Below are 71,615 nucleotides of genomic sequence, written 5' to 3'. Positions count from 1 at the left end.
TAATGTGTGCGCCTTCGCAAATCGGACTGCAAATTTACCACAGCATGTTGGTGCCATGTCATGGCACCAAGCCAAGTTTCATTATTTTCATGCGTGTTTTGGATTTACAGGAATTAAAAAACTAAGTTTCTCAATGTTTCCAACCCAGCCACGACGCCCAGAATTTTGAATTTCATTCCCATTTCTTGCATGGAACCTAGAAATTTACCCGAGGACACACATGTGATTTTTCAACCAACTTTGGTGCACTGGAACATGTGCTTGTATTTCAAATTTATAAAAAGTCCAGAAACTCAATTAATGTATAAAAAGGCCAAATGAACCCGAAATAATTCCAAAATTTAACAGGGCACTCATATAGTTCTATGTTACCTCTGTAAATAAAATCAGGGGGGAGGCAGCGTATATCGTTTCGCACACAAAGGTGACACGTTCCCTCTCGGAACCACGAGGCTTGTGGAGAGAATCTCCGGTTTTGCAAGAGGCTTATACCAAAACTTGTCGCAATTCAGCCAAAAATTATACGTATGAAAACAGGGTTTAGATTATCCCAAACATCTCGCTACCTAGACCAATAATGTACTATGATTTGAATTCAACATAAAATGGATACAAAATATTTGAATTGGAGAGCGTATGGTACATGTAGTTCATAGTGAAATATGATTACTGCTATATGTATGTTTTTTGTTATCAAGATAATATTTAAATTATTGTATAACTTGACAACAATCGTATTCAAATATGGAAAATTGATTCAAATTTAGTCCATATGGTAGACGACAATATATATGTTCACATGGTGGAGTAAAATGTTCATATATGATGGAAGATCAAAATGTACGACTACATCAATTATAAACCGCAAGGTCACCTAATGATATATTTGAATTCAACATAACGTGGATTCAAAAATTGAAATTCGAGATCATGGCATCTGTAATCATATAAAAAGGGACATTACTCTTTCTTTGGTGGGAATTGATTTGTTTTTTGTTGTTGTTGATGGAAGTGCGAATCGATTTGGTACTGTGCAGGGTAATCTTGTTCTCCCGATTTTTTTTACACTTTTCTTGTAGTTTTTTCAATGGCATCTATAGCAATATAGTAAAAGGGGACATGACTCTCTTGTGTCTTGTATGAATTGTTTTTTTACACGTTAAGTTTGTTCTGCCGAACAAGGAATCCGCACCTTGTTATCCCGAAATTTTCAAGCTCGAGTATCTTTTGTCTCACCTGCTTTGAAACTCCCGCTTCTTCAACCCGCGCCGCGCCTTGTTATCCCGAAATTTGGACGCGCGCGAGAACTCCCTCCTCGTCCGAAATCGCTCCCGCAGCCCAGACACGCGAAATCCCCCTTCTACCCCTCGGCCGGAAATGAAGCTCCACGTCGCGGTGTCAAAACCGGTGGGGGTACGCTGGTAACTTACCCTACATTTCGGACAAGCGCGTCCCTAAGCTTGGCTCCCCCCTCCCCCTTCGCCCCCCATTCGTACACCGAGGCCGCCAAAACCCGCGAAACCCCATGCTCCTCCGTCGGCCTCCCGACCGCCGCCCAGCCGGAGACTCTTCCCCGACTACGTCGTCCACCGCAATAGCTCGCCGTCCCTCATCCACCGCACCGGATGAGGATCCGTTGTCGATCTCATCGTCCCGCCGGATCAGCCGCCCCGTCCTCCACCTCCAAGGAGCTGCCCCGACGTTTGCCTCGTCTATCGCACCACCTCAATCCCCACAGAGCCGTCTTGACCTGCCCCACCGGAACCGCAGCACCCTCACCAATTCCTCCGATGAAGCCGAGGCCAACTCGGCGCCACCAAGGAGGTTCTGCACTCACCACTGCATTTTATCTTTTATTCGATCTCACGGGGCTGCCGGTGCTCGATACCGAGCAGACATGGCGTGTCTCCATCGACGGCGCCGTCGCCGGCCACATCATCCACGGCGTCTCTCCCCCATGTCGTTGCTTCCTCGGCGGCGACTTCCACAACGGCACTAGCTGCAGCTACTCCGGCTCTCGCTTGTGTTGCGGCTCTGTTCTTGCTGTCGGTCGCGCTGCTGCACTGCTCCTGCTTTCCTTCGTGCTGCTGCTCTGCTCTTGCTCTCGCTTGCGCTGCTGCTACTGCTGCACGACCTCCGGCAGCTACAGGAGTTGTTGCTTTAGCACTCGCTCGCGGTGCTACTACACGACTTGCTCTCTGCTAGTCCGTTCCCTGCTCGAGCGTCTGCTGATTTAGATCATTGCTTCTCTGCTACTAGTGCTCGAACGCCCTAAACATCTATTGCAATGCTCTGTTACTAGTTCAATCAGTTTCGACAGTAAAATTCAGTTTCGACTGTGAAGTTCATTTTCTTCAGTTAAGTTCAAAGTGAACAGTACTTACAGCATCTGTCGGAGCGGCCGTGGCGCGGCTGATGCGTTTTACATCTAGCACTTTTTGGTGATGTATTTTACATCATCTATTGCAGATGATATTAGGGTCCCACTTCAGATTAACATTGTCTGTCTTGTCATGCTTCAGCCTCGTCGCCGTACACCTTAGCGAAGCTGCTCCAACGACGGAACCATCCATCACAGCGGAGCAGTACCCTCGGCGCCGTTTCCAGAGGCCTCGGATCTTCTTCCCCGCCTCCAACAGTCACACCAGCATCATCACCATCCTCCACGTCCAACCCAATGATGCTGAGGTCCACAAGGCTATGCTAAAGAGGTTGTACACTCGTCGCATCACTTTGTTTCTCCATTCCTCTGTTCTTCCAATTCATGTGAGCCAAACACCCAGGTTGACTGAAATCCTATGTTTCCAAATGCTCTGTTTTGCACGTGCATTCCTATCCTATTCCTGTGTTTTTCCTGTCTACGTTTATAGAATCCTCCAATTCTAAGGAGCCTTACAGATTTACTTCATTTTCAGATAGGCGTCAAAGAAAACTCTGTGTGTTATGTCCTTCTCCTGCCGTGTCGTCATCCACCCCACTTGAGGTGCACCATCGACAGAAGCGTTCACTGCAGCAGAGATCCCCCCTGCAGACTTCCTTTCGCCGCCTCAGATCATCTTCCCCGTTGCCGGCAGCCACGCCAACTGCATTACCATCATCAACTGAGTAGATGAACCTGAGGACTACACAGTTCCTGAAGAGAGGTCGCAGTCTTTCGTGTTTGCTTCCGTTATACATCGGTTATTATTACCTGCTACTTTATCGTTCAATCTTGAGTTTTGTAGTGCCCATGGGTCTCATATCGAGCCAGCAACGAATAGTATCTGTCTACTATCTGGTTCATCTGGGGTCTTCTATGTGGTTCATGTTGGGTGGGCAACAAACAATAGATGATCCATTGTCTATCTTTTTAAACTGAAGCTATAATCTACCTACTATCATTAGTTTTGGATCCATCCACTCGTTTGCCACCATCAGTCTTGATTTTTGCATGCACCCCTTAGGCCTTACAAAATATAACTATTTTTTTATTATGCATGTCAGATATTGTACACAATCGTACTGAACATGTAGAGAAAAAGAGAAGACCGTTGCGTGCGAATATAATGTCATGCAAACGCCGCTCCATGGTGGGCGAAGTGCCCCCCTCCTGCATTTCCAGATTGTATTCCAGAGGAAGATAACTGTTCAGATGGAGATTCAGAAGGAGCCGACCACGCCTGTTTACCACCTGAGGTGTTTGCTCTAACCTGGCATGCTGATGTTGGTCATATCATGCATATGGCGCCTTGCATTTCTTACATTATACATCTTATATCTCATCAGCTTAGTTTAGATTTGCTTTGTGTGAATGCCACCTGTTTGGTTTCTATATCATACTCCCACCATTCCTAAAAATTTTTCTTTTTAGAGATTTCAACAAGTGACTACATACGGAACAAAATGAGTGAATCTACACTCTAAAATATGTCTATATACATCCGTATGTGGTAGTCCATTTTAAATCTCTAAAAAGACAAATATTTAGGAATGGAGGGAGTATATGGGAATTATGCAATGCCATCTTCTTTAGCCAGGCATCATATACGTGAATCATGCAATGCCATCCTGTTTAGCCAGTCATCGTATATGTGAATTGTATTGTGCCATTTTTTTCATAATGTATTCCATTTGTCAACAATGTTTATACATTCATCTACTCTTCCTGTGCATCAGCCATTTGAGTCAGTCATGGGAAAATCTGGAGTGAAAACAAGGTCTTCTGAGCAGTCAGTGCTACCTGTCGATGCAGATTTCTTGCTGGTTACAGATAGCTCCTCAGAGGAGGATTCAGAGAGAGATGACCAGTCGTATTCCCCCCCCCCCGAGGTGCATGCTCTAACTTGGCTGGGTTATATTGCTCATATCATGCATATGGTGTCTTGCATTGCCATGCCATCTGCTTAGATTAGACATGCTTTGTGTGAATGCCTCCTGTTTGCTTTCTATATCAGATATGTGAATTATGCAATGCCATGTTTTTCAGCCAGTTATCATATATGTGAATTATGCACCGCCATGGAGCCAGGCATCATATATGTGAATTACCTCATGCCATCTTTTTTTATTACGTATTCCATTTGTCGACAATCTGTGTATATTGAACTACTCTTCATGTGTATCAGCCATTTGAGCCGGTTATGGAAAAATCTGGAGTGAAAACAAGGTCTTCAGAGCAGGCAATGGTACCTATTGAAGCATATATCTTGATGGTTACAGGGAGCTCCTCAGAGGAGGATTCAGAGACAGATGACCAGTCCTATATCCCACCTGAGGTGTATGCTCTAAGTTGCAATGTTTATATTTCTCATATGATGCATATGGTGTCTTGCATTGCTTAGTTTAGACATCATATGCACAATATTGAATTCTATCTGCTTAGTTTAGAGATCATACATGCGAGTGCCAGCTGCTTAGTATATGAATTAATTATGTCAATTATATCATGCCATCCTGTATACTTAGACAACATGTATGTGAATTATTTCATCCCAACCTATTTTAGAAAGACATCATATAGTTTTTTCATGTCATCCTGTTTAGGTACTCATCATATGTTGAATTATGCCATTATATCCTGTTAAGTTATCCATCATATATCTGAAACTGTGTCATGCTATCCTGTTTAGTTAGGCATCATATATGTGAAATTGTGTCATGCTGTCCTGTTTGGTTAGACAACATATATGTGAATTACCACATCTGTCTATCATACAATGTCTGTACGTTCAATTTCTTTTCTTGTTTATCAGCCATTTGAATTGGAGGGGGTGATGGCAGTATCTAAGGGAGCAAAAAACCCGTTCTCCACAAAAGACAGTGCTACCCGTCGATGCAGATAGAACCATGGTTGTACTGGCCCACAAACTAGCCCCACCACACATAATCGAGACTCTTCCGAATTGCACACTTACACCGTTGGGCAGAGAACCAGCTACAACCCATCTAACCGCAACCCCAGCGGATAGTAACCCACTTATAGTTGACAAAGCGCCATGTCCACCACAGAGTACCCCCACACGAGCAGTTTGTAAAGCTACTACAGTGCCCAAAGCACGAAGACCACCACAGCTAACCCAAACTCCACGTTTAAAGCAAAAGAGCAACTGTTCTCAGGTCAGATTCCGTAGCTATGGTCCATACTCCTTTGCTGTTGCATCACTATATTTACTCATACCAACTACTCCCTCCGTTCCAAATTACTCGTTGCAGAAATGGATGTATCTAGAACTAAAATACATCTAGATACATCCATACCTGTGACAAGTAATTCGGAACGGAGGGAGTACTTTCGAATTTGAAGGATCCAATTGAAACTCCAATGGCGCAACATGTATGTTTTAAACCTATTTCTTTAACTGGATTGATGTTCTAACTTGTTGCTCTATGTTGATTTCAGTGTAAGTTGTATAAACAGTTATGTTCTCATGTGATGCACATTACAAGTGCTGCCAATGCTGTGTAGTTTCTCACACTTATATTCTGTCTATGCTGTTGTGTCTTAAAAATATATGAGTTGAACTGTGTCTCTATCTTGATTAGGGAACATAAACTAGAATGATATGGACAATACAGTGACCATAGTACATAGATATATGTTTGTTTCATGCTGTTATCCTGTCCACCTTACTACTGAACCGGTTTACCAAAATGAGTTTCGTATACTACAAGCTAAACCTGTGATGTGTCTGCTTGTTTCTCTTGTAGTATGCAAACAGAATATTGGAGAAGAGCACCCCACTATGCAATGGTAGAGAAAGTAATGCAGATAAGGTTCAAGATAGTGAGACAACCCTGTTGGTCTCCAAGAAAGGTGATAAAAACGATCTTGTAGATAGTGAGAAAACCCCACAGTCCTGCGTTGATGTAGTGTTCGAGTTACTGGCCAGTACCGCTGGCACAAGCTCTTCGAACTCGCTGCCTGAATCACTTCGGCTTCTTCAGTCTCAGCTACAAGCTGAAAGGCATCAGTCAGCTGTGCTGCGGCAAGAAGCCGAAGGACTGAGGAAGTCCCTGCAGAATTCAGATGCGTACTTTCTTGTGCAACAGCAAGCGCTGGAGGATTTAAGCGCCAAACAAGAGAAAGTTAATAAGCTTGCTAAGCATCTTGCCAGCATTATGGGTACCCAGGATATTGTTTCTTGAACTCTTCTGAAGTGGTTTCAGTTCTGGACTTGTTTTGTTGCGGCGTTTATATGCTGCTTTGTTCCCTATATTTGCACTGGTGGCGAACTTTGATGCCCAGTGGATGTAATATGTGTAATAGCCGTGATAGCCTAGCATAAGTTGCTTGCTTATTTATTTCCTTGTTGTCTTGTTTATTTGTTTCTTGTAGTCAGTGCAGTTCTTTTTCCGCGGTTTGCTAGTGGCTGCAATAACCTATTTTTTAAAACTAGGCCACAATAACAATGGGCTAATATTTACTGTAGTGACACTGGGCCTCCTACGGGCCGTAGAAACAGTGGGTCTTCTACGGGCCGTAGAAACAGTAGGCCTTCTACGGGCCATAGAAACAATGGGCCTTCTACGGGCCGTAGAAACAATGGGCCTTCTACGGGCCGTATCATCAATGGGCCTTATACGGGCCGTATGATCGATTGGCCAAACATGGGCCAATAACAGGCCGCATTATGGCCGTAAGCAGGCTAGAGTTGGAATCGTCCGTTCATGGGCCGACCATAACGGGCCATCGTTAATAGGCCGTATTTGATGACGCTATGAAAACGGCCCAACGTATTAATGGACCACAAACGGGCCGACTGTAACCACGGGCTAAATTTGGCCCACAAGCAGAAAATGACAGTAACGGGCCGTAAGTAAACGAATGCTGGAAATGAGCCCAAGAATAAATGGGCTCTGAGAAGGCCGAAAGATAACATGGGCTGGAAACGGCCCAACGGAATAACGGGTCGTTAATGGGTATAAAGTGATACACTGTTCATTATGGGCCAGTTTCACCACGGGTCGTTAATGGGTGTAAAGTGATACACTGTTCATTACGGGCCAGTTTCACCACGGGTCGTTAATAGGCCAAGAGTTACATAGGGCCTCATATGGTCCAAAAGACGTCATGGGCCATACATGGGCCAGAAGTGAAAACGGGCTGGAATCATATTAGATGGCCCAAATGACGCTACTGGGCCTAATTCGGATAGGGCATAACAGGCCTTGGGTTAGCGGGCTGTAAATGGGCTATATGCGAACAGGTCGTTAACAGGCTTTCCATGGGCCGGCCTGCCACCTTTTGACCAAGTCAAACGGGCCGGCCTTTTCACAGGAATGGGCCTCTGTTGGGCCGTGCCACGTGTCGACGTATCATAGGCGCCTTCTGTCCAATGAGTGGATGACATCTGTCCCAACGATGAGCCGACACGTGTTTCCTCCAGCCAATGATGATTTTACATGTGAAAAATCCCCATTGGTCGGGGCAGTTAACGGGTTATCGGATCCAAAACCCGACCCGATAGCTTAACGGCGTTCCGTTACGGTGGATGCCACGTGTCGGTCACCCTTGACGAAAGCACTTCTGTGAAGCGCGATTTATCGTCATGGAAGTGGACACTTCCGTGATGATAATTTTGGTAATGTCATGGAACACTTCTACGATAGCACAGGTATGACTATCTTGATTCTGTCATAAATTTTTCATGGATGTACATGCATGACAAAAAACACGACCTACTGTGACAAACACGTATCATCATGGAAGTGTATTTTTTAGTGTTTCTTCGTGATCGTGTGTTGAAGGGCGACATTTCTATTGAGCATGTGAAAACTGAAGAACAGCTAGCTGATATCTTCACAAAGCCCTTGGATGAGAAGAGATTTAGCAAGTTGCGGTGTGAGCTAAATATCTTAGAATCTTCGAATGTTCTTTGAAAAGGTCACTCATCCTAACACTTATGCAAAATTGATGACTTAGATAGAGTTCAACAAAGGTTAGCCCTGCTGGCGAGCTGCAGCGCAACCACCTGAGCAAGATGATGAGACTGTGCTTGTTCAACACTTATATCTTCCTCACTCTGAAAGATAAACAAGCAGACAGATGACAGGTTTTGCACATAAAAGTATCAGTGCTGACAATTCATCACATTTCTTACTGACGAATAAAGTGACACAGTTTAAAATTGCATTAACACAATATGGTATTGTTCAGGTCAAGACATGGCAGGAAATGACATTGTGAAGGAGTTGGCAGCTTCACGACACCACTGGATTACAGATCAAGAACTCATAAGTATGAATGGTTAGTGTGTTGTCAATTTATCCCATTTCAAACTGGCAAATAAAGAGACGGTTTAAATAATAGTAGAATGATATGACATTGTTCATAGTTAAGACATTGCGGAATATGACATTGTGTTGTAGTGGGTAGGTTCACCACACCACTGGATTACGGATGAAGAACAGAAGCATACATGCAGTGCAAAAGAACATCACTTGCTCTGTATAGTTTAATTTACATGGTATGAAGAAGGAACTTGGTTGTACAACTGAAAACTTAAATTGAGAAGGACAAACTTTTGTTTATGAACTACATAATAAACTTTAAACATGCAATTTGATGCAAACACCAAAAATAAACAGTTGTTGCAGTCATGCCTAACCAAATATACACAACAAAGTTTGAAGGCTTGAGAAGGACAAACTTACATTACTGGTGAAGACAGGCTCTATAAAGCCCTTGTCCATGCTGATGGGGGGGCAATTCAAGAAGTTTACCACAGAATCTTCTTCATAAGCATTGCCTTTATTCTACATTTTGTTAAGAGTAAATATAGATGTGATAATATACGAAAAAATGGAGAATATTTAAGATAAGATGAAGAGTGATGCTACATAACCAAGTAGCTATAAATGTATGTGCAGCGATACAGGCAAAAGGCACAGCCAAGAGCAATGCACAGCTAAACTTCTTCAGTACCAACCTTATGGTAAGAGTAAATATAGATCTGATGTGTAGAAAATGGAGGGCAAAGGAAAATAAGCTGCAGAGTGATGGTACGTGAACAACTACTTGTCAATATAAGTACACTGATAAAGGACGGCATGTACTTACAAGAACAATGCAGAGCTAAAAAAATCATTGGCATTGGATATATTCTACACTAATGTAACCATTCATACAGATCAGATAATTTGGAGCGAACAATTGATAAGCAAGCTATCATGCATACTGCTGTCACATAATGAACAAGGTATGTATGCAAGTACAGTGATACAGGACAACAGGTACTAACAAGAGCAAAGCAGCGGGCAGCATATTTGCGATATCCTGTCGTTCTTTTCAAACCGGAATTCTTCTTCGAGCAGATTTCCTGCAAAAAAGATCCGTAAGGCACATGCGGAAAAGTAGAAGTTCAAATTGTCATTTGATTTCATAGACAGTACCTCATCCTGGGAACGAGACCAGTGCATAACAAGGCTTTTCCATTCAATGTCTTCTAAATTTAGCACAGGAGACTTCACCAGAAATTCGTTTATAGACTTGCCATCAAAGTGTGATTTCCTCAGTTAACACCGATACTGCTGCAATGCTTCCTTGAAAAGCACAAGCAAGCTTTGCTCATCATGACTATCCAGATTGACCCTCGCGTAGTTACAACAATGTAATGTAAATCATTGATGTGTTCGATCAGCAGAAAACAGGAAAATAATAACTATGAATAATAGCACTTACACGTAAGTTGGACAGGAAGATGTGAAAATGGTGTTTGTCTTCACTATAATCTTCCCATGATGGGAATATATGCACGTAGTCCCTAACAACATTGAAAGCATTGTCTTTTAAACTGGGAATAAATGGAATGGGGTTCCAATCTGCAGGAATTGGCCATCTCTGCAGTTGGGATAGGTCTTCGGCCGGTGGACTTGCTGTACTTTTTGCTGGAGTGGGATTTTTCTGTGGTACAGCTGGTGCTATGGCAAATGAAATCGGTATACCTTTTGCTGGGGTGCAGGTCCTGTGTGGTGGGGCTAGTGGTATGGCCAGTGAAGTATGGGTACAGTCTGTTGGAGTAGGTCCTACGTTTAGTGTCACTGGTTGTACAACCAATATAAGTGGGGCGCTGTCTGATTTCTCCGGAACCACCACGTTTTTCAAGGACTTTGCTGGTGCTCCTTCAGGTTCGGCAATCACCCTCTTCCTTTTTGATGTCTGATGCACAAGAACATCATTTGAGTGGAAAAACATGGTATGATGACAGATGGAATATGTATTGATAATGGATGGGCATGGCATCTCGAGTTATATGATGAGTAAACTAAGCAGATGGCGGTGCAACAAAGTAGAAGAAATGCAAGACAACATATGCAAGATACGCGCAATCAATAAAACCTTGCCAAATTAGAACAGGCACCTTGATGGGTGAACAGGACAGGCCATGTGCCTTTGACTCCTCGAGGTTAGAATAGTCATTAGGATGATATTCTGAACAAGAATCAACAGGTGGGGAGCGTATGAGTTTCATTGCTTCCAGAATGGCACTCAATGCCTTGGTGCTAATTTTGTAAGTCATTGCAGTGTTCCACAATATTCTTCTGATGCGCGGATTCTGATATTCACTGTAATTGCGTATAATATCTGAGAACCATGAAAACATAAATAGTTGTGAGATTATCTTTGTAATGCAGATGATATTCTAATATAGGGGCGCCCCTGTAAACACTTGTGTGCTATCACTGGATTCTGATGAGAGAGCTCATGTGTGCTGTAATATGGTGCGTGCATTTATATAATCTGGCACAAGTACACAAAAAAATAGGCTCCAGAAGTAAGGATTGCTGGCATATGATAGGTTCATAATATACTATATAGAGAGTTTATTGCCAAACCATGATAACAAGAGCACACAACAACTAGGCAGATCATAGTGTACATAACAGGGGTACACCATAACCACGATATATAAATCGGGAAAGTGGAACTGGCTTGAAAATATGGTGTTGTATTGTCGCTAGTAATTGAAAGCCTATCGATCACGTACAGGCCAGCTCTATCAGCTGTTGACTGCAGATGTCCCTGCGCCCCTTCCTGACAAGGAACATACTGTACGTACTAAATACAGAATAAACAAAGAGGAACATGTTAAAGAACAGAAGAGGAAGCATATTCTTGAGGTTCCGCTTCATTGCATACAATGTTGGTTGCCCACTCATGATGAATCATAGCGCCCAAAGAAATGCAATTCCATGCTGTCTCTCTATATGTGGCAATTTTGAACAAGAGTCATTAGGATCATATTCTGAACAAGAATCAACATGTGGGGAGCGTATGAGTTTCATTGCATCCAGAATGGCACTCAATGCCTTGGTGCCAATTTTGTAAGTCATTGCAGTAGCTTCAAGAGTGGACTGCTGCTAGTGCGACACAAAGCAGCTACACAGATCATAGTGTAGATATAACGGGGAAAACCGTAAGCATCAGAGTAAAATCAGCAAAGTGGAACTTGCTGGAATATATGTGCTAGTATTGCCGGTACGGCTAGAAAGGCTTCGGATACCAGCTCTCTTCAAGTGAAGGTGCGGTACTGTTAATATCAGTGTTACTCTCAAAGGCGACACAGCTCCCCGCATTTCCTTGCTATTCTTATAGGATTCAAGTGGGCAGGTGACTACAAATCCTATTCCTATGTTTACAAGATCCTACGAATCAAAGAGGCTCAAAGTGTCCATCACAACCGACTGTATAGACCTCTACACTGCAAAAGTCCCTGCTCATCTTCAGTACAAGGAACATACTGTACCACTATCATACTCCCTCCGTTCCAAAATATAAGTCTTGGTAGAGATTTCCACTATGGATCACATACAGATGTATCCAGATACATTTTAGAGTGTAGATTCACTCATTTTGCTCCATATGTAGTCCATGGTGGAATCTATACAAAGACTTGTATTTAGGAACGGAGAGAGTACATATTAAAGAAGAACGGAAGAGGAACATGGTAAAGAAGAGCAAGCAGATTTTGGATAATAAAATGTTGGTTGCGCAGTGTCCACACATGATGAACCAGAGCGCATTAAGAATGCAACTCCCAGCTGTCTCTCGACCATTTCAGGCAGTTGGATGAAGATCCTACGTCTCCTAACCCATCTTCTTCCTCGTCTCTGATTCTTCCCATACAGAACACCGCACGGGCTGCCGGCCGGACCACCGGCCCCCGCCGCCTGTGTTCCTCCGCCACCCCCACCCCCACCTCGCCCCAACCCCCACCCGCGTCGAGTTTTCTTCGTTCGGCGAGGCCCCACAACCACCCGAGCCCCTTCGTTCGCACCAGCGAACTCCGGCGAGCTCTGAAAAATCGACTGTCCCAATTTTGAAATTTAGTCTACTGTGATTTAACTAGTGTGGAATATAAAAGGGGAAAACCATAAGCATTGGGAGTATAGTGTTGAGCGTGCCATGGCGGATCTGAAGGTGCAAACCGGACAAAGGCAACTTCGCAACCAAGACAAGAAATCAGAGTAAAGCAGTGGCGATCTATTTTCTTGCTGCGATAAATAAGTTGAGCAGATACGAAAGAGTACCGCCTCTGGTGCGGCGCTGTGTACGCATCTGCTGAGAATTTGACGGTGCTGCGGTAGCGATGGCTGTCGGCGGTGTGGAAGCAGATCTAGGAGGGTAGACGGTGGCGGCGGGGCGCGGTGGACGAGACGGTCGTAGGAGCGGCGCCGGCAAGGTGGACGACGGCGGGGATGAAGCGAGAGGACGGGATGCCAGGATCCCGGTCCGAAGCCGTGGATGAGAGAGGTCGATCTCTTTAATGGACGGCGGCGTCGGGGTATCAGCTCCGGCATGGTGGAGGAGGACGGCGGTGGATGGGGTGGCGGACGGCGGCGGACGGAGGAGGGTGGGGTGGAGAGGGTGTTTTGGCGCCCACGGAGTACGAATGGGGAAAAGGGAGGTAGAAAGGAAGGGGGAACCATGTATTCAGGGCGCGCTTGTCTCAAATGCGAGGAAATTTACAAACTTAGCCCCCGTTTCAAATTTCTACTACATCACAACAACATTAGTCGGTTGGGGATAGGACGGTAATCTCGCATACACCAAATATTTGCCGACGAGAGTTTGTTTTTGGCGCCCACCGTGTATGAATATGAATCGGGGAGGGAGTCGATTTCGGCTGAGGACACACTGTGTTTTGGCGCCCACCGTGTATGAATCCGGGTGAGAGGCGGTTACGTCACGTTTGGGTGAAATTACAAACCTACCCCTATCGAAACCTATAGAAATCCAGCAGATAGGCTTTGCGTGGCAGGGATAGGCAGTAGTGATTTCCATCTCGCAGATTTTGGTTTCGGGCGGTTACTGTGACTTTCCCCGCTTCGTTCAAATTTTGCAGAGTGCACGTTTACCATGCCAACTCAATTCGAATCCCGTTTGTATTCTACTTTTTTCGGGCGGGATCCATTTTCAATTGGAATTACATTCTATATACATCATTTTTTATATATACTTTCAAAAGCACAACACCATTTATACATAAATATGGTTTACAAATGGCATGATCTCATATTCATAAGGTTGTATCCATCAATTTGGATTTTCAAATATTTGAAACCACTTTATGTTGAAATCCAATGTATGCATTCCTCGCTAACTGTCTCCAATTAATGTGTGTTTCATGCGGGGTTTTTTTTACTTCTCAAACATGTATAATGTGTTTCACACACGCAACATATAGTGTAATCCTGTTTAGACATTAATTGCATATAAACCATGCATTGTTTGTAATTGAAGAATCTATGGATCACCAATATTGATAAACTATATAACATTACACGTGTGCCCAAATTCAAATGAATATGCATGTTTGATACACCAATTTGCGTTATGATATTATCGATGTCGTGATCTCCAGTTTAAATATTTGAATCCCCTTTAATCCAGATATTCATCTCATATAGCTATCACTCATGCTTATATAGGACTATCTCTCTGGACCTATACGCGTTCATCATCTCTCAGGTATCTCTCGTGCTACCTGTATGTCGACAATGATCTTTTATCTTCATAACACACTGACGGTACTCTCTCCCTCGACCTTCATCACTCTATCTCTCTCTAAGTATATCTCGCTCCCTGCTATGTGTCTCTAACTATGATTCTCCATGTGGAATCTCTTTCTCTCACACAAACACAAAACTTTGTCTCCTGGGGTCTCATTTCTCTCTACTATTCCCATGTGTGCCACTCGCACACCCCTCATACAGAGATGTCTTTCGCTCCTTAGATATGAGAACCTACGACTCTTCCTCTTCAATGTCTCTTTCTCACACACAAACACAAACTCTGTCTCCCAGGGTCTCATATTTCTCCATTTTTCTCTTGTATGTCGCTCACACACACCCTCTCTCCCTAGAGATATCTTGCGTTCCCTCGTATGTCTCTCTAGCTATCACTCTCATTGTGAAATATCTTTCTCTCTCGCAGACACAAAACTCCGTCTCTCTGGATCTCATTTCTCTCTGATATCTGTTTGTATGTGACTCACATGCACCCTCTCTCTATCTCTCTCACACCCACACACATAACCTAGCCTTCTGATCCACTCGACTCCTATCTCTAACGCACACTAGCTAGCATCTTTATCTTTCTATTTATCCGTTTCTCCATCAACCTTCTTTCTCACCCTCACTCTTGATTCCTATCACGCACACTACATATGTTTCTCTCTACATGCAGTCAAGTGCCCTCTCACACACATATATAACTTCACCCTTTGAACCACCCGACGGTCATCTCCAACACCCAAACTAGCGGATGTCCCTCTAGCTAGCATCTCCATCTCTGTATCTATCTGTAGTTTCTCCGTCAACATTTCTTTCTCGCACGGAGTCTTGCTTCCTATCACCCACACTATATATGTCTCTCCATACATATGCATTTATAGGTTGGTCACTTTTGCACAATCGTTGCGTCTCACTCCCTCTGCTCGCCATAGATGCATGCTCCAGCCCACGCCACTATCTCTTAAAGACAAAAACACATGCTCAATTGTCGGGCCTTCTTCCCTGCATTCTCACATGCATGCATATTGTCATACCGATCCGTCTCTCCCATGTCGTTGATCTTATGACTTATGTCTTCTTTCTTTTATCTCGATCATGCACGCGCGCACACACACACATCCCACGTATACATGTATACCTCTCACACATGCACGTTCAAGGTCTCTATGTCTCCATACGTAGTTAATTACCCTCAATCCTAACGCCACATCGAATCATTCTCCTCTTTTGTGCACATAACTTCCGCCTGGATGGGTAAAACACACACTCACACTTAACAATCTCCTTCTAGCTACCCCCCCCCCCCCGCCTCTCACTCTTCCCCTATATCCCCGAAACCAATAAGACCATCCCTTTGTTTAATTCCCGCCTACATGCACCATCGATATATAGTAGTCTTCCTCGGTGTCTCTCGAACAAACACGTTCTCTCGATGTCGACTCCTCTCACGCGCACACACCTTCTCTTCCCTCTCTACGGGCATTTTCTCTCTCGCACCCCATCATTGGTGGCCTCTACCATACACATCACCTCTCTATGATGAAGCCATGCACACTTAAATTACATCCGCCACAGAGGACCCCGTGACACACACACACACACACACACACACGCACGCACGCACCCCCCCCCACACACACTAAGACTCCATCTCTCTCTCATACACACACACAAACACATACACACGCACGCACGCACGCACACCCCCCCCCACACACACACTAAGACTCCATCTCTCTCTCTCACACACACACACAAACTAAGACTCCATCTCTCTCTCACAGGCACACACACCCCACACACACACACTAAGACTCCATCTCACACACACATGCTCTAGGCGGAGCATTTGTTCCTACCACCCTTCATCCAACCTTACCCGTATGATAAACAATCACCTTTATTTACTTGCATAACATGGACAAATTCCACTTTACTTTAGTAGTCAGCAAACTTATCATATGTACCCTTATAAAAAACGAGTTGGCGGTGATGGTGTGCCTGCCATCTTGTAATACAGACCGTATGATCTATATCTGAGGATAGAAAGCAAACTATGATAATTTTACAAAAGATACCTGCACCTCTCTCCACATCATTATCTCCCGCAACCTCATTGCTCAGCAATTAAAAAAGGAATAAGTCTCTGGAACAATCTAGCATGCATGGTGGCCGCTGCCGCCTGCCGGCGCCGTCCATCCCCATGCCTCCGCCCATTCCGACCACCACGCTCCACTCCTCCTCGCCTTATCTCTCATCTTTCATTTTTTCGATGACATTCTCGAGATACCAGTTTTCCGATAAAATTCTCGAGATATCATTAGTTTTTACACATGGGATTACTCCTGCATGGGTCAATCACAACAGGTGTTCTATAAAAAAATGCATATTGATGTCCCGTGCAATGCACGAGAATCTTGCTTGTAATTATATAACGCAAATCACGAGCAGGAAGTGACATTTTTTGACACAACCACGTTAACATGGCCACGTAAATCACTAGCTAAAGTAAATACCATTATACTTATATCCCGATGCAAAAGGTTGAGTACATGTCCGAAGAGTAGAGTCGCACACACGCACTCTATCTCTCAGAATCTCTCTTACACACACACCAGTTACGTGACGCCCACTTAAGTAGACACGTATGTTACAATTTGTGCACCCGCGGGTACACGTGATGCTGCGCATTTATTTAAGCCGGAAGGCGAACCCAAACATTAGCTGCATTCATTCCCCTCCCGCCGCCTCTTCTCTGGTCGCCGTCTCTCCCGCCGGAGCGGCGCTTTAATATGGAAATTTTAGTGGTCATGCATGCATCTTTTTGTGCTAGCACTCCTATATAAGGGTTGACCGGTCGCTTCCCGCGGACGTGCACGGGCGGTGGAAGAGGAAGGAGAAGGGAAGCGGGTTGTGGAGTATCGATTTTTTACCACAATTTCTTAGGAAACTGAGTGCAATAATTCAGTAGTTTTGCAAACTACCAGTACTACACCTGAAACGGTTCAAAACCTATACTCCCTTGCCAGCGCGCGCTTCCCGCGTGAAACGGTCAGCGTCGCCCTGGAGCGTCAGTGTCGCATTAATGCCCGGCCAGAGCGGAGGCGACCTCTCACTGGCGCCGGCTTTGAAGTGGCGCGACGGCCGAGAGAGCGCCGCTTCCCGGTGCACGCGACTGCTCCGCGTCGAGATTGGCCATAGGCCTTGTTTGGATCCATGGGTTAGAATTAGTTTGAGCTAGTTGGGGCTCAAATAGCCCTAAAGTATCCAAGCATGAGGGTTTAAATTGGAGCAAGTTGCACCGAACCCACCAAAAAAACTATCCCACCCAAGAGGTGCTAACTGGAGATAGCTCTCATTGGGACCACTGAAAAATCACTTTTCTCTCTCCATGAAGTGCATTTATTGTCAATCTAACCCTGTCACCCAAACACCTCTTTGGCTACAGTTAGTTCAGGGTTAGTCATGAGTTAGTCTAACCTCTAGCTAAGTTAGAGTATCAAACAGGAGCAGTATAGGACATGCAAGTTGCTCAAAGCATACAGGAAAATTCGTACGTGAAAGGATTTTTTTCTTTTTGAAAACGGAACGTGAAAGGAATTTTTTTTAGAATGCTCTTGGCATGTCGCTAACATGTGATAGTTAACCGACCTCAATAGACGGCAGAAACGCCAGCCCGCCGCACTTTGATAGAGACGAGGAGGGAGAAGCGATACAGGCTGTTGGATTACTAGAGATAGGTGTCGCACAGAAGCCAAGAAATATGGTGATAGCGTGGGTTAGCCATGTACTAGTATGATGTAACTACACTGGGCTGCCGTGTTTATACTCTTCCAGTCCACTGTGGAGATGATTGGTTAATTTTATATCGCTGAATAATATTAAATGTTATGAGTGCAGACGCTCCACCACGAGGTTCCTTGCTCCTTCTCGGTCGTCCGGAATCTATCTTCTTCCACTCTATTTTTTTACGTGAGCTTTGTTCATCCTTTTGCCAACACGCGAGACATCTAGCATCAAGGTGCACGTGTTATGCAAGGATCGTTCCATCTATATGAAGAACACGTGGGACTGGAACTACGAGACGGACATGTACCCAGGAGTGGACGTACGAACCTGAGTAATGTAGCGCAGTAAGTGAAGTAGAAAGGCACAAATGGTATGAACATGCATGGCATATAGGGTGTGTTTGGTTGCGTTGTCATCTCAGCATAGTTGTTCCCTCTTCATGCATGCTCAACTCAACACCCCTCTTCATGCATGCTCTCTTCATGCATGCTTCTAGTGTATTTGTGCTAAACTAGTGTGGACTCATGCACCCTCCATACACTCTACCAAACACCCAAAAGTAGGTCGAGAAGGGAACTCTTGGGCGGCATTTGTCTCTTACTACGTACTACCACTAAATGTTGTACGTGCAATGCACGGTGATGTTATGGAGTACGTGCCTAAGTACTCTACTACTACTATATTAGTTGGAGGCACATATTAACTTTTATATTTGTTTACGTGTATGCCCGAGACCTTCCAACTAGACGTGTCTTTCTCTCCAGGTCGCACTTTGTATCGTTCATACCACTAAGTACTACTACGTGTGGTCTCCGACCCAGAAGTGGAAGAAGTGGAGACGCTCTACCACGCTGTTTTTTTTACGCTGGGCTCTACCACGCTATTCATGTCCCACTCCTTTCGCTGACGTGTGGGACATCCAGCACGTGCCGTGTTTGGCACCCTTCGTCGTAAGAGTTGAAACGCTAGCATTCATCAGAAATAAAAAATAATTATAAATCGGCAGTGATACTATTTTTTTGCGAACCAATCAGCAGTGATACTATACCACGCGGTTTCCTTGCTCCTCGATATCGGAAAGAATACTTCTGTTCGCCAACATGTGGGACGTCGACCATCCTGGTCCACTTGCCATGCACGCAGAACTCCAAGGGAGAGTCACCCAGGTCGTCACGCCGCAGTAGCAATGACTAATGAGCCGTCAAATCACAGGCCCACTTCCCACTTTGAAGTTGCTCGGACGAAGGAACCATCATGACTTCATTGAATTCCGCTTCTTGAAGAAAACTACTATACTAGCAGTACTGCTAGCTATAGTAGTTACTCCAACAGAGGCCTCCTTTCGTTCATAGGATAGGAATATGAAAATCATAGGAAGTGAGATGCATGCATCTCAATTCCTATAGAGAAAGAGATGCCATTTGATGCTTAGGATAGGAATTTTTTCATTTAGTCTAGGCTAATGTACTGGTAATTTGCTCTAAAAACTACAGTAGTAACTAGTAGTATTGGTACATGCTCGTACTCAGACACAGACACACACACTAACTACTAGTACTACTACTTCTCACATGCTGGCCAGACGCCGTCGTTCTCCTTCCCGGCTTTGTCGGCGACACCCCACCGTGCTTGGATCTCCGCCGACCTCTCCGCAGCAGCGTGTGCGTCCTTTTCTTTCTTACGGCGGCGGGCCTCTCTTTTCTTGAGTGCTTTCTGACTTTTCCGCTCCCTCTGTGCGGCTTTGGCCGCCTCTTGCTCTACCGCCCATTCGGCCTTGGCATCTTCAAATTCCTCCCACATAGTTGTGAGGTCGCGAGCGGCGATGAACTCGGCATGGCGGGATGCCATCGCTTCTCTACCATTTTGTGTGTGGTCGTGGGCGGCGAGGAACTCGGCGCGGCGGGATGCCATCGCTGCCTTACCGGACACCGGTTAGTGTGCGGCGCGGTGGCATGAACGACGCTTGGTGAGAGCTCTGGGGTGGAGTGGCCGGACAACCGTATAGTGCATTGGGTTGTCAAGAGCTCAAGGACAGAAGACGAAGCAGATTTGGATTCCCCTTCAATCCTAGTCATTTATTACCGAGTAAAATGCATTGGCGGTCATCGAACTTGTCTTGATAGCTCACTTTGATCATTGTATACGAGATATGGTGATTATACGGTCACTGGCTCAGCGTATAGCTTCGTATTTGTCTGGTTAACCAGTCAAACAGTCCGCATGCGCCTCATCAGCTCGTGTTCTTTATCTATCTACGCGGGCCTACCTGTCAATGGAGAAAGAAATACTGTAAAAACCAAAATTATGCGTATGTGGGGAATCGAACCACGGACTCGTCGCTGCAACGCACCCTCGTCAGCCAAATGAAAATGAAATACTTCGCGTCAGACACTCACGCTCACGCTGTCAAAGCATGCTAATGCATGCACGTCGCCCTCTAAATCAAAGTCCTGCTCATGGCGCAACGCAAACGGCGAGCCCATCACCTGCGCGCCCCGGCGGTGCCTGACATTACTGTTTAGACGTTTGATGGAGGCCTACACGAACGCCGAGCATGTATTCACCTGGCTCAACACCAACGGTCATACTCGGACCGCCTTGCTCATGTATATCGTCCATCACAACGACAATCTATAAAACAGCCTAAGCTAGAGAGGGTACTATGGTAGTATGGTACAGAGTATGTACTATAGTGAGCGACCGATCTTAGTGCCACTGCACACCGAAACCCCTTCCATCGCTAGCGCGCGCTTCCCGCCTGAAACGGTCACCGTCTCTCCAGAATGTCAATGCCGCATTCACCGGACTTAACTGCAGGTGCAATTGGTGTGTCACTGACATGCGGGCCGGATGCCCGTTGGGCCCACATGTCAGTAACCCAAACGCATCTGCAGTTAAGTCACTGAAGCAGCATTCGCATTCACGCCCGACAAACCTACTCCGGTGCCAGTTGTCCATCCGTCTGCCGCGGCTCATTGCCATTCGCCCGCTATATTAACTTGAGCCCCAGCTCCCAGCCATAGCCAAAGACCCACACTTATTCTCCTCCGGTCCCTTTCTTCTGTCGGCACCACTTCAACCATGGCCTCCTGGCGCTCCGAAGCTCTCTTGGACGCACTGTCGCAGGAGCAGACGAGGGACATCGGCGGCTCCGCTCCGGGCGCGCTCCAAAGCTCTCTTCGACGTACTGTCGCAGGAGCAAACGAAGGAGATCGCCGGCACCCCCCCGGCCGCCCTCCGCCGCCACGACCACAAAGCCGGCGCGCGTGCGCGGGCGCAGCCGGCAGCGAGGAAGAGTAGTACACGGTAGGTCGCCGCCGCTCTGGAGGAGGAGGTTATCAAGGCGGATGAGGAGGAGGCAAAGGCAATGGCTGGCTTTCTCGGGTTCATGGCCGGACATGGTGGTCGGGCGCCGGCGATCGTTTAGATTAGGTTTACAGTAGGTTTTAGTACGGTTTGTGCGAAATATGTAATGAATTTCGTCCAGTTGTAGGAAAAGTTTTTGAAATGTAATGAATTTCATCCGGTTAATTTGAAATTTGCTTTGTTTGCACGAATTTCGCCCGGTTAGTTCATATAGTTGTCGAAAGGTATGCGGGCAGCATCGGATGGCATCCATCAGTGTCCTCGGACAGATGCCGGTGTAAATTTGTGGGCCAGCGCTGGAGATGCCCTAACTATCATGCTATAATCGCTAACAATCCTCCATTATTTGGCAGGGAACAGTTATCCCTCGATCAAAATCAGATCTGCGGTGTTTCGCACTCCTCCCGCGTAAGAGTGTAAACTCTTGCTTACATAAAAATGGAGCAAGTGGACGGCACTATAGCACGTCATACCACTCGAACTAGCCCGCCTAACGAGCGGGAAAGCACCGCCCTCGTCATTTTGTTCTGGATTTCTATCGATCGATCGCGCGAAAATGTTACGCTTTGCAAGTTCTAAAGGAAAAGGCGGCACACTTACGACTCGTATGCGTCGCAACCCCGACAGTCCGGCTCGCACGCCGCTCACCAGAGGGGACATGCGTTGTCTTGCAATTTCACTGACATGTGGGACCGTAATTGAATAAACCGTCGATAGCCGAAATCTAATCGCTCGGCGGGCGTCGGCTGAGAAGAGAGAAACGGGGGAGGTAGAAGAGATCGCCCGCCCGCCGTGCACGGACTCCAAGAAATATATGGTGATAATGTGAGGTGGGCCATGCTGGAGTCCGGATCGCTTCCGGAGCCCGCTCTCACCGCCCTGGCCCCTCAAGACGCCAGCTGCCCGCCGCATGCATGCATAGCAAGTAGTACTCCTTATGTGGAGGAGAGAGAGGCATTGACAAAGTCAAGGAGTGGGCTCTGCAAGAGCCCGTCTCTACACGTGCTCCTAGGTATAAAAAAATAATTCTAAAAAAAGGCATAAAAAACAATTGTGTCTTAAAAAAAGAAAGGTAAAAAACATTTGAGAGGAAATAGATAGAGAGAAAGTGAGAAAAAGCTGTAACCTGGGCATTACATGAGGAAGGAGGGAGTGGTGCACATGCCAAGTTCACTGGGCTGCCGTGTTTCACACTCCTCCGTCGTAACAGTCGAGACAATAGCTTTCATAAAAAATAAACAATGAATACTCTCGTCCTCTATATCGGAAAGAATACTTTCATTCGCCGACATGTGGGACATCGACCATCCTGGTCCACCTGCCATGCACAAAATTATCCTGGTCTACCCCGGTCTTATCGCAGGCCCAACCTTTCCCACTGTAAGTTGTTCGGACGAAGGAACCATCATGACTTCGTTGAATTCCGCTTCTTCAAGAAAACTTACTGTACCCGCAATACTGCTACCACACGCGAAGACTGGACGACACTGTACCACGTCATATCACTGAAACCCACTAGGCCAAACTAGCCCGCCTAGGTCATCTATTTTGGAACGGAGGGAGTACGTCTCTGCACTGCTATGATTTTGTGTTGCACGTTCTCTATACTTTTGCTACGATTTTCCTACCCTATGAACCAAATGAGGCCTGAATGTATATCGACTATTGTCTGATCGATCGCTAAGCCTACAATTTTAGGAGCTAGGGCTATTGGTCGATCGACGAGGGATAAGTATAAGCGTACCACGAGCTCATCAGCCCCAACGTTTCTCTTCGGTGAGTGTTTTGCAAGTACTATAGCTCGCACAGTAGCTAGCCTACTAACACCAAGAATCATCAAACAAGCCCTGCTGATATGATAAACAGTTCAAACTTACATCTAAGCATGCCATATATTACATCAAAAGCTGGTGAGGATACATCTGTTTCCATAACTCGGAGAGGGTTCGCATGATTCATCGCATGATTCACTATCAAACAAAAGTAGCAAGATCCGCCCACACAAGACAGTGCACTAGCCCTAAGATGGTTTGATAACACGCATCGTTCTGGTAATTAAACACAGGGCAATGCAAACTACCATGAAGGATTAGCGCGACCAACTATTTCTTGTCATCGATCTCTTGGGCAATGACCACAGCACGGACAACAGCATGGGAATCGATTTCTGGGGCGATGTCCACAGGACTGACCGCGACATCGGAATCGATCTCTGGGGCGATGTCCATAGGATGGACAGCGGCATCGGAATCGATCTCCGGGGCGATGCCAACAGGACGGGCCACGACATCGGAATCATCAAGGACGTCCACCGGCACCTGCACAACCCTAACATATTATCAAGCACATTGCAAATAATCAAAAACCACAACTATGGTAATAAGCCGTTATTTTTTACCTTGAGCAGCTCACCGGGGGATCTCATCCCTCCGGGGGCCATCTCCTCGTCCTCGATGGGGGCCATCACCTTGCCAGGGGAATACTGCTTCTCAACGGCGACTATCTCCTCAAACTCGGTCTTGAGCCTCACATAGGTGGCAATCAGAGTTCTGGGGTAGGCACGATGGGGCCCTTGCTGTTCTTCCAACTTTCTTTGAGGAGTTCGTCCGCCAACGTCCTCAACTCTTTGGCCAGTGCTTGTTTCTTGGAGTTCTTCGTCTCCATGGGTTGGCCCGCCAACATGGTCAACTCGTTGGTCGGTGCTCGCTTCCTGGAGATCGCTGTCCCTAGTGGGTTGTCCGCCGGCAACTCTTTGCCTAGTGCTCCAGGATCCATCAATGAACTGACAAACAAAAAGCAATCGAAAGGAAACCACAATTGCAATGAAAACGGGAAAAGAATAGGATGTGAGAATCGGTCGGTGCTTCACAAAAAGAAGATTCTTGGAATGAAAATATAGCAGCATAACTGATTCGCCCACCTTTCCTTCGTCGGTACAGAAGAAAAATGGCAGAAGTGAGTAGCCTGGAGTGAGGTTTTCTTCAAGAAAGGGAAGAAAGGGCTTGAACGAGCGTTCCAGTGAAATGATGGTTGCTTCGTCCAGTCCAACTTGGAGGCCACCTTACCACTGCTGGTAAAGGTGTGGGTTTTGTGATATGACGGGTCATGACAGCCACACCGGGGTGACAGGTGAGTCTCGACTGTAGCACCTCGCTGTGATTTGGTGGATGGCACGTGGGCCCGGATACTTTGAAATGTCCCGCATGTAGATAGAGCGGCTAGTCATATAGGAGTGCTCAATATTGTGCACCGCGACCAAGGCGGAGAGGAAAACGAGAGAACTACGTAATTAATGCATGAGTTTAATTAGGGTAGTTTTGTAAAGTACGAGATACATTCCTCCAATCGCAAAATGCCTTGGTTCATGAGATTTGAGCCCTATAAACCGGAAGGGAGGGAGTACTGCACACGGTGTAGTCTAGTCGCTTGTTGAAATCTCTAGAAAGGCAAATACTCCTTTCCGGTTTACAGGGCTATACTACTCCCTCCGTCTAGGTGTGTAAGTCATCTTACGAAAACCAAATAGTCCCAAAATACATAGGCGCGGTGCATTAACTTCTACCTTGTTTCTTGTTTCTTGACATATCAACCAATAAGAGATGAGAGGTGTGCATGCTTTTAATGACTTGCAATGGCTAGTTCATTGCATGCAATGCTATTAATTAGCAAATAAACATTGGTGACCCCAGGAGGAAACGGTGCTAAGCGCGTGGACCTATGCAGAATGAGTATCAACCAATGGATAATGGAGTTTAATTGTTAAACAATAGCAATTTTGTCTCATGCAAGAGCCTGGCTAGTACTCCAAGGAACCGCACCACGCGAGCGTTCGCAACTGCCACGTTCGGGTTGCGCTTGGCTCTTCGCCTCTTCGAGAAGACGAACAATGATGTTACTCCTACTTCTACAGTATCGAATCCACTGCTGCATGTCCGTCCACCTCGTGCGGGAGGGATAGCGTGTAGCGAAAGCTTCTACTTACTGCTCCTGCCTTTGCGTCTATGATAGGTGGGCCCAACAGGTGGTTGGCCCTCCTGTCATGCAGCCAAAGGCAGGTGCAGTTAAGGCACCGGAGCTCAGTCCGCGAGGGAGAGGGCGTTGTAGTAATCAAATTTCTCGGTCTTGTACGAGTTGACGCGACACATCAAAGCACTGCACTCGATATAAGTCTTTTTACACATTTAAAATGGGCTACTTCGTATGTAGGAGTAGACATATTCTGCTTCGTATGTAGTCACTTGTTGCAATCTCTAAAAAGACTTATATTTGGAAACGGAATGAGTACAATGCATGCATGCATGCCGTGACTTTCCTTTTGATACTTGCATGTGTTGATTTGATGCACCTTGCCAAATTTTGACTATAAATTTAACTAACCAAATTTTCATGCATGTCACAAAAAATTACGGGGTTGTTTGGATTGTGACTATGTTTGTCTTATGTTGCCACATTATTTTTCCCACACTTGCCACACTTGCATAACCTGAGTTGCTCAAATTGTTAGACACACTTTGGCTTGCCTAAGGGAATCTTGCCACAATTTTTGTGTCTATGACATGTGGGGTTCACTGCTAATAAAAAAATTCTTGTCTTAGGTGTGGCTTATAAAAAAGACTTATATTTAGGAATGGAGGGAGTAGAAAATATAAATAATAATGCATGTTGGGGCAACCCACGTTTCCGCTAATTTTAGCCGTGGGCTTGTTCACAATTTTTATGAGGGGTTGGTTGTTCATTTAATGGAGGGACTTGTAGTACCAGACTTGAACGATACAAAGTGTGACCTGGCACACCGTATCACCACTTGGAACAAGCGGGTGGCTATCTCAAAAAACAATCAACAACTAAAAAAACCGCGACCTGGCATGTAGTAGTACACAATTTTAAACGATTGTTTTGATGGAGTGAAAAAGGAAAACTACCCCACTACGTATATATAGGTCGGAGCCTCCGCGCTTGCTTGCTAGGGTTGCTCTATTCACACACTCTCATCCTCTCCAGATCTAAACAAGATAGGGGTAGTAACACTGTCTTTCTCCCTTCAAAAAACACTGGCTTTCTATCCTCACCGCTGGTTACAGATCCGGACGTATCCCCCTCCGCCGGTGAAGGGGAGGAGGGGCAGCGTTTAGGCCGTCGTCGACAGCGAGGGAGGAGACCCACTGCCGGCCTCACCGTTATCTCTGGCCGAGCGCCGGCGCGGGAGGTCCTCCGATCCCTTCGTCGTTGCCTGTGGGCGGATCCGGCCTCCCGCCGCCCACCTATCCACATCCCGACGACCTTCAGGTATATCTTCGTTCGAAACCGCCTTAGCTCTACTTCCCCAGCTCACTACGTCGCTGCATGTGCATCATTTTCTACCTCTCAGCCCCTCTCGATCGGATGGTCCAACGTCACATATTTTTTTCTTCTATTGTTAGAGGTAAAGCTACTTCATGGAGTCGAATCTTGTACTCCCTCTGTCCGAAAATACTTGTCATTGAAATGGATGTATCTAGATGTATTTTAGTTCTAGACACATCCATTTTGATGACAAGTAATTCCGGACGGAGGGAGTACTTGGTTCAAACAAGAAATAAAGTGGGGGTGGGGGAATTTAGTATGTACTCCCTCCGTTCAGAATTACTTGTCTCGGAAATGGATGTATCTAGAACTAAAATACATCTAGATACATCCATTTCTGTGACAAGTAATTCCGAACGGAGGGAGTACATCGGACTTGGTACAAACAGGAAGGAAAGGGAGTGAAAGTAGTACAGGTTGGTCATCCAACCGGTCTCTTGGTCGAAAAGGGAAATATAGGGGTAACGCTGTACACAGTGGTATGACCAGGACTAGATTTGCTATCCACACATAGGAGTAGGTGGCTAGAGTGAACAAAAATGGGACCAACCCAGATGTGTTTCTTGGATGTTTGTTTCTCGGGGCAACAAACTATGAATCACCACTTTATGCCCCTGTTTACGTACATGGTGCTGGACTGCCGGTGCACCCACTATCCCATGCCCTTATACCAAATATTTAGGCTCCGTTCGGAATAAAGGGGCAGAAAACATAGGTCTTGATGAAAATAGAGGAATAGGAAAGGAATGTAGGTATAAAACTATGGAACAGCGAACCGGAGGAAACTCTCAAGAGAATGTGTTCGGATGGACTACGAAATGTACAGATTTGTTTTTTTAGAGTAGCATGCTTGGCAGTATGAGATGCTATTTGTTTATTCAGCTGCACGGTGACTACTCTTGTCCTCACCTCACGTACCACACATAGGTTGATTTTTTTATTCCGGCAACACAGCACAGCAACCTGTCTAACGCATGGCAGCGAGCGCCTGCCTCGGGCTTCCGCCCAAAAAATGAGCAGTGCGTGGATGTTTCTAATCCTATGGAATCAGTACTACCAGACCAGCTTTCCTATGAAACACTATTCACCTTTCCCGTGTTCTGAACGGTTGGAAGGGAAAGAATACCGTAGGAATTGTGTTCCTACGAAAATCCTGCACCAAACCTGTGAACCGAACGCAGCCTTAGTTGTTCTTAATCTAATGTCCCTGGTAAAAATGAAGCCATGCCACTGTTATAAGCCATGACAAGTTTAGCCAAATGTTTTTGCCTGTAATTGTTTGAGACTCTGACTGTTTCCTCTGTGCCTTTTTGTGCAAACAGGGATATCCAATTCACCTGGTTGCTGTTGTGACCTTTTGGTGCACTGCACAAAACTCTTCTTAAAAGAAGTGACTTTTGTGTTGTTTAACTGGAATGTCAGAATGGAACAGTTGGTTCATTTTGGTGGAACTACACAAAGGGAGATCTGTGTTCCAATCCTCATCATCCATATTGGTGCCATAACCTTCCTTTAGGTAAGAATGATATTTAATGCATGTGTTCATCTCTATTTTCTGACTGCCATGAGAAAATAATGCTGTTTTTTACTAGTACACTTGTACTCCCTCACTGACAAAACCAATTCTGAATTAGAAGGCCAATCATGTACTTGGTTTCACCAACTGGTGAGGAGAAAGAGAAACAAAGCATGAAGAGGAAGAAGAAGAAGAATAAACAGTGCCAAGGCGATCTTGCTGAAGCCAGAGGCCTCAGTCGAGGCCATTCAAGGGCTCCGGCAACGACTACCTTACATGTGAGACGATCCTCCAGGGAGCCCTTCCACTTCTGCTGTCTCACTTAATTAATTAGGAGTACTTAAGTACCACTAATTTATTACTGCCTAATTTTCCTGTTGGAGTTAAACAAATCTTTAGTAGGACCCTATGCTGAATCATGTACGTGTGTATGTTTGTCTATGGAGGTGAATCATGTGGTGGAGCAGGGAGGGAATATTATTAGTGTCATGACATAATAGTGCTATTGTTTTGCATGTCAATTTATTGCCATTGGTTCAATGAGGCAATGTTTTGCGTATTGTCCATCATGAATTTGATGCTACTGTTTGAGTAATATGCTAATGTCTTCCTATCCTTTCTCACTAAGCTAATGAAGGTTTCACCTTGTTCCTACTTGTGCAAACAGGGATCATGTTGTGCCAATCATACATTTTAGTGGAACTATACAAGACAATACAATGAACTGTATCCCAGCCAGTGCTTTAACTCTGCTGGAAGTTCTTGATAATCTTTCGATATAATCTCAGCACTGGTAAACAAGAGTGATTTCAACCATACATTTGAAGTGCACAAAAATATATACTATTGTGTGATTCCAGTGAGTGCTTTATCATCTCTTATGGGACTACATGAATAAGCTTTTTTTCTCAGGTTGGTACGGGCCTAAGGCTTTCATCCGTATTAGTTTGCTGTCATCTCTATTTGTATTGTGCTACTGTCATGAGAAACTCCTTTATCTTTGCACGTTAAAGTTTTGCAACCTATGATAAATGGCAATGCTTTGAGTGTTGAGTTGAGCTAATTGGCACTGATTAAATAAACTAATACCTCTCTTTAAGCAAGACTACTATGTTGCTAACTTTACCCATTAAGATAATGAGGGTGCTTCTATTTGTTAGTGTATGTTTCATCAACTAGTCCCACTATTACAGTAATCTCACTCTCTCAATATATGTGCCAACAGGGATGCTCGATTTTGGTGGAACTGCACAAAAACTTTGGGTGCTTCATTGCCTCGACAGCTTCCGTCCTTTCCTGTCAGTCGCTAATCTCCGCTTGCTTTCTTCCTTTGTTGTCAGTCGCTTGGCTTATCTCGGCTTCCAGTCAAAGGAAATAGTAATTGATATGCTACCTCACACAGGTTGGTAGTGGTCTTTATCCTGATTATTGTGCCTGTCATATGTATTGGTAATTTGGTATTGTGCTACTGTTTGCCGATTTCATAAAGGAGTAATTTGGAGCCTGAACTCGCAGGCAAATCATTACATCGGGTGATTTCAGTAGAACTGCACAAAATGATCAGATGGACAGGTACTTATGTTGCTGCTATGTACTCCAAAGTTCACTCAGACAAGCATCGATGTTGACAAGAAGTGCCTATATTTATTCGAGTATCAACCGGCGTCAACCAATTGTCAAACTCCAAGTATTAGGAGAGTGAACGCCAAAAATATTGCTTGGTGCATAGCCCAGAAAAACGCAGTCCAGTCTTTGGTCCCAACTTGTGCCTTTTGGTTATCGGCACATATGGTAGCGAACTATATGGCATGGAGTCTAAAGATTTCAGACAAGTTGGTTGACGCGTATATTCATCAGGCACTTAATCAGTCTGCACGCCAAGGATGCTCCATTTCAGTTGAACTGCACAAAAAAATTGGGTGGTTCATTTTCTCAACCGCCTCCTTTCTCGTCTGCAATGTAGAATTTTGGCGAGATACAGGACCAAGATGAGCCAGTAAACTAGTTGGATAAAAGTAGTGGCCAAGTTGCTCAAACCTCCCTCGGCACGAGGCCACTATTTGAGGATAAACCTACAAGAAAAGTTTAGATTGTCTGTGCTGCCTCTTATGTACTCGAAAGTTTACTCGTACAATAACTAATTTTAGCAAGAAGCACCTCCGATTGAACACCATTTACCAGGACCCTAGGTAATTAAAGTTCGTCCATGGATCATATTGGCTGTGATCTCAATCATTTGGATGCATAAACATACTGAACATGTGTATATCTGAATCTTTTTTGTGAATTATGTATGAATATTGTCGTGTGATCTATCAATCATTTGGATGCATAGATATGCTGAGCTTGTGTATATATGAATCTTTTGAGTTGTTGATAGTGAATGTTGGCTATGAATATGAACGTGTCCTGTGAATCTGAGTTTGATATGAATGTTTACCTTTTCTGTTGTATTTGTGTGTGAACTTGTTAGTATGCCTACTGTGGGGTACAAAACGCAGGTCTCTTATAAAAGTAATGCTGTGTCCAATTTATGTTTTCCCTTCTAACCACATTATATATATTTATATTATTACCTTTATCGTATATTTTATAGAGACTTATATATACATTATAAAAACATCCCACGTGTTATTAAGTTATAGAAGTAAATGTTTAACGAAAGTTGGCAAGGAAAATCCTGGTTGTTTTTGACTCACAGGCAAGGAAAATCCTGGTGATTGCGTACAAAAGCTTGCGAAGATTTTAAGAACCAATTTAATAATAACGCGCTCATTTTTATTTTGAGCAATAACTCGCTAATTTCTTAATTATATATATAAAAAATATGCCTCTCCGGTTTATTCTTTGATATTAATTGCTCCTTCTAACATAACATTATATATATAACGAGCCCACCTAATACGTGTATTTCAAGGAAGTGCAAATGGGCTGGGTTTTCTAGAAAATATAAATGGGCCTGATTGACGCGAAATTATTTGTTCACCCAGCCCAGCAAATGGACTGTACATTCTAGAAAACATGGGTTAAATATATGCCACATTTTTGCAGGCTGACATGTGGGCCAATAGGTCGAAGCCTACGCAGGGCGTTGTCAACTTGGTCAACAAATGATTGTGTCATCCACAGCCATTGGATTTATATCCAACGACCGGCATGCACCTTCAATCTCTCGTCTTCTTCCTCCAGCGTCGCCGGGACCGCCTGGTCCGGCCTCCGGCGGCTAGCGGCTCTGCTTAGCACGCATCGCTGCGAAGCGCTACCCCACCGCCGGCCAGGCTATCCCTTCACCCCTCGACACCTCCTGTTATTCTCCACAGACTACAGCCCCACGCTGCAACAGAACCAGTTATAACCCTTCTCCTCCTCTCAATCTGCGACTCCACTGCTGTGTTTTCCCATCTCTGAGTCGTTCCCGTCCGGGGCCTCGCCGTCGTCCACCGCCTCGCTGCGTTCGGTGCAGCGTGGTCAACAAACGAGAGTCATCGGAAGAGGACTGTACGTGGAGAGCCTGACGGCTGGGACCCACGAGGTCCATGGTCGCACGCAAGGAAAGTTCCTCCTTATTAAGCTGAAAAAAATGTTTCCTCCACCTGACAGCTCGGACCCACCGGCTGTATCTTCGCACGGAAGGAAGTGCCTCCTTGTTTTGCGAAAAAATTATTCATCCCGTTGACAGCTGGGACCCGTCAGATTTGGTGACTGACTTGTGGGCCTACTAAGTGGACATGTACGCACGGCTTTGTCAACTTAATCAACAAATGATTCTAGCAGCTGGACCGTTGGATGTTAATCCAACAGCCGTGCTCCTTCTTCAACCTCTGTTCTTGCTCCTGTCTCCCGTGGGCGACACCGCGGCTGTGCTGCCGCGCACCCGAACCAGTGAAGTTTCCCACTCCTCTCCATCTGCGACTCCACTGCCCCGTCTTCCCAATCTTCGGGTCGTTCCAGTCTGGGTGCGCTCGGCACGGTGTGGTCAACGTGGTCAACAACCAAGAGTCATCGGAAGATGACTGTACGTGAGAGGCTGACAGTGGGGACGCACCACGCCCATGGACGGATGCATGCAACGGAACGCGGCGAGGTCAACGTGGTCAAGGAACGACTTCCATCGGAAGTATAGTGTACGTGGAGAGTCTCAGCTGGGTCCACGACCGCAGCAAGTAAGTGCCTCCTTATTACGCAGAAAATAATGATTCCTCCAACTGACCGCAGGGACCCACTGGACGAGCCGCCGTATTTTGTGAAAAAAATGTTTGCCCCCTGACTAGTGGGACCCACCTGACGGGCCACCGTATTTCGCGAAAAAAATGTTCCCCCCGCTCTCAGCTCGGACCCACCGGAAGTGCCTCCTTATTACGCACAAAAAAATGAATACTCCCCCGGCTAGCTGGGACCCACCTTGGTGGGAGGCTGACTTGTGGGCCTACTAAGTTGACGGGGACGAAGGGCTTTGTCAACTTAGTCAATATGAACGATTCTAGCTCCAGTGACCGTACGATGTCCATCCAACGGCCGTAGTGCTTCTTCAACCTCTGGTCTTCTTGCTCCAGCCGCCCAAAGCAGCGCCGGTTGTGCCGCATGCTCCTGCCTCCCGTGGCCGGCTGTGCTGCCGCGGAGGCCTCACTGCCCCCTACTATTCCCACCGCTGGCCAGGCCCTGCGGCGACGGCAGCCTCACACCGCAGCCGAACCAGTGAACCCTCGTACTCCTCTCCGCGCGGCCTTCCACTGCCGCGTCTTCCCCGGCTCCGCGTCGTCCCCTTCCTAGGCCTCGCCGTCGTCCACCGCCGTGGTGCTCTCCGTGCGGCGTGGTCAACGTGGTCAAGGAACGACTTCCATCAAAAGAGTACTGTACGTGGAGAGGCTGACAGCTGGGTCCACGGCCACAACCCAGTTTTTTTGTGATTTGCCAAGTAAGTCGCTTTGTCAGGCCTGTTGGGCTGCAAATCTTTCAAGACGGGGAGAGCTTTCATTCGGCTGGCCGAGAAAATGGCCCATCAGTAATGAGAAATGGGCTGTACATTTTTAAAACACATCAAACCGGTAATTAGTTTCAAATATTTTTTTTCATTTCGAGATTTTAAATTACATTAATTCTTATGCGTGGAGAATTTGTTGGATTTTATATTGATATACATTTATTTTTAAAATCAGTTTGAATGTGAGTCGAAATTTCGGGATTAAAAACAGTTCGGACCGCACCGAAACATGCAAAATTTCGTATAATTTTTTAACCGTGGCCACAATATGGGCTGTAATGCTAACAAAAAGAATATGGGCTCCAAAAAAAACCTTAATAATTAGCAAATGGGCTGTAAATTATTAGAAATAATGGCAGATCGGTTGTATGCTGTTTTCCACAGATTTGAGGCTTTCCTAAAAAAAAGGTTGACGCACAAGCAGTGACTGTTGGATGGCCATCCAACGGCCGTCGTGCTTCTTCAATCTCTGCTCTTCCTGCTCCAGCCGCTCAAACAAGCGTCGGCGGGACTGCCTGCTCCCTCCTCCCCACGGCTGGCTCTGCTGCCGCGCAGGCCTCACCGCCCCACCGTACTCCCATCGCTGGCCTAGCCATCCCTCTACTCACCCACACCTGCTGTTATTCTCCGGCGACGGCAGATGAACCAGTAAACCCTCGTACAGTCGTACTCCCCTCCGCGTTGGAAACAACTGCCGAGTCTTCCCTGCCTCCGTGTCGTTCCCTTCCTAGGCCTCACCGTCGTCCACCGCCCTGGTGCTCTCGGCGCAGCCTGGTCAACGTGGTCAACGACCGACATGCATCTGAAGTGGACTGTACGTGGAGAGGCCGACAGTTGGGTCCATGGCCGCATGCAAGGAAATGCCTCCTTATTACGCGCAAAATAATGATTCCTCCACCTGACATCAGGGACCCACCGAAAGGGCCTCTGTATTTCGCGAAAAAAAACATTACCGCCGCTGACATCTCGGACCGGCCAGCTATATCTTCGCACGCAAGGAAGTGCCTCCTTATTACGCATAAAAAATTGAATACCCCCTGCTAGCTGGGACCCACCATGGTGGGAGGCTGACTTGTGGGCCTACTAAGTTGACTGGGACGGGGGCCTTTGTCAACTTTAGTCAATATGAACGATTCTAGCTCAAGTGACCGTACGATGTCCATCCAACGGCCGTAGTGCTTCTTCAACCTCTGGTCTTCTTGCTCCAGCTGCCCAAAGCAGCACCGGTCGTGCCGCATGTTCCTGACTCCCGTGGCCGGCTGTGCTGCCGCGGAGGCCTCACCGCCCCCTACTATTCCCACCGCTGGCCAGGCCCTGCGGCGACGGCAGCCTCACACCGCAGCCGAACCAGTGAACCCTCGTACTCCTCTCCGCGCGGGCTTCCACTGCCGCGTCTTCCCCGGCTCCCCGTCATCCCCTTCCTAGGCTCGCCATCGTCCACCGCCCTGGTGTTCTCGGCGCGGCGTGGTCAACGTGGTCAAGGATCGACTTCCATCGGACGTGAACTGTACGTGGAGAGGCTGACAGCTGGGTCCACGGCCGCAGCAAGGAAGTGCCTCTTATTACGCGGAAAATAATGATTCCTCCACCTGACAGCTGGGACCCACCGGACGGGCCACTGTATTTCGCGAAAAAAACGTTTCCCCCTGACTGCTGGGACCCACCAACTACATCTTCGCACGCAAGGAAGTGCGTCCGGGCAAAAAAATGATTCGCCCCCTGACTGCTGGGACCCACCAGCTACATCTTCGCAGTCAAGGAAGTGCCTGACAGTCGGGACCCACCTGGTAGAAGCATACGTAGCATTGTCATTCTGGTCGCGAACGTGTACGTACATACTGGTCAATGTAGAGGCGCGCACGTGTCGTAGTAGAGGCGCGCACGTAGCATGTACACGTACGTACAGCGGCCAGTGTGCAAGAAAGAAAATACGGCCACGTATGTACATACGGGCAGGGTCTCGAACGCCTACTCGAACATACGTACGGCCAGGGCTCGTGTACATGGCTGGGTCGGAACAGAGAAATAGCGTCGTCGTCGTGTTCATGGGGAGCCAACCGGCTGGGTCGGAACGGAATGCGTCGTCGTGTTCATCGGGAGGGCTTGGACGGAACAGCCGATGGAAACGAGGCCTAGCGTACCGCAGAACGGAGGAAATGGCCTTGTGTTCGACTGGCCACGTTTGAAACGGGATCCTGTTCATCGGGAGGGGTCTGGCGTACCGCAAAACGAAGGAAACGGACCTCGTACGGTCGAAACGGGGGTCCTGTTGATCGGGAGGGGTGTGGCGTACCGCAAAACGGAGGAAACGGACTTGTGTTGGAGCGCTACGGTCAAAACGGGGGTCCTGTTCATCGGGAGGGGTGCGGCGTACCGCAAAACGGGACTCCACGGGACACTGTTCATCTCCACCGTCGACCCCCTCCCGCCTCCACGGGCTACTGTTCATCCACCGTCGACCTCCTCCAGCCTCCACCTGCGACTGTTCATCCACGGGCTCCTGTTCATCCAGCCTCCACCACGCGCTACTCCACCGGCTACTGTTCAACTAGCCCTCTCCACGGGCTCCTGTTCAACCACCCCTCCACGGGCTACTGTTCATCCAGCCCTTCACCGTCTACTGTTCATTCTGCCCTCCACGGGATGGTCCTGTTCATCCTGCCCTCCACGGGGTCCTGTTCATCCAGCCCCAACCGGCTCGATCGATTGGGGTCCTGTTCATCCAGAGGCAACACCACGGGGTCCTGTTCATCCACCCCCACCGGGAACTGTTCATCCAAACCCCCCAGCAACGCTCACTGTTCATCCAGAGGCAGCATCGATCGGCTTCAGTTAGCAGCAGTAGCGAAGGAATCGCTCGATCGGGTTCAGTTAACAGCCAATCGCTCGGGTTCAGTAACGCGTAGCCTGCAGTGCAATCACTCGGGTTCAGTTAGAGCCCAACGCCTCGCTCGGGTTCAGTTAGAGCCAACGCCTCGCACACACGCGTGTACGTGTACGAGAGAAACGCGCATCGCTCGGCCCCCGACCTCCCACCGTAACCGGGAACTCCCCGAAATTTTCCTCGCCCTCGCTTCTACCACGGTTTTTTCCGTCATGGACGGCCCAAAGAATGTCATGCAGCTGCGTCTCCGGCCCGCCCAAGACGAAAATCCCATTTTCTGTCATGATTTTTTGTCATAGAAGTAGGATCCCACCACATCTATGATGATACCGGGTTTTGTCACAATTATCGTCATAAAAGTGTCATATGTATGACAGAAATTTTTTTCGTTCGGCCCAAAATGTCATGGATGTGTCTTTTTTTTGTAGTGCATTGGAGGATCAGTCATATCCGTGAATGACCAGCATGGAAGAGCCAAGATAAGTGTCATCATGGTATCGACATACATCAGCCGTCGTGCCCACATTATGATCTGATGAAACCCAATAATCAACATTGATTTTTGGAAACCTTCAGCTGGTGGGATCCACTTGAAACTTCGCCGAGTTTGCTCTGAAGTTGTCCTCATTTGTGGCTCTGGCGGCGATTAAAGTTGATCTAGCTCAGCTATGAAGTTAACTACAAACTTGTGTGCTCATAGGGGCTTTGATTTACCCCTTCATGAATTAATTGTCTTCGAGCCTACCAAATTGCCCACATAGTAACCTGTCAATCTTGTCAACTCCTCATGATTCAACACTTCCATCATGAAAAACAATCAGGCTTGCGCTGAAGGCTCTGACGTAGCTATCATGTGTTTCAGGAGGTCATGGTCGACTACCCAAACACACCTCACCATGTTGCACTCGAGGAGGCTGTGTCTCCATGAAACTTGAGAACCACAAGCAAAACACTCTTCATGGTGTGACATCTTTCTATTCTTATGAACCTCTTATGTAGGTAATGAGTTCTTTGCCAAACGCCATAAGAAGTTTCTCAGCTTCGCAGGAACCGGCACTCTCCACAAAGTTTTCCAGGAGCACTCGTTATTAGCATTGTTTGAGGACCCTGCTCTTTCCTCCAACCAATCCTCCCGCCTCCTTTCCGTTGCCACAATCATCCTATACCCGGATCGAACGGAAAAAATCCATTATTTTCAAAGCCCCATGCGCAGAAGTCGTCAACGAGGTTGCATTTTAGGATGAACTGTTTTGGTGCACCTAGCCGCCGCCTCCAAAAACCCTAGCTTTCTGCCTCCCACCGGCGTCGGCGTCGGTCCATCTCGTCTCCGGTGGCCCTATGGCCATGGAGGCGGAGTGGATCTCGGCCTTTGCCAGTGGGAGGGCTTCATTTTTAGATCTTTTTTCGAGCTTTGTTAGGGTTTGTGTCCTGCTCAGGATGGCGAGACGGTGACGGCTCCCTGAAGATGCAATAAAGGTCTCCCTGCCTAGCCCCCGTTCCGGTGATGCTTCTTGCATCGTCGGTGGGCGTGTGGAGTTGTGTCTCCGGCGGATTTGTCTTTGGTGGATTTTGTTCGGATCTGTTCGTCGTTCGTCTTCGTTCGTGTGTTTTCAGGTTGGATCCTTTTGATCTACACTCTTCATCCGCGGCGGTTGCTGTTCTGGTGCGTTGGTTCCATGGGGCCTTAGCACGACGACTTCCCGACTGTCTACTACAAAAGGTTTGCCCGGCTCCGGCGAGGGAGGGGCGATGACAGCGGCGCGCCTTCGGCTCGCTTCAGTGCTTGTAGTCGTCGCTAGGTGGTCCACGGATCTGGATGTAATTTTTATTATTTCTAGTGTTCGTTGTACTACCATGATTGAAGATGAAAATAGATTGGAAGTTTTTCCCGAAAAAAAAACGAGGTTGCATTTTCTTTTGAGGTTTAAAACGAGGTTACATTTTTTTGAGGGGTAAAACGTGGTTACATTTTTTTTGTTGAGGAAAGTAAAACGTGGTTACATGAATGGCCCGGATCCCTTCGTTTTGGGCTGTGCCAATAGTAATGCAATGTGTACGGGCTGTTATCATAACGGCCCGCTTCAGTGTACTGTAGTGGGTTCAAAGCTAAAATGGGCTGGCGGCCTCTGGCCCAACTAATCACACAAAGCATCCAGCAAACCTAGGGTTTTATGAGCCGCCGCCGAGTATAAAGCGCCGGGCTCCGAGCTGTTCCAACCTTCCGCAGCCACCACCACCCCAACCCACCGGAGCAGACGAAGGCGGCGCCGCGGCGACCTCATCTCCGGTAAGCGGTGGATCCCTTCCTCCTCTCATGCCCCTCGAACGGATCTAGGTGCTCGAATCGCCGTCTGCTCAGATTCGTCGCCGCATCACCCCGTCAAACCCGTGCTGGTTCTAGGTTCCGCGGTTCTTGATCTCGTCCGCTGTTACAGCATCTCCGTTGGAAGTATTTGGAGTGAAATTTATTAGCTGTTTTGCGTAGGCGTTTCGTCCTAGGCTAGATCCCAACCCGCGCTAGAACTGGGCACTATGATTTCCTCTTCCCAGTGAGATCTGTTCGTGCTTGTCAGTAGTCGATGGGACGCTCAAGCTTCACAGATGCTTCTGCTGCATATTTTTTGCAACCCATGTTTTCCACTTGCAATCAGCATTCATTTTTGCTTCAAATGGTCAAATGCTGCCGTGATTTTGTACGGTTATTGTCTCCTGTTGCTGCTCGCTAGCTTTAGGATCTGACGTTTGGGTGTCGTTTTGGTGATGTAGGCCAAGGGAAATGACTACCGTTCCGGGGTCTCTGGTGTGGGAGCTCGTGAAGAAAAACAACTGCTTCTTGATCAAGCAGTTCGGCAACAGCAACGCCAAGGTGCAGTTCAGCAAGGAGCCAAACAACCTCTACAATGTCCACTCCTACAAGTTCTCTGGTCCGTAGCTCTTTGCTCTGTTTTTACCCAATTGATGTGTTTGTGAGTGTGTCTGCAAGGAGCTAACTTGCTGTGAGGGGGGTATTCATTTTCAGGCTTGGCGAACAGCAAGACCGTGGCGGTCCAGCCATCAGCGGGAGAGGACAAGGCTGTCGTCCTGTCCACGACCAAGACCAAGAAGCAGAACACCCCTGCCAAGCTCCAGCACAAGACTCTGATGCGCAAGGAGTTCCGCAAGATGGCCAAGTCCGTCAAGAACCAGGTATTAACTCCAGAGTTTTGTACCTGAATTGCACTTATGCTTGGCTTCTAAGCTACAACTCTTGTCTGTTCACATGCTTTACACATGTACTGTAAGATTTAAGATGTATCTCTGTCAAGCTAAGTCTGTTTTGGTCTTCGGGTTTCATTGGTGAGTCATTGGTGAGCCAAGGTATTGCTGTGATGAGCCGTAACAATAAGGATACCAAATGATCAATTGGTTATTCGATGAAATATCATTAACGCTTGGCTTCTGAGCTGAACCTGCTAGGTTATCTGTTTTTTGTATGTTTGTGTTTAATTAGCCACCATATGTTTTTGCTGTGATGAGCGGTAAACATTAGAAAGCCAACTGATCAATTGGTTCTTCAGTGAAATACTGTTTTATACACTTGGCTTCTTAGTTTAACTTGTTAAAGAATCTAATTTATTTTGGTGTTTGTGTTTTGTTTTTATATACAAGTTTTTTGCTTTGGTGAGTCGTAACTCATAAGAAGCCCAACAGATCAATTGGTCCTTCAATTAAATACTAATTTATGCTTGGCTTCTCAGCTGAACTGTTAGAGAATCTGTTTTATTTGTGTGTTTGTATTTTGTTGCTGAACAAAATTTTGCTGTGATGAGCCGTAACACTTCAGAAGTCCCAACCGATCAATTGGTCCTTCAATGAAATACTAATTTACGCTTGGCTTCTGAGCTGAACTGGTAGAGAATCTCTTTTATTTGTGTGTTTGTATTTGGTTACTGAACAATTTTTTGCTGTGATGAGCCGTAACACTTCAGAAGTCCCAACCGATCAATTGGGTCCTTCAGTGAAATATTCTTTTACGCTTGGCTTCTGAGCTTTACTTGTTAAAGAGTCTGTTTTATTTGTGTGTTTGTGTTTAATTTTGCTGACCAAATATTTGCTGTGATGAGCCGTAACACTTCAGAAGACCCAGCTGATCAATTGGGTTCTTCAGTGAAATATTCTTTTACGCTTGGCTTCTGAGCTTTACTTGTTAAAGAATCTGTTTATATTTGTGTGTTTGTGTTTAATTGCTGACCAAACTTCTGCTGTGATGAGCCGTAACACTTCAGAGGACCCAGCTGATCAATTGGGTTCTTCAGTGAAATATTCTTTTACGCTTGGCTTCTGAGCAGAACTCGTTACAGAATCTGTTCTATTTGTGTGTTTGTGTTTTGTTGCTGACCCATTTTTTTGCTGTGATGAGCCGTAACACTTCAGAAGTCCCAACCGATCAATTGGGTTCTTTCAGTGAAATATTCATTTACGCTTGGCTTCTGAGCTTAACTAGTTACACACACTGTTTCCTTTGGTTGCTTTGGTTTGACTACTGGTTTAAGGTATTGCTGTGACGAGTCGTAACTCATAAGGAAACCAACCGATCAATTGGTTCTCCGATGAAATATTATTTTTACGCTTGGCTTCTGAGCTCAACCTTCGGATCAGTTTTCCTGTTATTCATCTTCATTACTGTATTGCCCTTAATTGGAAGAATTTCATTACCTTTTGATTTGAACATGACCTGAGAATTGTTTTGCTTTAATGGGTTGTTCCTCTGTCCTCCAGGTCTGCGACAACTACTACAGGCCTGATCTGACCAAGCCGGCCCTTGCAAGGCTGAGTGCCGTGTACCGCAGCCTCCAGGTTTCCAAGTCTGGAATCAAGAAGAAGAACAGGCAGCCAACTAAGCTGTAAACTCATTGAGATTGCCTTTCAGCGCTCATGTTACCATGTCTGTTCCGACAGTTTTGAGTCATAAGTGAGACCCTTGGAGGAACCATGTTACAAACCCGCCCTAGTTTGTACCCTGACAGTGTTAGAAGAATTGTTTGTGTCGATCTATAATTATTGTTTGATTTGCACTAGGGATCGCTGCTTGTTAAAATTTGCGGTGCCTGCTGTTGGATTTTCACATGCTGCATCTTCTACTTATCTTCTGGTCTGTGATCTTAAAATTTTCAACATTGAAATGACACAAACATGTGACGTTAAAGTCTCGACTTCAGAGCGAAAATATTACCTTGGAAACTACAAATATGGATTACTCTGGAAAACAAGCCATTCGTAACCAGCTGAATAAATCGACAAACTCTTCCATTGTACTATGATATTAATGATTTAAGCAAAAAGCTAACTAAGAGTGCCATGTCTATCATTCTAACTAGATTTTTGTGAATTCGCAACCAATGAACACGACACCCTAGATATTGAAAACCAACACAGGAGATGCCACGAGAAGCAAGGCGATCCAAGGAACCGGGCAAAGGTCATGGCAGTGCCTCGACACCCTCACGTATCGCCGCTACCAGTTACGTGAGGGATTTTGCACTGACATCCCCGAAGTAACCAGGAGGGTTTTGGGCCCCCAAGTGCAAGGGTTCAATGATCAGCACCTGCACACATAGATACAACATTACCTTGGCTCCAACAAAACTAGCAAGGTTGTCAATCTCACTAGCTTTGCTAGTTAGAAATATGAAAAAGCACGAGTGTGTGGAAGATCGAATTGCAACAAGAAAGTAATCAAAAAAAACTAAAAGAAAGTGTTGCTTGAGATTGAAAACTTATAGGAAGGAGATAGACTGAGATCCAGAGGTTCACTAGCGGTTTCTCTCAAAAATATAGCATGGTGTGGTGAACAAATTACAGTTGCATATTGATTAAATTGCAATATTTATGTAAATGCATCTAATGCTTTGCACTACCTTATATCATGCTTAGTTTTGTCTTCTGTCTAGCTTACTCTAAGTTAGTTTGCTTGCCTTGATCTATTTTAGATAACTTTATTCTGGACTATTTTGCATGTGACTGTTTACTCTATTCTTCTTCGAGGAATTAGCTTCTTTCAAAGAATTTGATAAAAACCCTCCCATTCACCCCTCCCCCTCTAGTTGATAAACACTCTTTCAAATTATAACTATGACTATCCATGACATGATTAATATATGAGCATCACATCCCAATATCTATAGACCATTATCCAACTGCATAGGTAATACTCTGCCCAAGACTGCTATCTATCGAGCATGCATCTTAAAGTATTAAGTAAAAACAGAGTATTGCAATAAGTAAGACGACATGAAGTAGATGATATATTGTCTTCACCCTATGTTCAAAGGACAACTATACAATCATGTTTTTATCCCTAGTAGCAACAACATAATACAAACCTTTTCCGCTTTCTTTCACTGCGGTACATTACTTGCAAGGTTAACCCAACTATCAAACCCCTACAGTGAAGTCAAAAGGCAACTACAATTTGATGCTCAGGCGAAGAGCATCATATGTGGTCATCTGACCGAAGGATAGTATGGTCGTGTTAGCTCTTTGGAAACCTCAAAGATGATCTTGGGACGGATTTCAGAAGTCAAGGAAGGTGTTTCCACTTACAGGGACTCTCTAGTTGATACTCTTTAGAATCTTTTCAATCACTAGTTCAAATTCGAACCAGGGTGACTTACTAAGGGCATGTACAAAGGTATTGACTCAGCTGTCTATAAGAATTGACAGCTCAGATTTTTTATGACGTGGGAGAGAGAGAGAATGAAGAGAGAGAGGGAGTCCGTCGGTAGACTTACAGATCGTGGTTAGCGCTAATTTTTCGGTCCTTAGTGATAGCCTTTTCCCGTTGTATGGAGGGCATCTGTTATTTTTCCCCTCTTCGTGGCTGCCCGAGGCATGCAAGATTTAATTTGCAGTTTCTAATTTTGCGGTCCTACTGATAGAACAAACAGACGGTCTATTTGCAGAGGATGTTTTTAATGCTGTCTGGATGTGACGTGGAAGACTATTACAGATGGTTGGTGTCTGGACTAATGTACATGCCCTAAGGAGGGATTAACAAGTTCTGTAAGAAAAACATACTTAAACTCCTCTTGAGCGGCGCCATACATGGCCATCAGGCTCCATAGGAAATTACCAGACTTATTTCGAAAGTGAAACTTAATATGATATTCCCCTGACAAAAGTTCCAATGTCGAGTGGATGCCAAGCAAATTTCTACCTGACCTACCAGATGGGTAAAACATGCCATACACAATCATGGCCTCACGAAAAAAAGGTCTAGATCACATGTCTGAAAATCATGTTTACCTGACTCGGTTATACCCACAAAGCCTAACAGGTTATCCCTTACATAATCGGCAATGCGTTTGTGCTTAGCCAAGTGCCCAAGACTTCTACTATTTCGAAGCATATGCCTCACATGATGAACCATTATCAAATTTAGAAACCTTCACCTCTTTGCTGAAGTACACTTGGTTTTTTGTTACACACGCTATAAGCTCACATAACATGGTACTTCCTCCTATCCAAATTAATTGACACAGGTTTAGTACAACTTTGTACTAAAGTTGTAGTAGACCAACGCCAATTAATATGGATTGGAGGGAGTATCATGTACAGTATCAGTTAAGTCTACTTTGGCTGTGTCATTAACCAGGTGGAAGAGATGCTTGTCATCATGTTCGGGATCATTATCCTCCTCATCTGACAGCGAGAGGGTCCGAAAATGTTGACAACGTCGGCGCAAGCTTAAGCCGGTCGAACTCCAATTGTTTAAATACCGATGATGTGTTAAAGTCATTGTGGCTGTAGTAAATCTGGACATGGATTTTTAGAGCACCTGTCCCCAGGCCCTGCTATCCTAGCTCTCCAATGTCGCTTTAAGATCCATGCGACACAACTAACTTTCTATATGAAATTTTCTCTTTTTTGTTTCTCCCACATAGAACATATCTTCAAGTTTAAACCTATGCAGCGTGGCAAAGCTTTCTAACTAGAATCTAGGATAAATCTTTCAGAATTTTTTGTCCGATATAAATACTACTAGTAAGGTACACGTGCATTGCACACATGAGATTTGGCAACCAAATTATGAATAAATATCACATTATAGCATGTAAGCTTTGAGTCATATATGCATGATGTAGATGTTCGTTTAATTCTTATAGTTCATCTCATTCAAAATCAATTAGTTTTTATAAAAAATAATCTATTTTAAGATTCATGGAATTGCGCGTTGTAAAGCATAAAGTAAAAGCAAATAATGGCAATTCATCTAGAATTTTTTTGGGGAATTATGATACGAAAAATTCTAGAACAAAGAAGAAGTGCTTGTGTTTTGAGATTTGTGCATTTGATTAAGTTCAACCATGGAGTCTTCTAGATTGTACATGTGGCAAAATCTGGTGGAATGTAGATGATATCCAACGACCAGTAGTGCTCGGATTTGCCATCTCTACACCATCGGATTGGTTTCATTCAACGACCATCTTTCAAAGTTATTCGCGCACTATATAGGGGTATAGAAAAAATATGATTTTTTAATCAAACAATACATATTTTGTATATTTATATTTGACAAAAAAAACTGAAAGATTTATCCTAAATTCTACTTAGAAAGCTTTGCCACGCTGCATAGGTTTGAACTTTACGATATGTTCTATGTGGGAGAAACAAAAAAGAGAAATGTATTTCCACGAATCTTAAAGCAGGAAATGAATGGCTAGATAGAGAGGGCCTGGGTGCATGTGCTCTAATATATATTTTCGGTAGTAAATCTCCTGTATTAAGCGTATATTTCTGGTTTCATATATACTAGCTGAATCAATCATATGTACAACAGAGATCCAGCCATGAATTTGCCATTCTAGCTAGTGACACACTGACCACTAGTAATTCTTGCGACTTGTCTGAACCACACTGCCGTTCTGACGCTGATGCTGAACTCTCGCCTCCGGCAGCTCGTCCTGCGGCGGCGCCGGCGCCGGCCCGAGCCGGTGCATGACCGAGCGGTAGGCCATGAGCCCCAGGTGATGCACCTTGTCGTACAGCTTCTCCGGCCGCAGCGGCGCCACGTACATCCCGACGGCGTCCAGCTGCCAGCCGCTCCGCCCGCAGAACCCCACGATCACGCCCCCCTCCACCGCGAACTCGAACGGCGTGCCCTCGGCGGCGCCGAACGGCCCGTACGCCGCGCGCTCCGTCCTGAACGCCAGCGACCGGATCACCGGCGAGCCGCCGGGCGCCACCGCGCCGTACCGCCCGCTCACGGCCGTCAGGTGCTCGTCCGGGAAGCTCAGCTTGATCTACGCATACGCACGCAGCAGTCCAGTCAAGAAAAAGCACGGCTGTGAACGCGATCTTGCCGATCGAGCGCATCGACGTACGTACCAAGTACCAACCTGGGTGGTGTGGTTGCCGCCGGCGCCGCCGTGCCGCTCGCCAGGGACGGCGAGGCCGCTCCTGTCGTACTCCACGGCGATGGAGACGACGCAGCGGTGGTCGTACGACAGTGTGACGCCGCGGATCCCGGTGTGCCCGCCGTCGTCCCACGGGTTCCCGCCGGTGCCGCCCCATGGCCCGACCTTCATGAGCTTCTTTGACGCGACCATCTTCCTCTGCGGCGGCGGCGGCAGCTGCTGCTGCTGAAACAAACGATGCAGCTTGGAATTTCAGCAAGGGAGTGAATGTTTTTTAAAGCAAAACCTATGTATTTTCTTGGGACGAAACAAAGCTAGCTTTTTAGAGATTTTTAAGGAATGTTTACACAAGAACGCAAGTACAAACAAACATGAAAGGAGGATTGATTAAGAATTCAGATGTGATGAGAATCCGATTTGCTTGACTGAAAAATGAAAGTAAATGCTAGTGAGATCACTTGTGTACCATGTTTGCCTCCACTCCAGATATGTGCAGCAGGGCTATCACACCAGGCGGTAAGTGGTAAGATGAGCAGCTAGCTAGCTAATCTTCTAAGAACAAGTGTACTTATATGGGTTAAAGTAGCTGGTGAAAAAAATGGCAGGTCCAGCCAAAATGGCAGCTGGCAAGATTGTAGTATACATGATGATGAGAAATACAAGTGGAGAGCAGAACTGGATGCTCTCTCTTGAGAGATCAGTAGGCATACTGCTTTGCTTTCCATAAAGCTAAGCATACTGTACAGGAACATGCTCTTCTTCACCTACAAGTTATGGTACCAAAGAATCAAGAAATATGACGTCGTTCAGTGCAGTGGCGGAGCTAGACGGTGATTATTGGGGGGGCTGAGGACAAAACACTCAATTTCCAAGGGACAAAATACCCAAAAAAATTCAATCTCAGCCCTCTAAAAAAAAATTCTTCACAAAACTAGCCAAGGCTGGGGGGGCCACGGCACCTGCAGCTTTGTACATAGCTCCGCCAGTGGTTCAGTGTTAGCATCTCCCAAAAGGCCAAAACTGCATAACATTTTTTGAATTCATCACCTCTATGGTCGCAACGTTTGGAGCCAGATTTTTTGAATTTTCGACAAAGTTTTTTTTTTGTCAAAGAGATTTTTTGAATTAATTGGGAACTTTTCATCGGAAAAGCCGGAATGCCCTGGGGTCTTTTGATCGCAACGTCTGCAGCCAGATGTTGCTAAGAACATCGCCGCCGATATGCTTGTGGCGTTGGCTGCTCCCGCTCAATCTGCAAAATCCAACCTCGGAGCTTGGGTGCAAAGCTTCTCAATGTAATCGTTTGGGTACAAAGCTTCTGTTGCAAGGGACATTTTTAGAATTCCTTAAGAAACTTCTATGTTTTTTGTAACCAACCTCTACTAAATTACTCCCTCCGCTCCAGATAAATTGAAGTTGTAGATTTGTCCTAAGTTGAACTTGTTGCGTCAAATATATATAGTGCAAACTAATTTGAAGTTGTAGATTTGTCCTGAGTTGTATATTTTTCTATAGAATCAGTCAAATTTAAACAAGTTTGACTTTGGACAGAACTAGAACTTCAGTTGATTTGGAACGGGGAGAGTACTTTACATCTGTTACATGCCCATCTTGTTTGATGGGTGATGAACAGAGACGATATGGATTCCCAACTTTGTTCAAAGGTAGGAGGAGCAGAGAAGGTATGGATTCTATGATAAGTATAATGGCCAAACCGGAGAATATGATGCAGATTGGTAGAGGTCATGACAGGAAAGGGAGAACAACTTAATTGATGGCATATAAAGTTGTGTTTCAGAAATTCCTTGGCTCCCAAATCCATTTTGTTCTCGGAGTATCTGACGAACAGGTTAATCGCAACAAAGAAGTGAAAATGCACAATTGCTCCCATCGGCATCCAACTGCCGATAAATCAGTTCTACTACATGTCTACATCGACAGGTGGTTATCCTTGACACGTACCAAATCCGTTGTCTGCAGCTAAATGATTGTAAATATTTGTGACAATGAGTTCTCAATGATCGCAGTGGAGCTAAATGATTTACTACATGTCTCCTCTATTCGAAAGGCTTGCTGCCGGCAAAACTCCACCTTGCAACTATGTTCTAAATGATCGCGGTGTTGAAGATTTGAAATTTCCAATAAGTTGAATCTAGGAAAATAGTAGGTAAGACATGATAACCACGATAACCGGATCAAGAAGCGTAGTGATGTAACTAGTCATCCAATCAGATACAAAAAAAGACAAATATCATATCCATATCGATTGTTGGCATGACATCCAGAAACAATCCCTAACATAAGGGATATGAGAACGTACGACGTGGTGGAAGAAGAACCGGGCGCATAGATCACCATGTCACTGAGGAGGTTGTCGACGCCGGGGAAGTCGTCGTCCGCTACCACGGTGAAGAAGAATCCAGCAGTCGCGTGAAAGTGCTCCCCAAAAACTTGACCACCCCTCCGCCGTACAAGATCACAAGATGCGGGGTTTCGGAGCCATGTTGTCTCACTTCAAGGTCGTTCACGACGCATGTGCGAGGTGGGCGACGGAGGAGGAGCACACGTGTATGTGCCCACTTCTTAGGTTCTTAGGGGTGTGTGAGACCATCCAACCTTATATGTTTTTCCAAAGCCTCCTCCCCAACCAGGGTGGGACTAAACTTCATACAACCCTTGTCATGCATGAATGGGACACATGGGCCTCTAGGATTTTCAGAAATTATTGGTAATAATAAAAGGGCTAAAAGCCCAATGATTCCAACATTGGCTACTCCTTGCCGATGGCATATATCCTCCATGGGTCACATTTGTGAAGGCAATTCAATGTTCGGAAGGCAACAAGAAATTTCACTTTACAAAGTGAAGAAAATCTATGTGAAAGAATATTGAGAGAGTTTTTGGGGTGCTTCAAGCTCGCTTTGCGATGTTAGGTGACCCCGTTGAGCACTAAAACCCAAAGATATTGTGGCATATCATGACAACATGTACTATCTTGCACAACATGATCGTTCAGGATGAGAGAGGTCAGCGGGAGGACTTTAGGTACGTCTACAATGGGGAACACATGGAGCCAGAACATCAAGCAAACATCATCCAAAGATTTCTGACGGCATGAGATCGAGAAGCAAGAAACTCATCACCAACTCCAGATGATCTTGCTTAGCACGTGTGCCAACTTCACATCACTTGGTTGTTGTGCATTTGTCATGTTTTTATTTGTATTAGTACTTCATTTGCGCTCTATGTTGTCTTTGAATTTGGAATGTTGTTGAAATATGTGCATTAGATATATCAAGTTTCAAATTAATATGTTGCACAAATGTGATTTAAATGGGATTTGTATGCAACAAGATGCAAGAAACAGCAAAATTATAGGAGACTAAGTTTTGGGGGAAGAGCTAGGTGCACAAGAGTTTAACTCCTCAGAGTGTGAAAAGTTAAGTTTTAAGGGGTCATTTGGGGAGTCAAATTTTTAGGAAGGTGTAGAGAAGCTTTTACAAGTCCGTCGTGCGCCAACAAGTGATGAACCAATAATCCTACACCTACGTGGCTATTACGGGCTACTTACGTAAACCTCCCTCCAAATTCTATCGGCCCCCCTAAATTCAACTGGGGTGGGGGCCCCCTTCCTTCTTATCTCCAATCAAAACTCTCCAACTGGCTCAGCCCCGTAAAACATGGGTAAAAACCTGTGGATGTAGCATTGCTCACAGAGATGTGGGTTCCTAGTTTTTGTTTTTGAGGGATTCCTAGCTTTATTAAAAGGTCGGAGGAGCAGAGAAGGTATGGATTCTGTGGTAAGTGTAACTGCCAAAGAGGAGAATATGATGCCGATTGGTAGGCGCCACGCAGGCAAGAAAGAATAACATAATTGTTGGCATATATAGTTGTGATTGAGCAATTCCTTGGTTCCCAAATCCATTTTGTTCTCTGCGTACGTATCTGGCCAATCAGTTCACGGCAACAAAGCTGCGATAATGAACAACTGTGCCCATCAGGATCCAACTGCCAATAATCGGTTCTACCAGACTACCACAACGACAGCTGGTTGCTCTTGATACGTACCGAATCCGTTGTCTGAAGCAAAATGATTGTAAGTGGTTGTGACAAGGCATCTTAATGCTCACACCTCATTTCTGTTGCCAGTGTTAACAGCTCAAACTGGCTCTCTCATTCATCAAATCATCACCCCGCCCACTTTCTCGAGATAGGCTTTCGTCCCGCTTTATATGCAAAGCAAATCGCCCGTCCGGTTAGCTGCAAGAATTAGTTCTTTGAGTGGTTCGCTCAACCGCGCGATTCGTCGTATACTCGTCTTATCAGAGTAACCTGCCTTGATTTCATCACCGAACCGGTAGAAGGGAGTGAGAGACAGACATGCACACAAGTGATTCACACTGGCAGCAGAGATGCATGCGTTGGCCTAGCTAATCACTCACACCACCTAAATAAAGCCTTTGCTGATCTGTGCCAAAAGGAAATTAAGATGAGAATCCCCACAGGAACATCATAATCCTCTTTGACAGGTGTGTTGGTGCCCTGCCCTGCCCTGCCTGCACAAGGATGCTCTTTTCTTGCATTAGCTCCTGCAATGGCTAAAAAGGAGCACAAATCATACCGCTGATTAATCTGCTTGCTTTTTAAGTGTGCCATACGCCAATTAGCAGCTGCTAACAATGGTTTTCTACCATGTGCGTCCTTCACAAAAGTAGCAGCCTCCTATCTTCAAGCCGTGGGTTGAGGCCACAAACCAATTATTAGCCAGCCATGAGCCGCCTGAGATAATGGAAATAGGCCCAGCCCCTGAAACGTGGGGCCCGGGGAGCTCCCTCCCCGCCTATAAAACAGGCGCGCGCCTTCGCTCCAACCCATCTCTCTCACGCTCACACACCTCTGTTTCTTCATCGTGCCCGCTACTTCAAAGAAGCAAGCACACGTCCTCCATGGACTCCAAGATGTTGCGCTCCGCCGTCATCGCGGCCGCCGTCGCCGTGTCCACGCTCGCGGGGGTCGCCTACGCCGTCGACCCGCCGGCCGCCGCGCCGGGCCCCGGCGGCCACGCCACCTCCGGCGCCGCCGCGCTGTCGTCGTCGTCGATGGTCGCCGCCGTCCTCTGCCCGGCCGTCGCGCTCCTCCTCGCCAACCTGCGCCACTGATGATCGGACGAAAAGGATCCATGCATGCATGCATGCTATGCTGTCAAATTAACCGTCGACGTGCGTCGCGCGGATATCGGTCTCGTTGTGTCCCTGTACGTCTTTGCTCGTTTGATTTCTGATGATGATTGGTCGGTCCGCGCGCTGTACAACCAATTAATGTAAAATTCTATTGATTCGGTTATTAAGGGTACATGCCAGCATAATATTCATCGTCCTCATCTTTGCTCAAGCCTCAAGAACATTCTGCCAGGCTCCCTTTCACTTTATTTCCTTGCGATTTCGACGTATTTGCACCCTCAATCAATCCTAGGTGGGTTCACAGTTGGGATAATGAGTTGAAAGGGAATGCAAAGCTAAGAAAGTAGCTAAAGAAAACAATGATTGCACCACAAACGGGATAAAAAGCGTGACATTATGCAAAGCTAAGAAAGCGGCTGGTTGCCATGCAATGCGATGGCTGTAAAGCAGACGCACATATCCATCAAAATAGTGCAACCTGACCTGGACTTTTCCAGTGCTGTTCAACTCATCCCTGAATTATCTGCTCTCCTGTTTCTGTTGTTGTTCGAAAAACAAATACATAGCGCACGCTAGCTAGTACTCCCTCCGTAAAGAAATATAAGAGCGCTTTTATATTTCTTTACAGAGGGAGTAGTAGTTATGCACAGACAAGCAAAGATTGCAAAAAAAAAAAAAGAGAGCAAAGATTGCAGAAAATCCCTACACATTGCGTGTAAATAAATTGGCACAATTTGCAGAGTGGGAGTAATTTTTCTTTTACTAATATGGCAGTCATTTCTGATGGAAAAGGCCCGGGCAATCCCTCATTTTCAAAACCAAAAAAAACAAGAAGGTTTATTAGTCATTTTAAAATTGTAATCAAGTTCAATGTTGACCAAGATGCAGCACGACGCCATTCCGATGGAAAATGTTAAAATGGAGGAAATAAAGTAAAAAAGACGGAAACAAAGTATACATTTTTTAGAACAACTTTTTGTTAGATGGTTAAAATGGTGGTTGTTAACCACAACCCACTAGGGATCAAAGGTTTGGTTTGACGTCATGCATGCCACATTATGACATAATGTTATTTTACCAGTACGCCACTTCCTCGTCGATAGTAAGGCACCTAGGGTGTGGTCGATAATCTTGAACCTCCCTGACATGTAACTGTTCATGTACAACTTGGTGTAATCTAGAAGAAGAGAAGATTGTTCGAGTGTTTTTAGCATTATGGTGATTCGTGGTCTGATATATCTTATTTTCCACGGAATGGCAACATGCTTCTTGCTACAATACACTAAAATACACTGTAATGCATATATGTTTATGATTTATATATCTTGCAGTTTAAGCATATAAGTTATTCCTATTGTTTCCATACAACCCAATGTTGGAATATTAAGCAAGTTCATGATTAATTCCAGTAAATAATTCATGACTAGAAGAGATACTAGCATACAATAATCTAGTAAACTAGAAGAACAGCAAGACATGCATAACAGCAGCAAACACGTAACAATAGCTGTAGAAACAGACATGAACAGAGGATGTTGGACGTACTGATCGTTAGCTATTATGGGTGCGACAGTGTTGATGACGATGTTGGCGACGATCTGCTGCTGACGGCGATGAATACGACGATGAGTAGCACCGCCCGACTTGGACGGAAGACGACCCGTGATGACGAATTTGAGCAGTCGCGCACCAGAGGCGGTATTGTGTCGCGACCACAATCCCAAACCGACTCGGTTTCTAATTCGTATACTTACTGGACAAGAAATCAAAAACTTGTCTGCCAAGACATAAAAATAAAACGGCAAAAGGAAGCTGCGCTCCTGCAAGGAGACAGACCGGATTTCGGCGGACCATTCACGCGCATGTACGCCCCGGCCCGGCGAGGCGAGCGAGCGCGCGCGTGTGGTTTTCCCTTTCTCTTCTCACACACCACTTAGAGTGGTGGAGAGAACCCACTATATAAAGAGGTCCAACTCTTCTTCAACTTCCAAGGTGGGACTAAACTTAGCACCACCTCTTGCCATTTTACACATGGGCTTTGAGATTTCAGAAATTGCTATGGGCCTAGCCCATTAATTCTAACAATCCCCCACCAGATCTCAAATACCCATTTAGAGATTTGCCTTCTCTCACCACTTGTTTAATATACCAGTGTTTCAGCAGAGACTGTTAAGTTGAACTTCTGCCTAGAACTTTAAGCTACATCCATTCACAACTTGACAATGGACTATGCCTTGAATTGCTAGTTTTGTGTGAACAGGTTTCACTCAAAGTCTTAACCAGTACCTGACCGCCAGTAGGCTACCCCGCGGTTTGAAGCTTATACGTCATACTCCCTGGTCTCTTCGTGAGCTTACTAGAGATCACCCAAATCTCATAGACTGCGACGTTTACAGTCAGAACTCATATAGGTGTGTTCTTTCAAGACTGCTCTGTAGGACAGCATCTTTGCTAATTATAGCCAATAGAACCACATTAAGGCATGTTGCCAACCTGCCTTACAGATCTGAGCCTTACAGCTCTGAGAGTTTTGCATCTTCACTTGGAGACGATCATAAGTTATTACTCTCCTTAGTTAACCAATAGCTTGTTCTTCCCAGATCCTAATTCACGGGATCTCCGATCACAAAGGTTGGGTTACTACTATGGTGTAACATCTATGGGTCTCATACCCATCTCCCTCGATGCAATATCTATCACATTTCGTGATAGTCCCTTTGTAAAGGGATCTGCCAGGTTTTTGTCTATTTGTATATACGTAACAGTTATTACTCCGGAGTTTCTCAACTTCCTGACAGACTTCAAACGTCTTTTCACGTGTCTTGATGACTTTGCATTATCTTTAGAATTGTTCACTTTAGCGATAACCGTTTGGTTATCATAATTCATAAGAATAGCCGGTACAGGTTTTTCAACAACCGGCAAGTCCATCAAGAGCTCACGCAGCCATTCTGCCTCAACAGTAGCTGTGTCCAAAGCAGTTAATTCTGCTTTCATAGTTGACCTCGTCAATATGGTTTGCTTGCAAGACCTCCATGACACTGCGCCACCGCCATGAGTAAATACATACCCACTTGTTGCGTAAAGTACATCAACATCGGAGATCCAATTTGAATCTTAGTAGCACAGCAGGATGCCCTGAATAAGTAATTCCGTAACTCATAGTACCTCTCAGATAGCGCAAGACCCTTTCTAGTGCATGCCAATGATCATCACCCGGGTTGGACATGAACCTACTCAGTTTGCTCACAGCAAAAGAGATATCTGGTCTTGTAGCGCTAGCTAAGTACATGAGTGAACCGACAATTTGAGAGTATCTTAATTGATCTCTCGTTTCTTTCTTGTTCTTTCTGAGTGTCACGCTGGGATCATAAGGTGTTGGAGAAGGCTTGCTATCCATAAAACCGAATCGGTTCAAGACCTTCTCAACATAGTGAGATTGCGTTAATGTAATCCCACTCTCATCCTTAATAAGTTTGATGTTTAGAATTACATCGGCTTCTCCCAGATCTTTCATGTCAAAACTTTTTGATAGAAAAGACTTGACCTCATTAATTGCATTAATGTTTGTACCAAAGATCAGTATGTCGTCCACATACAAACATAATATGACACTATTGCCCCCACCATGGCGATAGTAAACACACCTATCAGCCTCGTTAATGACAAATCCTGCAGAAGTCAGAGTTCTTTCAAACTTCTCATGCCATTGCTTAGGTGCCTGTTTCAGACCATACAAAGATTTTAACAACTTGCACACCTTTCTCTCTTCACCCTTTACCACAAACCCGTCAGGCTGATCCATATAGATCTCCTCTTCCAACTCTCCATTGAGAAAAGCTGTCTTTACATCCATTTGATGAATGATAAGACCATAAGAGGCAGCCAAGGAAAGTAACACTCGAATGGTGGTCATTCTAGCAACGGGTGAATAGGTGTCAAAGTAATCTTCGCCTTCTTTCTGAGTGTAGCCCTTGGCCACTAGCCGCGCCTTGTACTTATCAATAGTACCATCAGTCTTTAGCTTCTTTTTGAACACCCACTTACAGCCCACAGGTTTACAACCATATGGTCTATCAGTTAGTTCCCAAGTTCCATTAGAAAGAATTGAGTCCATCTCATTATGAACAGCTTCTTTCCAATCATCTACATCCGGAGATGCATATGCTTCTGCAATCGTCTTGGGTGTGTCGTCCACAAGGTATACAATGAAATCATCACCAAAGGATTTTGCAATCCTTTGTCTCTTGTTCCTTCTAGGAACTTCATTGTTATCCTTCTCAAGGACTTCCTCATGTGATTGTTCGAAATATTCATCAGTTGTACTAGATTCAGGAATTATCTCAGAAGAAAATCTAGCAATGCTATGCATATCTTTCATAGGAAATATGTTCTAAAAAAATGTTGCATCACGAGATTCCATTATAGTATCAACATGCATATCAGGTACTTCAGATTTTACCACTAAAAACCTATAAGCAATGCTCCGTTGAGCATACCCTAGAAAGACACAATCCACTGTCTTTGGTCCAAGTTTGCGTTTCTTAGGAATAGGAATATTGACCTTTGCCAAACATCCCCAAGTGCGCAAATAAGAAAGTGATGGTTTTCTCCCAACCCACTCCTCATAAGGGGTTTTCTCTTTATTATTGTTGGGAACTCTATTCAGGACATGACATGAAGTCAATAGAGCCTCCCCCCACCATGCCTTAGATAAACTAGCAGTGTCTAACATGGCATTCACCAAGTCAGTCAATGTGCGGTTTTTCCTCTCGGCCACTCCATTTGATTGATGTGAATAGGGAGGCGTCCTCTCATGAATAATACCATGTTCCTCACAAAATTCATCAAAAACTTTTGGAAAATACTCTCCACCACGATCGGACCTAAGACGCTTGATCTTTCTCTCTAGTTGATTTTCAACTTCAGCTTTATAGATTTTAAAGTAGTCTAATGCTTCATCTTTAGTTTGCAACAAATAAACATAGCAAAATCTAGTCGCATCATCAATCAAAGTCATGAAATATCTCTTTCCACCTTTTGGCAACACACCATTCATCTCACAAAGGTCAGAATGTATGAGTTCTAGAGGTGCCAAGTTTCTCTCCTCGGCAGCCTTATGAGGCTTTCGAGGTTGCTTAGATTGCACACAACTATGGCACTTAGAACCTTTGGCAACTGTGAAGTTCGGAATTAAACTCATGCTGGATAGCCGAGACATTAAACCAAAATTAATATGACATAAACGAGAGTGCCAAATACTTGCATCATCATTAACATTAGCACAAATTTGGTTTATTGACTTATTACAAAAATCTGAAAGAGAAAAGCGGAACAAGCCTCCGCACTCATAGCCTTTTCCTATAAATTGTCCAAATCTTGACACGATTACTTTATTGGACTCTAAAACTACCTTAAATCCATCTCGACATAGAAGGGAGCCGCTAACTAGATTCTTGTTCATAGTAGGGACATGCTGCACGTTCCTTAGTTGCACGATCTTTCCCGAAGTAAACTTCAGATCCACCGTGCCAATGCCATGAACAGAAGCATGTGACCCATTCCCCATTAGGACGGAAGAATCCCTTGCGACCTGATAAGAAGTAAACAGGGAGATGTCAGCACACACATGAACGTTAGCACCCGAATCAATCCACCACGAAGATGATTGAAATACTGAAAGCACAATAGGTAAATTACCATACCCATCAGTATTGCTAGCGGTCACCATGTTGACAGTCTTGGAGCTTGTTTTCCCTCTGCGGTCTGCACGTTCAGGGCATTCCTTGGAAAAGTGTCCAGGCTTCCCACAGGCGTAGCACTCTAGCTCAGCCTTGTTGAACTTCTTCTTCTTGAAGGTAGTAGTCTTGGTAGGCTTGTTGAAAACAGGTTTGTTCTTTCCTTTGTTCTTGTTCTGTGGGTACCTCTGCACCATGTTAGCAGTAGGCTGAACCTCACCTCCTTTTTCAGTGGTATCTTTAGCCCGAGCTTTTTCTTCAACATCAAGAGATGCAATCAGATTTTCAACTGATATCTCCTGTCTCTTATGCTTCAGAGTTGTGGCGAAATTCCTCCATGAAGGAGGCAACTTTGCAATCATGCACCCAGCCACAAATTTGTCGAGTAGAACACATTTAAGGAGTTCAAGTTCCTTCACAATGCACTGTATCTCATGAGCTTGTTCAACCACAGAACGGTTATTCACCATCTTGTAGTCATGAAAACTCTCCATGATGTACAGTTCACTGCCTGCATCTGTTGCACCGAATTTTGTATTCAGTGCATCCCATAGAATTTTTCCGTCGTTTATGTGCATGTACACATCACACAGACGGTCAGCAAGAACACTCAGAATGCATCCCACAAACATAGTATTGGCTTCCTGAAATTTTCTCCGATCTTCGTCGGTCATTCCCTCTGGAGCACCAACACTAGCGTGGAAAACTTTCAGAGCAGTAAGCCAGAGCGTGGTCTTCACCTGCCACCTCTTAAAGTGCACACCGGTAAACTTATCCGGCCTCAGTGCATCAGCGAATCCAGCCATAGTTAACTCAGGAAATTGCCTATAATTAGGTTTTTGGATTGTTGGAATATTAGGCAAGTTCATGATTAATTCCAGTAAATAATTCATGACTAGAAGAGATACTAGCATGCAATAATCTAGCAAACTAGAAGAACAACAAGACATGCATAACAGCAGCAAACACGTAACAATAGCTGTAGAAACAGACATGAACAGAGGATGTTGGACGTACTGATCGTTAGCTATTATGGGTGCGACAGTGTTGATGACGATGTTGGCGACGATCTGCTGCTGACGGCGATGAATACGACGATGAGTAGCACCGCCCGACTTGGACGGAAGACGACCCGTGATGACGAATTTGAGCAGTCGCGCACAACGCTTCCCAAAAACCTAATTCGTCCTCTCCCGGTGCAGGATCGCAAAGACGAACGGTTCCGGAGACCTGCTCTCCCACGCGCCGATGCACGCCGGCGTTTGGGATGGAGTACACTACGATGGCGGCGCAAGTTGTGAGATGAGGCAAAACCCTAGGTGTTTTTCGGTGTGTCTCAGGCCGCAGCCGGTAGCTGTATATATATTAGGACCAGAGGCGGTATTGTGTCGCGACCACAATCCCAAACCGACTCGGTTTCTAATTCGTATACTTACTGGACAAGAAATCAAAAACTTGTCTGCCAAGACATAAAAATAAAACGGCAAAAGGAAGCTGCGCTCCTGCAAGGAGACAGACCGGATTTCGGCGGACCATTCACGCGCATGTACGCCCCGGCCCGGCGAGGCGAGCGAGCGCGCGCGTGTAGTTTTCCCTTTCTCTTCTCACACACCACTTAGAGTGGTGGAGAACCCACTATATAAAGAGGTCCAACTCTTCCTCAACTTCTAAGGTGGGACTAAACTTAGCACCACCTCTTGCCATTTTACACATGGGCTTTGAGATTTCAGAAATTGCTATGGGCCTAGCCCATTAATTCTAACACCCAAAGAAAAGGAACATTTTCTTAATCTCCAATATCCTTGAGAGAATTTATTCGTTGACATAATATTAAATAGGTACTTGAGTATTTTCCATTATATTACTACAAAACAAAATGAGTAACTACATCTCTACAATACATATTGCTAAGGAGTAACTACATGTTTACAAGAAAAATTGCGGTCGATGCAGACTACCAACTATAATCTACAAGACTGTCAACAATATCAACGCCAGCTTCGAGGTGTGCGAGCACGCGTTCGTTGGCAAGTAGCTCTGGCGTGAAGAGCTTTTTCCAGCCGGTGCACCATGCGGTGGCCTCCCCAAACGAGGGTTTCGCGGCCTGCAACCAATGTCGCAGTGCAACTTCCCATTTATCGAAGAATAGCTCGGCTTCTAGTATTAATACCATGTCTTCAACATGCACGAGAGGTGCCCATAGCATCAACTTGCAGAACGAGGAGTCGATTTGCTTCGGCGGCGTGATCCTCAGGTTCCGTGTGAACTGTGCGAGCTTCGGCAAGATGTGATGTCGGCTGAAGGTATCCCATTGCGTTGGGTCAAGGTATTCCTTCCATGGCGAGACGATGTCGTAGCCACCATTGCTTATCTTGCTTTCGACAATGTTATAGAGACTCTCTGGTAAGTGGCCGATGAGAGGAATGAACGGGTGAAGCCAGTGGTGACAGTCCGGATCCCACGATGGCATCCACTCTCGCGCATCCATAGCCATCCTCGGCATGATCACCTTCTCGATGATGTACCGCAAGGTGGAGGATGGCAGTGTGGCCTTCCACATCCCTAGCGTGCGGTTCTCCTGGATCACCTTCTTGGAATTGACGATCGCCGCCAATGCATCCGCCGTCTCCACACTATCGTCCCCTTGAAGCGTCATGTCACGTAGCAGTGAGAGGATCTTTTCGTAGCACTCTACTTCAAGCCGCAAGGCTCGTGAAAGACCCTTCCACTTTTGCCACTCCTCTTCCACATGTGGCAACGGCGGAACGTATAGGCCGTTGTCATATGGTTTCTCACAATGACCGATGCCAGCTTTTGGACACCGCACGGTGAATTGTATAGGCGCGATGATCCCTTGCCCATGTGCACCGAGACCTGAGCCTTCTCGATAGTTCCAACGTCGCATCATCTTCGCCACTGCGAGGCTAGGGAATGCGAGGTTTCCTGACATATCATGTTCCACTAGCGCCATGCCGAGCAAGCAAACAGACGACCGGCAAACAAAAAGTTTGCCAAAGATGAGGGTTTCTTAATGTGAGACAAGGCTTTAGGTTAGAGTGATGTTTCACACTTTGTTCCTTTGTGTTGATTAATTACGAGAGTGTTTTTTCTCTCTCAAAAACACACAAGAGATTTGTGCATTACTATTTCATTAAGGGAGAGCTTTGTTACAGCACCACAGCGACACCAGCAACAGAGAACGCTACCCCATTGCCGTTTATGCCTTAAGAGTAAGAATGTATTTATTTGTTTATTAAGAGTAAGAATTTATTTATTTCTTTTACACCCTGAGCGCGAATGTTGATTCCTTAAGAGTAAGAATGTATTTATTTATTTATTTATTTATTTATGCCTTTTGCAAGGACTGGTCCAACAATTGTATATAAAATTGTTTATTTAAATCGTTTATAAGATTTTAGTCTTGCATATGTTATATGTAAAGAAAAAAATTGATGGGAGAGTGAATCATTACCAACCCCATACCTTTTATAAGTATATATAAGAAAGATATTATTGGATTGATCAAGTGAGGAAAACAACGTGAGTACATGGACGCAGGACATCTGTCCCACGCATAAGCAAAAGGCGGAAAAGGACCTTGAAGAAATAAAAATCTGAGAATCTGAATTCACGGCAGCACCCAACACGTCCCATGGACTCTCCTGACAGCGTGTTGTGGCTAGAATGAGAATGGGAGTTTAGTACGGGATTAGGCGTGGGAAGTTGAATTTTAGTCGCAGTCCCGTGTCTGAGAGAGAATAACTTCCCACGTGAATTAACAGGGGAGGCTGGGAAGAGATACGTGGGAATTGCTTGCACTCACAGCCTTTGGTTGGGGGATATTAGAGGTTTCATCTAGCGGGGAGGAGCAGATCGAGATCATCGATCTAACCACTTCCGAGCATCAAATCTCGAGACCGAATCCAGGGATTGGAGGAAGGTTTTGGGTGCTTGTTGATGACGAAGAAGAGGATGTCGAGGATCGTCACTCGGTTGCAGCCAAAGACCCAAAGGAGACCGTGTCGTCGTCGTCGTTGGTGGCAGATGTAGTTGCGCCTTCATCCAAGCCGGGAGAGAGATGCAAGCGCAAGAGCTCCGCACCAAGGCCGCCGGCGGGCTGCAAACCAGCGGCGGTGGCAATCAAGCCGTGGAAAGGGCCTCTTCCTAAGGTTAGTTTGCCTCGTGTCACCTCATCGGATTTCTTTCCGGCACATGGGTGGACAAAGGTCACTCGGAAAAAAAAAAGTGATGCCGGCGAAAGTTCACTCGCCGCCGGCGGCCGTCGATCCCGGTGAGATCCGGGCGGCGCGTTGCCTGCGTTTGAATCAATTTTGCGCTGACGCTGGGCTGGAGCTTGTTGTACCAAGTCTGGGGCCGGGGCGGACTGGGTCTGAGGCCCAGTCCGTGACCCAAAGACTGGACGCGAGCAACGTGGCCCATGGGCCTGTGCATGAGCTGGTGTTGGACTCCGTGTCCCCCATGCACGTAAGGCGATCACGATCAGGAGGATCGCTCGATCGGGGTTTCCTAATCTACCGCCGGGTCGCGCTAGGAGGATACCGCCTCTTCGATCGATCTCTGCTGGGACCATGGTGGGTCGCGGAAGGGGTCTACTGCCGCCGATCAAGCCAGCTCCCCCGTCGCTAAAGCCGCCGCCTCCGCATAAGCCGCCGCCTCCGGCGCCGAGGCCTGCCCCGCCGCCGCCGGCCAGGGCCGCACCTCCGCCAAAGCCAGTGCCGCCCCTGGCCAAGGCTGCGCCGGCCAAGGCCGCGCCTCCGGCCGCTAGGGCTAGGCCGACCCAGTCCGGGCCTCCTCAGCACCGCCCGCCCGTGCATGCCCAGAACATGCAGCAGCAACAACAATATGTAGCGCGGGATGGTCGGCCTAGGGCATCGGACGCACACGCCGGAGGTCGCGAGACTGACGCGGCCAGAGATGCCAGTGGTGGATATGCAGACCGGGACCCTCCGCGTGGCGTTGGGGCGATGATGGATACGACGTCTACGGGGAAGGCCAACATCGTGGTTCCTCGTCGACAGGAGGCGGGCGTGGGTACGCTTGGAAGAGTGATGGAACCGCAGAAAAACCGTTCTACGGTCCCCCTGGAGGATTTGTTGAGGGGGTATCCGGCCCGGACTACCGGCAGAGAGGTGGCTACAGAGGTCATCGCGGTGGTCGCGGTGGCCGCGGTGGTCGGAACTGATACCGCCCACCTCCACCGCCTGTCGTTGTCGAGCCGACGACGTCCTCGGAGGTGCTTGTTTCTGGCCAGACGCCGGATTTGTCCGGTCAGGTTTTGGAGGCGGTGATGGCATTGGCTAACGTTGACATACCTGTGACTGAGCCTGTGCCTGCCGTTACCGCCGATGCCACCGATAAGTCCGATGCCGACAGACTTCGAGGTGGGCTCGAAAAAAAGGAAAAGATGCTATGCTACCGTTGTGGAGAGAGATGCCATTTCATTGCTGAGTGCACGACTGAGTTATGTGATACTTGTCTCAAGCCAGCACATGACACGGGGGAGTGCCCCGTTTTACGTGATCAGATGCCGAGTATTACCATCTATGGTGTTTACTGTGCTGAGCTGATGTTCTTTGAGTCTCCTAGTGCGAGGGAGATTCCTGAGGAGCCTCAGAGCACAACCACGGGGATTGTAAAGGTCACGAAGGGTAATGTATCTGAGGCGCAGATTATTCACAGGCTCAGCGAGTTAGCTCCGAGTGATTTTCAGTGGGAGCTCTCTCCTCTCGAGGCCAATTCTTATAAGGTTGATTTTCCTACAACAGAGGACTTGGAGGTCTTCTGAGTTTTGGGTTGTGCAAGGTTCCTGGTACGCAGTGCATCCTCGAGTTCCATGAGTGCAAGAGAGTTGAGCCACAGGGCACGCCTCTTACTCAGGTTTGGTTGCGTTTCTCCGGTGCTCCATCAAAGCCGCTTCAAGATGCTCGGGTGGTAGCTAGCTTGGGGATTCTGGTTGGGAAAACGGAGAAAGTGGATATGGCTTTTACCCGAGCTAACGGGGTGGCCCGACTGTTGGTGAGTGTTCTTGATATCGAGTTCATACCTGACGTGGTCAAGTGGACTTATAGGGGCCAGGTATTTAAACTTGATATCGAGTTTGAGGATACTGATCTTTTTGCTGAGGCTGTGGCTGGGACAGATGTGGACATGCATGACAGGAATGATGGATCAGGTCACACGTGAAGGAAATATGCCCTAGAGGCAATAATAAAGTTATTATTTATTTCCTTATATCATGATAAATGTTTATTATTCATGCTAGAATTGTATTAACCGGAAACTTGATACATGTGTGAATACATAGACAAACATAGTGTCACTAGTATGCCTCTACTTGACTAGCTCGTTGATCAAAGATGGTTATGTTTCCTAGCCATAGACATGAGTTGTCATTTGATTAATGGGATCACATCATTAGGAGAATGATGTGATTGACTTGACCCATTCCGTTAGCTTAGCACTCGATCGTTTAGTATGTTGCTATTGCTTTCTTCATGACTTATACATGTTCCTATGACTATGAGATTATGCAACTCCCGTTTATCGGAGGAACACTTTGTGTGCTACCAAATGTCACAACGTAACTGGGTGATTATAAAGGTGCTCTACAGGTGTCTCCGAAGGTACTTGTTGGGTTGGCGTATTTCGAGATTAGGATTTGTCACTCCGATTGTCGGAGAGGTATCTCTGGGCCCACTCGGTAATGCACATCACTATAAGCCTTGCAAGCATTGCAACTAATGAGCTAGTTGCGGGATGATGTATTACGGAACGAGTAAAGAGACTTGCCGATAACGAGATTGAACTAGGTATTGAGATACCGACGATCGAATCTCGGGCAAATAACATACCGATGACAAAGGGAACAACGTATGTTGTTATGCGGTTTGACCGATAAAGATCTTCGTAGAATATGTGGGAGCCAATATGAGCATCCAGGTTCCACTATTGGTTATTGATCGGAGACGTGTCTCGGTCATGTCTACATAGTTCTCGAACCCGTAGGGTCCGCACGCTTAAAGTTAGATGACGGTTATATTATGAGTTTATGTGTTTTGATGTACCGAAGGAGTTCGGAGTCCCGGATGAGATCAGGAACATGGCGAGGAGTCTCGAAATGGCCGAGATGTAAAGATCGATATATTGGACGACTATATTCGGACTTCGGAAAGGTTCCGAGTGATTCGGGTATTTATTGGAGTACCGGAGAGTTACGGGAATTCGCCGGGGAGAAGTATTGGGCCTTATTGGGGCATACGGGAATAGAGGAGAGAGGCCAAAAGGAAGGAGGCGCGCACCCCCCCTCTGGTCCGAATTGGACAAGGGGTGCAGCCCCCTTTTCCTTCTCCCTCTCCCCCTCTTTCCTTTTCTCCTACTCCAACAAGGAAAGGAGGAGTCCTACTCCCGATGGGAGTAGGACTCCCCCCTTGGCGCGCCCTCCTCCTTGGCCGGCCGCCTCCCCCTTGCTCCTTTATATACGGGGGCAGGGGGCACCCCATAGGGACAACAATTGATCTCTTGATCTCTTAGCCGTGTGCGGTGCCCCCCTCCACCATAATCCACCTCGATAATATCTTAGCGGTGCTTAGGCGAAGCCCTGCGTCGGTAGAATATCATCATCGTCACCACGCCGTCGTGCTGACGTAACTCTCCCTCAAAGCTCGGCTGGATCGGAGTTCGAGGGACGTCATCGAGCTGAACGTGTGCTGAACTCGGAGGTGCCGTACGTTCGGTACTTGGATCGGTCGGATCGTGAAAACGTACGACTACATCAACCGCGTTGTGCTAACGCTTCCGCTTTCGGTCTACAAGGGTACGTGGACAACACTCTCCCCTCTCATTGCTATGCATCACCATGATCTTGCGTGTGCGTAGGAATTTTTTTGAAATTACTACGTTCCCCATCAGTGGCATCCGAGCCAGGTTTTATGCGTAGATGTCATATGCACGAGTAGAACACAAGTGAGTTGTGGGCGATATAAGTCATACTGCTTACCAGCATGTCATACTTTGGTTCGGCGGTATTGTTGGATGAAGCGGCCCGGACCGACATGACGTGTACGCTTACGCGAGACTGGTTCTTCCGACGTGCTTTGCACAGAGGTGGCTGGCGGGTGTCAGTTTCTCCAACTTTAGTTGAACCGAGTGTGGCTACGCCCGGTCCTTGCGAAGGTTAAAACAGCACCAACTTGACAAACTATCATTGTGGTTTTGATGCGTAGGTAAGAACGGTTCTTGCTAAGCCCAGTAGCAGCCACGTAAAACTTGCAACAACAAAGTAGAGGACGTCTAACTTGTTTTTGCAGGGCATGTTGTGATGTGATATGGTCAAGACATGATGCTAAATTTTATTGTATGAGATGATCATGTTTTGTAACCGAGTTATCGGCAACTGGCAGGAGCCATATGGTTGTCGCTTTATTATATGCAATGCAATCGCCATGTAATTGCTTTACTTTATCACTAAGCGGTAGCAATAGTCGTAGAAGCAATAGTTGGCGAGACGACAACGATGCTACGATGGAGATCAAGGTGTCGCGCCGGTGACGATGGGGATCATGACGGTGCTTCGGAGATGGAGATCACAAGCACAAGATGATGATGGCCATATCATATCGCTTATATTGATTGCATGTGATGTTTATCTTTTATGCATCTTAGCTTGCTTTGATTGACGGTAGCATTATAAGATGATCTCTCACTAAATTTCAAGATAAAAGTGTTCTCCCTGAGTATGCACCGTTGCCAAAGTTCGTCGTGCCCAGACACCACGTGATGATCGGGTGTGATAAGCTCTACGTCCATCTACAACGGGTGCAAGCCAGTTTTGCACACGCAGAATACTCAGGTTAAACTTGACGAGCCTAACATATGCAGATATGGCCTCGGAACACTGAGACCGAAAGGTCGAGCGTGAATCATATAGTAGATATGATCAACATAGTGATGTTCACCATTGAAAACTACTCCATTTCACGTGATGATCGGACATGGTTTAGTTGATATGGATCACGTGATCACTTAGAGGATTAGAAGGATGTCTATCTAACTGGGAGTTCTTAAGTAATATGATTAATTGAACTTAAATTTATCATGAACTTAGTCCTGATAGTATTTTGCAAATTATGTTGTAGATCAATAGCTCGCGTTGTTGCTTCCCTGTGTTTATTTTTGATATGTTCCTAGAGAAAAATTATGTTGAAAGATGTTAGTAGCAAAGATGTGGATTGGATCCGTGATCTGAGGATTATCCTCATTACTGCACAGAAGAATTATGTCCTTGATGCACCGCTAGGTGACAGACCTATTGCAGGAGCAGATGCAGACGTTATGAACGTTTGGCTAGCTCAATATGATGACTACTTGATAGTTTAGTACACCATGCTTAACGGCTTAGATCGGGACTTCAAAGATGTTTTGAATGTCATGGACCATATGAGATGTTCCAGGAGTTGAAGTTAATATTTCAAGCAAATACCCGAGTTGAGAGATATGAAGTCTCCAACAAGTTCTATAGCTAAAAGATGGAGGAGAATAGCTCAAGCAGTGAGCATGTGCTCAGATTGTCTGGGTACTACAATCGCTTGAATCAAGTGGGAGTTAATCTTCCAGATAAAATAGTGATTGACAGAATTCTCTAGTCACCATCACCAAGTTAGTAGAACTTCGTGAAGAACTATAGTATGCAAGGGATGACGAAAGTAATTCCCGAGCTCTTCGTGATGCTGAAATCGATGAAGGTAGAAATCAAGAAAAACATCAAATGTTGATGGTTGACGAGACCACTAGTTTCAAGAAAAGGGCAAAGGGAAGAAGGGGAACTTCAAGAAGAACGGCAAGCAAGTTGCTGCTCAAGTGAAGAAGCCTAAGTCTGGTCCTAAGCCTGAGACTAAGTGCTTCTACTGCAAAGGGACTGGTCACTGGAAGCGGAACTACCCCAAGTATTTGGTGGATAAGAAGGATGGCAAAGTGAACAAAGGTATATTGGATATACATGTTATTGATGTGTACTTTACTAGTGTTTATAGCAACCCCTCGGCATTTGATACTGGTTCAGTTGCTAAGAGTAGTAACTCGAAACGGGAGTTGCAGAATAAACAGAGACTAGTAAAAGGCGAGGTGACGATGTGTATTGGAAGTGGTTCCAAGATTGATATGATCATCATCGCACACTCCCTATACTTTCGGGATTAGTGTTGAACCTAAATAAGTGTTATTTGGTGTTTGCGTTGAGCATGAATATGATTTGATCATGTTTATTGCAATACGGTTATTCATTTAAGTTAGAGAATAATTGTTGTTATGTTTACATGAATAAAACCTTATATGGTTACACACCCAATGAAAATGGTTCGTTGGATCTCGATCATAGTGATACACATATTCATAATATTGAAGCCAAAAGATGCAAAGTTAATAATGATACTGCAATTTATTTGTGGCACTGCCGTTTAGGTCATATTGATGTAAAGCGCATGAAGAAACTCCATGCTGATGGGATTTTGGAATCACTTGATTATGAATCACTTGATGCTTGCGAACCGTGCCTCATGGGCAAGATGACTAAAACGCCGTTCTCCGGAACTATGGAGAGAGCAACAGATTTGTTGGAAATCATACATACAGATGTATGTGGTCCGATGAATATTGAGGCTCGTAGCAGGTATCATTATTTTCTGACCTTCACAGATGATTTGAGCAGATATGGGTATATCTACTTAATGAAACAGAAGTCTGAAACATTTGAAATATTCATATAATTTCAGAGTGAAGTGGAAAATCATCGTAACAAGAAAATAAAGTTTCTACGATCTGATCGTGGAGAAGAGTATTTGAGTTACGAGTGTGGCCTTCAGTTAAAACAATATGAAATAGTTTCACTACTCACGCCACCTGGAACACCACAGTGTAATGGTGTGTCCGAACATCGTAACCGTACTTTATTAGATATGGTGCGATATATGATGTCTCTTACCGACCTACCACTATCGTTTTGGGGTTATGCATTAGAGACAGCTGCATTCACGTTAAATAGGGTACCATCTAAATCCGTTGAGACGACATCTTATGAACTGTGGTTTGGCAAGAAACCAAAGTTTTCGTTTCTTAAAGTTTGGGGTTGCAATGCTTATGTGAAAAGGTTTTATCCTGATAAGCTCAAACCCAAAGCGGAGAAATGTGTCTTCATAGGATACCCAAAGGAGACTGTTGGGTACACCTTCTATCACAGATCCGAAGGCAAGACATTCGTTTCTAAGAATGGATCCTTTCTAGAGAAGGAGTTTCTCTCGAAAGAAGTGAGTGGGAGGAAAGTAGAACTTGATGAGGTAACTGTACCTTCTCCCGAATTGGAAAGTAGTTCATCACTGAAATCAGTTCCAGTGATGCTTACACCAATTAGTGAGGAAGTTAATGATGATGATCATGAAGCTTCGGATCAAGTTACTACTGAACCTCGTAGGTCAACCAGAGTGAGATCCGCACCAGAGTGGTACGGTAATCCTGTTCTCGAGGTCATGTTACTTGACCATGACGAACCTACGAACTATGAAGAAGCGATGGTGAGCCCAGATTCCGCAAAATGGCTTAAGGCCATGAAATCTGAGATGAGATCCATGTATGAGAACAAAGTATGGACTTTGATTGACTTGCCCAATGATCGGCGAGCCATTGAGACTAAATGGATCTTCAAGAGGAAGACGGACGCTGATAGTAGTGTTACTATCTACAAAGCTAGAATTGTCGCAAAAGGTTTTTGACAAGTTTAAGGTGTTGACTATGATGAGAGTTTCTCACTCGTATCTATGCTTAAGTTTGTCTGAATCATGTTAGCAATTGCCGCATTTTATGAAATCTGGCAAATGGATAAACAAATCTGCATTCCTTAATGGATTTATTAAAGAAGAATTGTATATGATGCAACCAGAAGGTTTTGTCAATCCTAAAGGTGCTAACAAAATATGCAAGCTCCGGCGATCCATCTATGGACTGGTGCAAGCATCTCGGAGTTGGAATATACGCTTTGATAAGTTGATCAAAGGATATAGTTTTATACAGACTTGCGGTGAAGCCTGTATTTACAAGAAAGTGAGTGGGGGCACTATAGCATTTCTGATAAGTATATGTGAATGACATATTGTTGATCGGAAATAATGTAGAATTATTCTGCAAAGCATAAAGGAGTGTTTGAAATGAGTTTTTCAAAGAAAGACCTCGGTGAAGCTGCTTACATATTGAGCATCAAGATCTATAGAGATAGATCAAGACGCTTGATACGTTTTTTCAATGAGTACATACCTTAACAAGATTTTGAAGTGGTTCAAAATGGAACAGTCAAAGAAAGAGTTTCTTGCCTCTGTTACAAGGTGTGAAATTGAGTAAGACTCAAAGCCCGACCATGGCAGAAGATAGAAAAAGAATGAAAGTCATTCCCTATGCCTCGGCCATAGGTTCTATAAAGTATGCCATGCTGTGTACCAGATCTATTGTATACCCTACACTGATTTTTGGCAAGGGAGTACAATAGTGATCTAGGAGTAGATCACTGGACAGCGGCAAAATTATCCTTAGTGGAATAAGGACATGTTTCTCGATTATGGAAGTGACAAAAGGATGGTCGTAAAGGGTTACGTCGATGAAAGTTTTGACACTAATCTAGATGACTCTAAGTCTCGGTCTAGATACATATTGAAAGTGGGAGCAATTAGCTAGAGTAGCTCCGTGCAGAGCATTGTAGACATAGAAATTTGCAAAAATACTTACGGATCTGAATGTGACAGACCCGTTGACTAAAATTATCTCACAAGCAAAACATGATCACACCTTAGTACTCTTTGGGTGTTAATCACATAGCGATGTGAACTATATTATTGACTCTAGTAAACCCTTTGGGTGTTGGTCACATGACGATGTGAACTATGGGTGTTAATCACATGGTGATGTGAACTATTGATGTTAAATCACATGGCGATGTGAACTAGATTATTGACTCTAGTGCAAGTGGGAGACTGAAGGAAATATGCCCTAGAGGCAATAATAAATTTATTATTTATTTCCTTATATCATGATAAATGTTTATTATTCATGCTAGAATTGTATTAACCGGAAACTTGATACATGTGTGAATACATAGACAAACAGAGTGTCACTAGTATGCCTCTACTTGACTAGCTCGTTGATCAAAGATGGTTATGTTTCCTAGCCATAGACATGAGTTGTCATTTGATTAATGGGATCACATCATTAGGAGAATGATGTGATTGACTTGACCCATTCCGTTAGCTTAGCACTCGATCGTTTAGTATGTTGCTATTGCTTTCTTCATGACTTATACATGTTCCTATGACTATGAGATTATGCAACTCCCGTTTACCGGAGGAACACTTTGTGTGCTACCAAACGTCACAACGTAACTGGGTGATTATAAAGGTGCTCTACAGGTGTCTCCGAAGGTACTTGTTGGGTTGGCGTATTTCGAGATTAGGATTTGTCACTCTGATTGTCGGAGAGGTATCTCTGGGCCCACTCGGTAATGCACATCACTATAAGCCTTGCAAGCATTGCAACTAATGAGCTAGTTGCGGGATGATGTATTACGGAACGAGTAAAGAGACTTGCCGGTAACGAGATTGAACTAGGTATTGAGATACCGACGATCGAATCTCGGGCAAGTAACATACCGATGACAAAGGGAACAACGTATGTTGTTATGCGGTTTGACCGATAAAGATCTTCGTAGAATATGTGGGAGCCAATATGAGCATCCAGGTTCCGCTATTGGTTATTGATCGGAGACGTGTCTCGGTCATGTCTACATAGTTCTCGAACCCGTAGGGTCCGCACGCTTAAAGTTAGATGACGGTTATATTATGGGTTTATGTGTTTTGATGTACCGAAGGAGTTCGGAGTCCCGGATGAGATCAGGGACATGACGAGGAGTATCGAAATGGCTGAGACGTAAATATCGATATATTGGACGACTATATTCGGACTTCGGAAAGGTTCCGAGTGATTCGGGTATTTATCGGAGTACCGGAGAGTTACGGGAATTCGCCAGGGAGAAGTATTGGGCCTTATTGGGCCATACGGGAATAGAGGAGAGAGGCCAAAAGGAAGGAGGCGCGCACCCCCCCTCTGGTCTGAATTGGACAAGGGGTGCAGCCCCCTTTTCCTTCTCCCTCTCCCCCTCTTTCCTTCTCTCCTACTCCAACAAGGAAAGGAGGAGTCCTACTCCCGATGGGAGTAGGACTCCCCCCTTGGCGCGCCCTCCTCCTTGGCCGGCCGCCTCCTCCTTGCTCCTTTATATAGGGGGCAGGGGGCACCCCATAGGGACAACAATTTATCTCTTGATCTCTTAGCCGTGTGCGGTGCCCCCCTACACCATAATCCACCTCGATAATATCGTAGCGGTGCTTAGGCGAAGCCCTGCGTCGGTAGAATATCATCATCCTCACCACGCCGTCGTGCTGACGGAACTCTCCCTCAAAGCTCAGCTAGATCGGAGTTCGAGGGACGTCATCGAGCTGAACGTGTGCTGAACTCGGAGGTGCCGTACGTTCGGTACTTGGATCGGTCGGATCGTGAAAACGTACGACTACATCAACCGCGTTGTGCTAACGCTTCCGCTTTCGGTCTACGAGGGTACGTGGACAACACTCTCCCCTCTCGTTGCTATGCATCACCATGATCTTGCGTGTGCGTAGGAAATTTTTTGAAATTACTACGTTCCCCATCAACATGGCAGCGCGAGGGGATGATGTTGGTCATGAGTCGTCCAACGGTCCCAGTGCTACACCACAGACGCCCGGGACAGGGGCTGCTCCTTCAGTTTCGGTGCCGATGAACACTCTGCGATTCGGATCTTTCGAGCCAGCTTCTGCCCCTCCTAGGCTATGGAGCGATCGAGTGGA

General features: G+C 45.7%; 3 protein-coding genes and 9 non-coding genes across 13 annotated transcripts; 10 read left to right on the top strand and 2 right to left on the bottom strand.

Annotated features, from left to right (window-relative positions):
* The first annotated feature begins 38,522 nt into the window (after positions 1-38,522).
* Positions 38,523-41,476, top strand: LOC109733807 (large ribosomal subunit protein eL28z). Its single transcript, XM_020293019.4, has 4 exons — positions 38,523-38,659; positions 39,139-39,296; positions 39,392-39,558; positions 41,131-41,476. The coding sequence occupies exons 2-4, from the start codon at positions 39,149-39,151 to the stop codon at positions 41,257-41,259; spliced, it is 444 nt and encodes a 147-aa protein (XP_020148608.1). The 5' UTR covers positions 38,523-38,659; positions 39,139-39,148; the 3' UTR covers positions 41,260-41,476.
* On the top strand, positions 39,732-39,819 carry LOC120972951 (small nucleolar RNA R24). Its single transcript, XR_005767084.1, has one exon. It is a non-coding gene; the product is annotated as a small nucleolar RNA R24 (small nucleolar RNA).
* LOC120972953 (small nucleolar RNA R24) lies at positions 39,875-39,965 on the top strand. The gene has a single exon (XR_005767086.1). It is a non-coding gene; the product is annotated as a small nucleolar RNA R24 (small nucleolar RNA).
* Positions 40,024-40,113, top strand: LOC120972952 (small nucleolar RNA R24). Its single transcript, XR_005767085.1, has one exon. It is a non-coding gene; the product is annotated as a small nucleolar RNA R24 (small nucleolar RNA).
* On the top strand, positions 40,168-40,258 carry LOC120972946 (small nucleolar RNA R24). The gene has a single exon (XR_005767079.1). It is a non-coding gene; the product is annotated as a small nucleolar RNA R24 (small nucleolar RNA).
* On the top strand, positions 40,313-40,404 carry LOC120972947 (small nucleolar RNA R24). Its single transcript, XR_005767080.1, has one exon. It is a non-coding gene; the product is annotated as a small nucleolar RNA R24 (small nucleolar RNA).
* On the top strand, positions 40,462-40,553 carry LOC120972948 (small nucleolar RNA R24). The gene has a single exon (XR_005767081.1). It is a non-coding gene; the product is annotated as a small nucleolar RNA R24 (small nucleolar RNA).
* LOC120972949 (small nucleolar RNA R24) lies at positions 40,610-40,701 on the top strand. The gene has a single exon (XR_005767082.1). It is a non-coding gene; the product is annotated as a small nucleolar RNA R24 (small nucleolar RNA).
* Positions 40,758-40,850, top strand: LOC120972950 (small nucleolar RNA R24). Its single transcript, XR_005767083.1, has one exon. It is a non-coding gene; the product is annotated as a small nucleolar RNA R24 (small nucleolar RNA).
* On the top strand, positions 40,907-40,997 carry LOC120972945 (small nucleolar RNA R24). The gene has a single exon (XR_005767078.1). It is a non-coding gene; the product is annotated as a small nucleolar RNA R24 (small nucleolar RNA).
* A 3,657-nt stretch (positions 41,477-45,133) lies between the features above and the next one.
* On the bottom strand, positions 45,134-46,563 carry LOC109733805 (jacalin-related lectin 19). 2 transcript variants are annotated; one of them, XM_020293015.3, is made up of 3 exons: positions 46,234-46,563; positions 45,750-45,989; positions 45,134-45,653 (listed from the first exon to the last, which is right to left on the bottom strand). In XM_020293015.3, the coding sequence occupies exons 1-3, from the start codon at positions 46,234-46,236 to the stop codon at positions 45,237-45,239; spliced, it is 660 nt and encodes a 219-aa protein (XP_020148604.1). In that variant the 5' UTR covers positions 46,237-46,563; the 3' UTR covers positions 45,134-45,236. The 2 variants fall into 2 exon arrangements, with proteins under 2 accessions (XP_020148604.1, XP_020148602.1); XM_020293013.3 differs by having other exon boundaries at positions 45,750-45,992; positions 46,234-46,555.
* A 12,076-nt stretch (positions 46,564-58,639) lies between these two features.
* On the bottom strand, positions 58,640-59,656 carry LOC109733806 (septin and tuftelin-interacting protein 1 homolog 1-like). The gene has a single exon (XM_020293018.1). It carries the CDS (start codon positions 59,654-59,656, stop codon positions 58,640-58,642), a length of 1,017 nt encoding a protein of 338 aa, XP_020148607.1.
* Between the last annotated feature and the right edge of the window lie 11,959 nt (positions 59,657-71,615).

The sequence above is a fragment of the Aegilops tauschii genome, chromosome 1 (assembly GCF_002575655.3).
Source record: "Aegilops tauschii subsp. strangulata cultivar AL8/78 chromosome 1, Aet v6.0, whole genome shotgun sequence".
In the NCBI taxonomy this organism is placed as follows: domain Eukaryota; kingdom Viridiplantae; phylum Streptophyta; class Magnoliopsida; order Poales; family Poaceae; genus Aegilops; species Aegilops tauschii.
This window is presented reverse-complemented; position numbering and strand designations above follow the sequence as displayed.

Bases quoted from the DNA above. Each gene is read 5' to 3' on its own strand.
- LOC109733806 (XM_020293018.1), bottom strand. From the start codon at position 59,656: ATGGCGCTAGTGGAACATGATATGTCAGGAAACCTCGCATTCCCTAGC.
- LOC109733807 (XM_020293019.4), top strand. From the start codon at position 39,149: ATGACTACCGTTCCGGGGTCTCTGGTGTGGGAGCTCGTGAAGAAAAAC. The intron at 39,297-39,391 runs GTCCGTAGCTCT...ATTCATTTTCAG, and splicing joins CCACTCCTACAAGTTCTCTG to GCTTGGCGAACAGCAAGACC. The intron at 39,559-41,130 runs GTATTAACTCCA...TCTGTCCTCCAG, and splicing joins CCAAGTCCGTCAAGAACCAG to GTCTGCGACAACTACTACAG.
- LOC109733805 (XM_020293013.3), bottom strand. The intron at 45,654-45,749 runs GTTGGTACTTGG...GCGTATGCGTAG, and splicing joins GCGGCAACCACACCACCCAG to ATCAAGCTGAGCTTCCCGGA.